Genomic DNA, 72,089 nt, shown 5'->3' with positions numbered 1-72,089 from the left:
ACCTTGGGTCTTATTTGGTTGAATGGTATCTTGTCATACTGGTGTGAGGTCATGACCCTTGGAAGCTGGGCTTCATCAAACACTTCCCTGGCTGCTGAGTGTCCTGCTGTTTTGATTAGCAGCGCCTTGATATCTCCAGCTGCCAGATTGATGCCTCCAGTGATTTCTTCCAGCTTTTCTATCCACCTGTCAGCACCATCTGCCAATGGAGTCAGCCTTCCAGCCAGTGTTATCATGTCCATAAATGACCATGGCATGTATCTGTCTTCATGAGGTCCTTTAGACAGCAAGGGAGCCATATAGGTCCCTCCTTGATTTTGTCCTGTCTTCTGCTGTCGTGTTTTGGACCTGGTCACCATTGGGCTAGGGCCGCTTTTTACTATTTGTAGCCCCACGTCACACTCAGCTGTGAGTGGCTTCCGTTCTTTTGCTGCTAGCCTGCTTTCCTCCTTGAACCCCCCATGGAATGGGTTTGTAGACGTCTTGTATGTCTGGGCCTTCAATGTCCTCCCATTCAGACACATCACCTCCTTCCTCCTCATATCCCATGTCTTCTCCCCCTCTCCTTCCTGCCTCACCGATCAGGGACAAAGTCCGTGGGCTTGGCAGGTCTGGGTAATTAGTTTTGGCCTCTAATATAAGCTGCTCCGCTTCCATTCTCTTCAATTTTTCCAAATCTTCATCTCGTCTTTTCTTGTCCTTTTGTTTTTCAATTGTCTCTTTAAAATTCTTTAGTTGTCTCTTTTGTGCTTTTTCTTCCAACTCTTTTTCCCTGTTGACGAGTTGTACAAATGTTCAATTCTATTCAATTCAGTTTATTTATATAGCGCCAAATTCACAACACGTCATCTCAAGGCACTTTACAGTTCAACCAGATCATACAGTCAAATCAATACAAAGTTTTCTATCTAAGGAAAACCAGTTGATTGCCTAGACTCATTGACTCAAATACAATCCCCCACACTAAGCATGCTTGTAGCGACAGTGGAGAGGAAAAACTCCCTTTTAACAGGAAGAAACCTCCAGCAGAACCAGGCTCAGTGTGAGCGGCCATCTGCCGAGGCCGACTGGGGTTCAAGGAGACAGAAGCAGAGATACAAAAAGCAGCTGTAAAAGGCGGCCCCGTCCAGGAAACACACAGCCAGGCAGACGAGCTCCAAGGCAGCTCCCTTGCCAGAGGACGAAGAGAGCACATCCACTCAGTCACGGTCAGAGAAACAGGACCACACTGGAAAACAGGCCGATCTCCAACATCTATAAACAAGGGTGTTGATGGAAGCAGCACAGCTGATGTTTCTTTCCAGGATGACGTCACAGCCAAACAGGAACAGACGAGGCAAAGCTACTCTGAGGAAAAGCAGATAGAGCAGAAGGTTAGAGATTGAACTAACAGATTCTGCAGAATAGGAGAACAGTTCTGCCAAGTCCTTGTCTATCTTTTCTGCCAGTGATTCGGTTTCATCCAAACATAACTCGGTCCTGGGATCTGAGTGGCTTTTATATGTTGACTTGGTCCTGGGCTCTGAGCGGCATTTGGGGCCTTTTGGATATGGTGAATGTCTGCGACGTACTGGGGGTAGGGAACGGCTAAGGGTAAATTTTCTCCTTACTTCTGGGGTTTTATCCCATCCGTCATATTCTCCGCTGTAATCATACTCTCCCTGCTGTGTGTTACTCATTTCTTTTTCTGTTTCTTCCTCTTCTTCTTCTAAAACTAATTTAAGTTGTCCTGTAATCTTTCCCTTGCTACCTGACTCTATCACAACTGGGTACTGACCTGCTGCGCTAGGGTGATAAGGTGGTAGCTTATGATCAGTGTAATCAGGGGCTGTTGGGCTCTTTTGGTGTTCTACTTTAAAATATTGCAGAATGTCTCTCTGTTCAGCATGTCTCTGTTTTTTATGCAAAAGCATTTGGTCTCGCTTCTTCTCTTTATTTCTCAATCTTTCTTCAACTTCATCACAGCATGAAGGATCAAAGCTGCCCCCTTTAGGCCAACGATTTTTCCCAGATGTCATCTTATGCCATTCGGTCATGCATTTTTGAATTTTGCGTTTATTGGAGGGGTGTGTCATTATTACCAATTTGGCTGGCGCCAGCCCGTCAGACTGTTTGCTCATATTGGTTCCCATGGCTACCAGCAGTCACACAACCGTCAGGTCCTGTGCTTATTCACCAGCCTTTGTAATCCTTAGTTAATTTTATCTTAACTGGTTCTGCTCTCTCCAATACAGATCGTGTTTATTTCTCTTTAGTTTCTTTCTAGTTAGTCTACTTTCTAATTTTTAGATCTCTTCAATTTTGAGTTACGATCTTTAATAAAACAAATTTGTAATGTTATTTTGCACTTTCACTAATTTTTATACCTTATATATTTTATTTTATTTAGACTATAGTTTGTAATAATATATGCTTATAATATCTTTATTTTACAATGCTTACAACTTTTTCCAATCTTATTTAGGAACTTTGTTAATTCATTTTCATTCTCATAACTCTGTGTTTTTCAGTTACCAATTCTGTTTTCCAATCCTTATTAATTTTCAGGTTATTCTTTTCAACTATATTCTGTAATAATTACTTCTATTAATTTATTATTATATCTTTAAGCTTTATCAATATTATAATTTTTATTTATTAATATCATCCACCCCTTACTTCCCCTTAGTTACTTAACTCTTTCACTCGACAGACACACTGACAAAGACACACAAGACAAATGATTATATATTTACAGTGCACTTCTTCTTTTCCTCACTGCTCCCTACAGTGGCATATACGTTTTTCCCTGCTGCCCCGGATGCACCCAGATAACTGGAAATGCATAGACGTCCTCCGGATGGTCGAGCGGTACTATTCTCCGATTATCGCTTAATCGGTAATATTCTGGCTATCCCTTAGCCTGGCTATCGCTTAGCCTCTCAATACCTTTACTCCAATACCTAATACTACTTAAGCCGTCTCGTGGAGCACGCTGACTACCTTAGTCACGATACCCTCACGTAACACACGTACACTATCGGTTCCGGATTTATGGCTTCCACAGACTATGCCAAACGCTTTGACCAATCTCTCCCTTTACCAATCATCCGCTCAGAACATCACGTGCTAAGCTTAACTTTTTTACAAAATAATTTAAACACAGAACAGTTCAAATACAGAATAACACAAACATTAATTAACACTTAAACCATGCATTCACATACATTCATACGTACCTGGACCCTTCCTCAGCTTAGTCTGCCTGTTGTATATTCTTATATAAATTCTTATCAAATTTTGGAAATTACTTTATTAAATTTGGAAAACTAGGTTCTTTTAGAAGAGCTTTGTGATGCCTGACTCCCACAAGCAGTCGCCGGAGGCTGGTTCCCCACTAATTTAGAAAATTATAACGAATTGACTCACCTTCAATTGGTGAATTATGGGCCCTTGGGGTTCCACGCCTTCCAGCTGGTGCCTGCAGATCGTCCGACGTCCCCTTTTTGCTTTTCTCCTGGCTGGCTCGCCAATTTGTCGTCTTTTATCTCTTCTTAACGACTTAAAATTGAAGCTAGGTTTTATAAAAATTCAAAGTTCTTAAAAAGCAGAAAAAGTCTCAAACAAAGATCCAAAAATCAGGCAGAGGCAGCTGAGTCCACGTCCAGGGTGTTTATTGCAAAACACAACACATCCACACGGAGCTGGTCACCGGTGAGCATCAGCTGAACAAATGGTGAAAACAGCCTTCTTTTATACATTTCATTGGGCTTGGGGACTCCTCCCCCAAGCTCCCTCCTTTGTTTACATCATTCCAGGTGTTTTTCTTCGGGTAAAACCAATAATTTTTATCTTATCAGTGGAAAACCCCCTTCAAAGCATATTTTTTATATATTTAATCAAAAGCCTTTGTTACAGGTCACGGTGACATTTCTCATAGATCATAATGACATCTGGTGCACTTAAATAAAAATATTAGTGCTGTCAAAATTATCGCGTTATTATCGCGTTAACGTGAGGCCATTTTAACGGCGATAATTTTTTTAACGTGAGATTAACGCTATGTGGTTTTATGGTACAATTTTCCAAGTACATCCCGCTGCAGCCTGCGGAAAGGCGGGGCTATTTTCCCCCAGTGTATGCATTTTCCATAGGCTTCAAGAGCGGAGCTCCTCAAGGAAAAAAGACGCTCATACACTGGGTGACGCTCGTGCCTTTTCTTTAAGCCCCACCACCAACAAACAAGTTGAGTGTCTGGTAACTAGTAGCAACCTGAAATACGCTGAGAAAACAGATTACTGAGGTGAAATGGAATCTGCTACGGCACTCTTGCTGTCTGTGTACGCCACAGGTCGGTATCGTGTGTGTGTGTGTGTGTGTGTGTGTGTGTGTGTTGATGTGTCTGTGTGTGGGTGGGTGGGTTTGTGTGTGTTCTCATTTTTGTTAAGAGGCTGAAAAGTAACTTTCTAGAGCATAGACTACCTCCATCTAGTGATGTCGGTCTATTGATTTTGATGTATTGATTGAAAATTGTTCATTATTATCTTGGTTGATTAACATCTAATGTTAACTGTACTACATTTTATAGCAGTAGGGTAAAATGCTTGTCTTTGTTCAAAAGACTGTATTAACTGTAAAGACTGTCTTTTACATCAGCCTGTTTTCAGGGCCTTTTTTTGGCTACATATTTGTTATTTTTTGCTACATGCCTCCCCATCTTCTTGCCATATGTTTCCATGGCATTAATCAGTGTCTGTGACCTGTTTTCATTTTAGAAAAAGAACATTGGCACAAACCTAGCCTGTATGTATTTTTTGTATGTCATTGAGAGTATTTAAATGATTTTCAATCATAAAAAAAATTTGCGATTAAAATGCGATTAATAGCGAGTTAACTCAGGCATTGATGCGATTAATCGCGATTAAAAAAATTTAATCGATTGACAGCACTAAAAAACATATCACAGTTTTAATCAATAATATGTCAAAACAAAGTCTTTCATCCAGTGTGATCTAAGCTCATATCATGTCAAAACAAAGTCTTTCATCCAGTGTGATCTAAGCTCATATCTTTACTTCAAACAAGGTCAGCATGACATATCCCAGCAAAACATTACTTTTTCTGTGACCAGTACTGCACTGTGTGCTTTTGAAGATGACAGCTCCATTTATCACAATTAGTTTTCAGCTAAACTGTGCAGCTCCTGAGAACCCCATTCCCCAAACAGGCCTCACTCATTTCTGCTCCTTGTGGCATCAAAAGCCTTCCATAGCCCTGTACTCAGCATTGTCTGCTGATCCTCCATACTTGGCTCCACTCTCAAAACAACACCTGCAGTGTGCTCAGAGCTTACACATGCTGCTTCTCTATCTCTCCATGCTGGACTCTCAGGTCATCTTGACTTTTCTAACATAAATGCATTTTAAAAACATCTAGTCAATACGTGAAATATATTTTAATCATAATCATGAGTGCAGATTAATTTTCTTCATCACTTGCTTGTTCGTTTCTTGCAAAGATTTTTCAAGATAATGTGAAACTGTAACGTTTTGGTATAAACATGGCCGAGATTTCTCTAACTTTTAGTGGGAAAATCAATAATTTCAATCAGTTTCTGCATTTAAATGGGTTTTGATTACATTGATAGTGAGAAGTGTAGGGTTTATTTACATAATATTTACTTAGTGAACATACATAATCAACCGCTTGCTAGTTTTTGCTACGGTTTTTCGGATCTCGTCAGGATTATGTGAAATTGCAACGTTTTGGCTGCTACCCATCGCCTAGCATTAAGCTGCCGCCCCGATTCAACATTGAATTCTTTGTGATTTAACTCCATCTGACGGATCAAACCCTCACCACTGCGTGCGTTGTGTCTGAGGTTGATTTTCAGATCAATGCATTACGTCGTGGCATACGGGAGAAAATAATGTTGACAAAATGATCATGGGTTAAGATCGGATGTGTTTTATTTGGAAATCTACCGGATCCTTTGTGCATTTAACTTCCTGTTTGGTGCGATCTCATTGATGGGTTTTGACCAGATTTTGACCAAAGAGGAACTCAAAAAAACAAAACAATTTAAATACACAACCAGCATATCTGGAATCAATGACAGAGAGCGACTGGGACCAGAAGTTTATTACTTTCTCCCCATTGATTTCCATTCAAAATGTTTTCGGTCCCACCGGGCTCACTGGAAGGGGCCTGTATACCGCCACCTACTGTTCATGAGTGTGTAGCATCATTGTTTTACATATATTAAATTCTATTTTTTTATTTTATATTCTGAAGATAAATAAATAATGCTTTCCTTAATCTATAAATATCTTTTATATTTCCTTTATTTCCCAATAATCCTTTAAGACTCTATTCCTGGCCTGTCCTTTCAACTACTCTTTTCAATTTCTCCCTTTCAGGTTCATATGTTTTGCAGTTCATCAATACGTGTTCTACATTTTCTATCTCTCCACATCCTTCACATTTATCATTATTTTTCCTCCCTATTAAGTATAAATTGTCATTTAAATAAGTATGACCTACTCTTAATCTGATCATTATTATTTCTTCCCTTCGGGAAGAAATGTAACAGTGCCACAAAAAAATGGCCATTAATGTACCTCCACTACGTTTTGCAGCGTGGACCAACATAGTGGGGTTACATTTTCCCATGAGACTGGGTTGTAACAGTAATCTAATTATCTGCTGTTTAATTCTCCTATTAATCTGTTTATACTGAAACATAATAGAACAAATATTTTATACCCCAGACAGACATTTAGACATTGTACAAACAACATAGAACAGACAGACAGACAAAGAACATAAAGACAGACAGACAGACACATGCCGGCCAGGGATGGGACGATTTATGGAAACCGTCCGAACCGTCGGTTCGACTGTCTCGATTCGATTCACGTGTGTTTCGTTCGGTTCATGCGCTGCTCCTTTTTCTCATAGGGGAAGCGTTTACACTCCAGAGCAGAAGGAGGCGGTACTGTGACCAAAGCCAACCACCAGTAGTAAACAAGAAGAAGAAGCGAAGCAGCGTAGCCGAGTGTAGCAGGGGAAAAAAATCAGTTGTTGTGGAGAATTGTGTCGGAATGGCGAGTGGGAAAGAACAGGAGTTGGAAGACCCGCCAGCAGCACTTTATAGGTCTGCTGTATGGGACCACTTTGCATTTAGAGTGACCTACGATGACGGCGGAAAGAAAGTTGTGGATAAAAGTGCAACAGTGTGCAAGCATTGTGCAACACGTTTGTTTATGCTAACAGCAACATGACCAGCATGTCATGCTAACCCCGAAATCCCTCATACTCCGTCATCAACCCCCGCTCCGCTCCAGACCGGCTGCTCAAAGCAAAGCCTACAGCCTCCACTTTGGCTCCCGTCCGCTCCCCTCTGAGTCCCTTGGAGATGGTAGAGAGCATGCGCGAGATGATTAAATCCAAAGCAGCAAAACATACGGAAATGATACAGGGTTTCCGCGGATCAATTAAAATAATTACAATCCATTATTTTTTGGGGGATTTTTTCATTAATTTCATAAATTTTTATGGGATTTCGGTGTAACAATCAACATACACCGAATCGAACCAAACCAAAAACCGTGAATCGAACCGAACCGTGGATTTTGTGAACCGTTCCACCCCTAATGTCGGCTTCTAACATAGTTTTGTTTATAATAATATATAGTCCTGCTTAACAGATACAGAACGTCATGGCATTTTTTAAGCTTCCAGCGTGTGTGTGTGTCAGCGCACACACAGACAGGCTCATAGGACGAGAAGAGAAGAAACGGGAGTGGCTTTTGCTAAAAAAAAATTTTTTGAAGCTTTTAAATGTTGTCTTACAAATTTTTAAACTTCTCTTATATCCACTGTTATGTAGCAAATTGTTCTGTAATAACTAATAACTTTTCGACCAAGTATGTTTAAACATTGTGCGCAGTTAAGCCTTTTCTGTTAGAACAAACAAATGGACAACCATTTTTCATGCAGCTCAGCTATTAGAAAATGTGACGCAGTTACAATTACAGTGAAATCAGACGTCTTTTGCAGATATAAAGTGATCACTTTCTTTCTTTTGTTTAGTCTTTTATGTTTTTAGACTTATTTATGAAATTATTTTCACTTTTATGTGTTGTTTCTTATTTAATGACTTTTATAACCTCCTTTTATTTTGACCTTTTATGTCCTCTGGGACACTTTGGAGAGATTATTAAAGATCTCTACGTTTTGTAGAGACTAGATCTTACTTTACACTGTTTTCTGTGTGATTAAATTACAGTGATTAAGCAGATCTGATTACAGATCTGGACGGAGGTTTGAATTTAAACAGATGTTTTTTAGTGTACACTTAGATTTCAAACACACACACTTCAAACAGCACCGGTCATACAGATTCACATCTCAGAGCTCTTCAAGCACACAGAATTCCTACTGTTAAAGCCATGGCAAATAGTTTCATGTGCACATCACATATCTTCCTAGACCCAAGCAGCCAATTTAAACTGATTTGCATGCACTTCTTAACTCTTTTTAACAACTTTTGGTCTAACATAATCAACACAGAGCCAAACTGCTCTCGGTTGCTTCTTTCTCCGGAGATAAACAACAACATACGAGATCTCAATACAGTCCTTTTTAGACTCAGGCCTATTTTTCAACAACAAAGTCAGTCGACCTGCAGCTTGGAGACATGTTCTAGGAAACTAAATTCCTCACTAGAGTTAGCTATTCATTATAATTGCATCATTCATAATGATACATCAATTATAAACCGTGACCGCTAGTTTCCACCAAATTCTAACGTTATGGTGCAATCTCGCTTCAGCAGATTAACGTTAATAATTCCATAATCCGAGCCAGGTCTGGACAGCTAAATTTATCTCAAAATACCAATTTATGCTGCAGCACATCCGGTGACAAAAGGTGAATCGCTTAAATTAATTCAGTGACCAGTAAGAGCTTTCTGCCTATACTAATTAATAAATAGGAGGGTCAATTTAACTCACCTCTCCTTTTTTCTTTGTTTTTTCCTTGTTTTCACCCGGGAGGTCCTGATTCGATTCAATCCGGCCCAATGCACCATTTATGGAAGCTCATTGGTAGAATTCCCTTATGACAGAAGGCCACGATTCACACCATTTTGTCATCCAGAGGGGGGGGAACACATTTAATTACAAACCGAATTCATACAGTTGTCTTAAAACACTTAATACATTCAGAACTGCATCATCAAAAATTCTGTTATACCCCACCTTCAGTCCATTTCAGGCTACATTTATAGTTTCCACATCGCACTGTGTGGATGCATGTGCACGACTGGACGCTCTTCCTGGAAATCTCTTAGCTTATGACCTGATTGCGTGCGAGTGAGCCAGTAAGAACCCTGTTTTTGTCAAGATTTGAACGTGACTCCCAGCCTGTAGACTCTCTGTTTACATGCTGCATTCTCTGTGTTGCTAAGTGAGCATAAGGTCACACACAGAACTACATAATGCAGTACAACTGCTTCCATATTTGGCAAGCCAGCCAGATATTTCTATTCTACACTAGAAGAGTTCTGCCTTTTAAGACAGGAAAGTATAGCAGTTAAAGTTGCTACTTGAGAAAATACTTAACCATAGAGATAAAAAAATAGCCCTGTGATTCAAATTATAAATTGTATTTGGAATAAAAATGAGAGAACTAGGGGTGCTAAAAAAACACACCCTCCAAAGACAGATATTTACATGGGAATGTGGCATATAATTAATTGACATATTACTGATCTTGCTGAATTTTATTCTGCTTTACTTCCATAAATTGCAGGATCTTCTTTACTTTATCTTTGCCAGAAGATTTAAACTTTAAAAGCCTTGCCCTCATAATTTGCAAGTTAATTTATTTATAAAGAAAATATAAACGCTGCTTAAGCTATTTCAAATGAAATTAAAAGTAAAATAAGTAGTCAACCTTATCACTGTCTGTAACCTACTAACAAGGTAAGGAAAGGATCAGATGAGCTACCTGAGAAACTAACGTTACGTTTCCCCACTTTAAAACGAAACAAACATGGTTACTCATCCTGCTGATCAGCTCTCTTCACTGCCATCGAAGGCTCCAACATGTTTCCTTTTCAGGTGCTGCATCATAACAGTGGTGCTTCCATGCCATGTTAATTTGGTTTTACAAAAGTTGCATATTACGACTTTTTTCGCTTTACGAAGCGCAGGCTGTCTGCGAATTGAGACGCAGCTTGCGTTTGCAGTATCGGTCATTAGAAGAGTTGACGTTACTGCCTTTTGAAAACAGGCTTTGCTCACCTGTGGCGTTGGCTCGCTCTGCCATATTATTTTTCTTCCGCCATTTCAATCAAGTGGCAGTGATGACGACGGTGGCGGATGACGCATTAATCGCGCGACACAACTAATCGATGATGAAATGCGTTGCCAACGCTTTTAAAAGTCGATTTTTTATTGATTAGTTGTTGCAGCCCTAATCTCAGCGTTCTCAAAGGTGGCTGGATCCAAACCTCCTGTTTGGAATCTGTCGCTCAGCGTAAGACTCAGTTGATCCCACTTGGGAGAAGGCGGTCCGAAATGGTCCAGTTTGCAGGAAGGCTTCCTGCCGAAAGGCAAAAACAAAAACAAAGTTTAGTCTCAAAGAAACAAGTGCTCAGTTAAACTCAATGTGATCTCAGCTTGGCTAGAGGACTTAAACTCAAAATGCAAAAACTCAGATTAGACTCAGCATAAACAAGGTTTGGCTAGAGTACCACAAACTGGCAAACACTCTGGCGTCGAAGTAGTGGCAACCAGCAGCTTAAGAGCAGTCCGGTGATGAGGCAAGGGTTTGCAGGTGTGTGAGGAGGCGAACCGGAGCCAGGCGCCTCCTGATGGTGGAAGGGAGAAACACAAAAGACAAGACAAACAGACGAACACAAAAACTGGGATCCTGACAGGTCTTAAAAAAGACTTACCCTCAGCCTATTTAAGGCCTACTTTTTCAAAACTCTGTCTTTAAAAAAAGACTTACCCTCAGTCTTAAAAAAGACTTACCCTCAGCCTATTTAAGGCCTACTTTTGTCAGTTTTTTTACTACCTACTTAATGTTATAACAATTTTTTACTTTTTTCTTTTTACCTTTAAAGGAGTTTGATAGTTTTCTTCCTCTCTCAGTCTCCTGAAGTTATTATCCTCCTGTGGAGATCGATCCACTCGGTGGAGCATCAGAAGAGTCCTCCTTCTATTAAATGGCCTATGTGAGGTAGAGGAAAAACCCATATGGTTTTGGTGATCAGCCCTTCTTCTAGAATCCACCGAGCAGATGGATCAGAGAAGGATCCTGTTCGTGACGCCAAATTGTGGAGTAAAAATGTGCATTGAGAGTTGATATGCAAGGAAGAAAGGTTTTATTTTACTCTGCAGAGGGGAAGCTCTGACTAGGTCGCTGTCCACCCTTGCATTATAAAGAGACTCCTTACACACGAACATTGAGTCTTCCGAAGAAAAACACTTTAGTTCATCAAAGGACATACATTTGTTCAGATAAACATTTCAGACAACTGTTTCCCGTTCACACCAAAAACAGGATGTGAGAATCTTGAACACAATAAGGACATGTTTATTTATGTTTTCACCCTTATCTAACCTAGGCAGGAAACTTCTTTTCAACCCTGCATCCTTTCCCTACATCTCAGCATAAAGAATGGAACAAAGCCTCTAAACAATCACCCCTATTCAGGAGGAGATAAAGGGCACAATAATATTTAACCTTACTAACATCCAAGGAAAAAATATGGTTCCACAATCCAATAGCCAGATTTGAACACACTCAGGCTCTAAAAAGCAAAACAGATGAATGCCGACGGAGGAGCAACAGGAATGACTGGAGGAGACAGAAGGTGAATGCCATTCAATTATTTCTTTTACAGCTTTAGTTTGTCTGAATATATCAGAGAAAACATGGAAAAATATTGTAATTTATATGAAACAATATAAAGAAGCAACTTTTTTACAATGTAAGAGGTTTTTATTTCTGCTCGTTCATCAATTTAGAAGTGATTACAATAATTAAAAACATCCACAGCAGAATATAATCCATAAAATCGGTTGTATAAAATAGGCGATAGTTACCTTCAATCATAGCAGGTAGGGCTGGGCGATATGGAAAAAAAACTATATCACGATATGGATTATTTTATATCACGTTAATGATATATATCACGATATACCACAACTGATGTTGCATTTTATGTTTTCTGAAGGGGAAAAAGTGAATGCTACAGCACCTTTGTGTGTAAACACAACACTCACAGGTGCAGTAGCCTTCACTTTTCCCCCCTTCAGAATAAATTATACTATCAGTGCGTCCAGTAATGGATGCGTATGCTGTAAAAGCACACAGTTCATTGGTGTAAGCATATTAGTAAAACCAATAATAGTAAAACTAGCGAACGCACAAAAGTGCATAGCAATGTCAGGCTCATACCTTGGGCGAGCATCACTCCGGTGTGGTCCTCAGGAAAGTACACGGTCTGTAGACACCGAGCGCGGAGGGTCCAGTCCTTGATGAAATGGATGGTGAGACTCATATAAGGCTGTGTTGCTCTACTCATCCACATGACCGTAGTCAACGCATAATGCGTCGCACCACTGCGTACCTCTCTCTCCACTTCAGCCCGACAACTAGCATATAAGCCAGGCAGCTCCACTTTACTGAAATGTTTTCGACTAGGCATCACATATCTGGGATCGAGTGTACGGACGAGGTCCCGAAAGCTGTCTTTCTCGACTATGTAAACGGGGGCCATGCCTTTACAGATATAGCGTGAAATAGCACCTGTGATCTGCTTGTGTCGCTGAGACGTCTTCTCATATTGTGATCCTTGGGCGAATGCTTCCTTAAGCTTCGGCTGTGAGAATTTCTTTCCAGTGCTTCCTGTATTTTCATCCCTTGTTTGTTTTGATCGGACTGGTTGTAGTTTCCCGTGTTCTTGTTCATGATTTTTCTTCAGGTGGTAAAAGAGGCCGGAAGTATTTGCATCAGCCGCTGGAACGGCTTTGCTGCACAGTTTACATATCGGCTGCGTTTGTTCTTTATCAGATGGCTGAAATCCGAAAAATAACCAAACAACCGAGCTGCCTCCCCTTTTGGGCAAAAGTGGTGTTTGTTGTGTCTGTGACCTGGCAACCGTTTCGGACTCTGTAACCGCTGCTGTGGTAACATCTTCTTGGGTGTCCAACATTCATTTTTTTTCAAGCCAGAAAGAAATTTCGCGGGCTCTCTCCGTCAGTAATGTCGCAAACGTATGGTGCAAAGCCCCGTGACGTAAAGCGGTGTAGTGTCGCAAAACCACGTTCTCTACACATTATCTTTTTATTCTCTTTTTTTTTTTTCTCGTTATATACATTTAGAGTTTGCATAGCAAAAACGCAAAATGTTATATTAACAAATTATATTAAAATGTATATTAGCAGTAATAATAATAATAAAAAAGTTTATCACGATAGAAAAAATAGAGGAGAAAGGTCACGATAGACATGTTTCTCTCGTCCTCACGATATATATCGCCATATCGCCCAGCTCTAATAGCAGGTAAATAGAACATTTACAGAATCAAGAACAAAACTATTAGAATTAGTTCAAAGGAAAATTATACTTTCAAAAAATCTTTAAAAAGCAGAAACTTCAAACTTCTAGAGGAGAGTCAGATTTCTTTAATACATTATTAAGACAAAGTCTTTTTACCAAGTTAAAGCAGGTTCAAACGGATCAGTAAAAATAACATCATCATCATCAATTCTGTTTATCTTTTTAAACAAACATGTTTCATCATTTTAGGACTTCAATTTACCTGAACTACAGACTCCAGCCTCTAAACCGAGTTCTTTGATGTCCCGTAGTTTAACCCCATAATCCCAGCACCCCCTTTCAAGGTGGCTGGAACTACTTTGCAACATTAATTAGCTTGTAGCTGACTAACTCTGAGACTGACACACACTTATACATGTCCCAAATCTACATCTGAGACTCCTCTATAGATGATCTACTTCATTCTAATATCCATTGACCATAGCTCTAACACTGGGCCAAAAACAGTTGGAGTTTTGGTGGGCCTGGTTTCAACAACACACGTAGCAGGGCTGGTTGATGCATTGCTAATGAAAGCCAACAAGACACTGAATTAGCTAAACTCTGATCATTTGCAGCTGATCTCTTAGAAAATCCTCCAAAAAAACATCAGCAAAACTGAGCAAAGCACATTAAATCTGTCCTAGCTTTGCTTTTGCATCTGAGGATATTTTCATCAGAATAAAAGTCTGTTTCTGGAATATAGCCAGCCGATAGCTTATCATTCAACTAAAAGTTTCTTGGTGTACAAAATAAAACTGGAGTTTTTTTTCTTAATAAATTCATTCAGAAAAAGATATGCAACACCAAGCAAAAGTTGCACAGTATGGGTCTGCCTTTTTTCCCCCCTTAATTTCAACATCTATAACTTATCAATTGCTTGTTCTATGGACAGCAAACCTGCTTCATCTGTAACCAAGATGTTGTCGTTGCACTTTATTATGTTTATTCCCCTCATTACAGAAAAATTTAAAAATCATAAATTTAAAAATCTTTTTTTTTTTGTTAGGGCAACATTTTGTGGCCATTGAAATCTAATTTACTCAGGTCCAAAATAATGAACTTTCAAATGTTCACTTCCAAATATTCATCCAGCAACTGAGTACAGGCTTTACTATATAACACCTAACACCTATCTAATAAACAGAGCTGTTAATTAATGGCTTTCTCAAAACTTGCCTCAAAAAAAGGACTTTGACTCGTGAGTTTCTCATGTAATGAGGTGAAGGAGTTTCTAGATGGACATTTTATCACCAGTCAAACATGGTAAACACCTCTACATTTCATTCCTGTGGCATCTAGCTGCTGTGACTTATTCAAAGGGCTTCACACCTGTGTGAATTTTCATGTGAGTAGTCAAATTACTCTTTTGAGTAAATTTATCGTTACAAATGGTACAAGAAAAAGGCTTCTCACCAGTGTGAATTCTGATGTGTTTATCAAGATTAGATTTGTCATTGAAGCCTTTTCCACAGGACAGACATTCAAAAGGCTTCTCACCTTTGTGAATTCTCATGTGAAAAGTCAAACTACTCTTCTGATTAAATTTAGTGTTACAAATGGTACAAGAAAAAGGCTTCTCACCAGTGTGAACTCTGATGTGTGTAACAAGATTAAATTTGTTAGTGAAGCTTTTTCCACAGGACAGACATTCAAAAGGCTTCTCACCTGTGTGAATTCTCATGTGAGAAGTCAAACTACTCTTTTGATTAAATTTGTTGTTACAAATGTTACAAGAAAAAGGCTTCTCACCAGTGTGAATTCTCATGTGAGAAGTCAAACTACCCTTCTGAGTAAATTTCTTGTTACAAATGTTACAGCAAAAAGGCTTCTCATCTGTGTGAATTCTGATGTGTTTATCAAGATTAGATTTGTTAGTGAAGCTTTTTCCACAGGACAGACATTTAAAGGGCTTCTCATCTGTGTGAATTCTGATGTGTGTATCAAGATGAGATTTATTAGTGAAGCTTTTTCCACAGGACAGACATTCAAAAGGCTTCTCACCTGTGTGAATTCTCATGTGAGTAGTCAAATTACTCTTTTGAGTAAAATTCTTGTAACAAATGGTACAGGAAAAAGGCTTCTCACCAGTGTGAATTATCATATGTGTATCAAGACAAGATTTCTTTGTGAAAAATTTTCCACAGGACAGACAATAAAACCTCTGACCTGTGTGAGTTCTCGTTTGAACCAATAAATGCTCTTTTTTAAGAAAGTTTTCTCCACATGTCAAACATGGGAAAGGTTTCTCTCTTGTATCTTTAATCTCGTGCATCAGAACAAGCTGCTCTTTCTGCTCACTTATGGGGAGCTCCATGGTTTCCTCTTTTGTCCAGGGATGTTCTGGCTTTTGATGCTCTTCTTTAATCTGCGGATGTTCCGATTCCTCTTGGTCCAAACTGGCTTTCCTCTCCTGTCCACAGAGCTGCTGGTCAGAGAATTCCTCCTCTTTTCCAACATAATCCTGCAGGCGGTCTGGAAAGACAAACACAGCAAACACAGCGTTCTATTGGTGGTTAAATAAAGGACACCTCACATAAAAGCACCAAACTCTATCCTTGAGGTTGAGGAGCGAGTGGATCCTGTCAAGCAACCTGAAGATATGAAGTTCATTCTGGCCTAAATTTATTTCCCCACAAACAATTATTAAGGAAAGTAAAGCATTTACATCCAGCACCACAGTGACTGTCTGGAAAATGAGGAAGTAATGAGACACCCTAAACTCAGCAGCGCTTCCTGTACACCTCTACCTGGAAGAGACAGACCCCAGCTCAATGTGTCAAAGGTTGAGCTGATTTCCAAAAATGTTCTAATGAAATTTCTCCACTGTTAGCTTGGAATAATCTAATCCAGGTTCAGGCGTCTGAGTGTTTTAGTTTTTAAATTAAATCAAAAGATTAAAGATACTTAAGCGGAAGCTTTTTTTTTTACATTGGGCCCTTGATTTTACGTTATTACATCATGTTCTACTCACCCATATGAGTTATGTGTCATTTGGAGCTGTTCTGAAGATATTGCGTTAGGTTATATATAAGTAACGTCTTCCTATGGGCAGACGACTTGAAGGCACAAACTAAACTGTTCATAATTTATTCTTTATGGTACGCCAGCATTCATAATATGTAGGCGAATGACTACATATTGACATCCACGTTTTTTTTTTTTTTTTTTATATTAGGGATACACAATATAATCGGCCCCCTATCGGTATCGGCCTGTATCGGCCTTAAAACTGAATATCGGACATCGGCCACCCCACCGATATTTAACCCGATATTTGATCAGCTTCTGAGTTTCTAAAGTCTAAAAAAAAAAAAATAAATACTACTTATTCTTCCTCAAAAACTTTTTTACAGACTTAAAAACTTCTAAAGACGAGGGAAAAAATATTGATACATTAAAATATCACAATATCTTCATATGCTGATATATTGCCATTTAAAAACACCATGTCAATCTCTTTTACTAATGAAATATTGCAATATGTCATCGTTATGCTACGAAATCCCCCGAAAATTCACAAAATTTTGCCATATGTTTATATGTTGATACATTGACGCGGTATTGGTCTATTTTACTAACAAAATCTCACAAGAATTTGCAAAATATCATGAGAGTTCGTAACAGAACGATGAAATTTCACGAGATTTTGAAAGTAAAATAGATACCGCGTTTTTAAAAATCAATTTGATATCAGCATATGAAAATATATTTGAGTATATTATTTTCCAAAGTGTCAGAAATGGATAACAAAACTGCTATTTTCAATGACTACTTATTTTTGTCCAGCTTTAACATCAGTATCGATATCGGTTATCGGCTACATGATTTATTTTAAAATATCGGCATATCGGATATCGGCCAAAATCCCAATATTGTGCATCCCTAATTTATACATTTTTAAAACAAAGCAGCGCCTGTATGACGCCGGACTGGAGTCGTAATAGGAAGCCCGGGCGGCTATGCTCTACTTCTTCTATTAATTCGGCTAGCTAATCTGAATCGTTCAATTCCATTTCAAGAGCGAGACCTTCTGTGGTAGTAGCACAAGACCTCTTCCAGGCATGTGAGTAAAACTAGCAGCAGTTCAGTGGACCGGATGAATAAACGGTAGCTGGCGCATGAACAGTTTAATTTGTGCCTTCAAGTCGTTGCCCATAGGAAGAAGTTACTTTGATATAACCTATAGGAATAACTTCAGAACAGCTCCAAATGACACAAAACTCATATGGGTAGAGTAGAACATGATGTAATAACGTAAAATCAAGGGGCCAATGTAAAAAAAAAATGAAGTTCCCCTTTAATATGCAAAAATTAAAGGTGTCACCTTTTTACCCTGTGGAATGTTATAACTTAACAACGATTTTGAGTCAATTGATCACATCACTTTTTGAGCTGCAATATGTTCATAGGAATTAATTAGAATATAGATTTTGATTTTTTCTCAATGTAGTTAGAGATTACCCTCTCTGAACCATTACTTTAGAGCTGTGAAAGGTTTTCAGTGAATTGTGAATTGAATTCTCCTCACATATAAAGCATTCAATGGTCAAACTAGATCTTATATCAGATATCAGGTCATTCTCTATGTTCCTAACAGAGCACTTATCTGTCAGTCTCCAGATTTACTAGTGGTTCCTAGAATTTCTTGAAGTAGAATGGGATGCAGATCTTTTAGTTATCAGGCTCCTCGACCATGGAACCAACTACCAGTTTTAGCCTGTGAGGCAGACACCATGTCTGCTCTTAAAGGAATAGTACACCCAAAACATGATTAGCCTTCATTTTCTACTCACCCCCATGCTGAACAACACTCTGGAGTACTTTTTTGATATCTCAAATGCATAAGCGCGCATAAAGCGCATAAAGCGCGCGCCAGCGCGTTCAGGACGCTACGGAAGCCGGCAGACCAAACCAGATGAAAGTGCGCATTCAGCGTCTGCTCTGCCGATAATGCAAGCGTAGAAGAAGAAATGTGCTGTTTACCTGTGCAAAGAAAGAAACAACGAAAGAAAAATGTCTGAGGACTTCAGTGTTGAGGAAGAGCAGGAGTTCTTTGCCGAGCTGAATGCGCACTTTCGTCTGGTTTGGTCTGCCGCGGTTTCCGTAGACTCGTGAACGCGCTTTTAGGAAATACTATACACTACTGTTTATGCTCTAAAAACATTCTAAATTACTTTGTTTCGAGTAAATTCTGGATGCTACCCACTCAGGACACTTGGAATACATTGGACGAGCAGTATGGAGGAATATTGACACGTTTTTGTGGACTTTTATGGACCTTTCTGTCTCGGGCACAATAGACCTCCATTATTTGAATGTCAGCAGACAGCAAAAAGCCTCCCAGATCTCCAGATGCATTTGAGATATCAAAAAAGTACTCCAGAGTGTTGTTCAGCATGGGGGTGAGTAGAAAATGAAGGCTAATCATGTTTTGGGTGTACTATTCCTTTAAGACAATGCTTAAAACTTTCCTTTTTTAAAAAGCTTATAGTTAGAGTGGCTCAGGTTATCCAGAGCTATCTCTATAGTTATGCTGCTATAGACTTAGACTGCTGGAGGACATAGGGACCCCTTTTCAGATCACTACCGTGCCGTGCTATCAGCAGACCTGCATCAGTTAACAGCTAGCTTGTTAACTATCTCGAACAGAAACCTTTTCTGATGTTTTAAAATATACATTTCAATACACAATCCCATTTCTTCTAATACAACCACAGTTGATGCAAGTTGGAAATCTGCCACTATGCTGTAGAACTGTAAGCCCTGCAGTTCCGAACAAAGGATGATTTTATTCCTTTTTTCAGATCAAACTTGTAGTTATAACCTTTCCCATTTTGTGTTGAGCTGTCGCTTGCCAAACTACATCCTGAGAGTAACTGTTGTCAGAAAATGTAGATTTATCTTCTATTATATAGTATTTTATCCTATTTACTCACTATAAAAGTTTTCACCCAGTCTGATTCATCTTCAAGGCCACACCATTGTCTGCAGGATGGTGTTTGTAGACCAGACATAGCTTCTTTCCATAACAAGCCAGATTCTTTCTTAAGGTTTATTCATAACATGTTACTGTCAACCAAAGTGTCTGCAATTTCTTTTGATTCTGACTACTTTCCATTGTTGTTAGTAAGGGGGAACAAATTCTGATCAGATCAAAACAGGTGCAGAATACAGTGCCGTTAGGGCTGTATGATGATCTCAGTTTATTTAACTAGCATGCATAGTTGAATACTTTTTTCCCGCTACAATTTGGCCTTGTCGAGGCAGAATTCTCCTTGACTGCTTTTTTCCGAGGACAGCGATTGTTAGAAGTGTCAGGTACCACCTGGAGGAAGCAGTCTTCCAGCCTCAATACCCCGTTAGAAGGTTAAGGGAGTGAGGACTTAGAGGCTAAAAAGAAGGTATGGTAAGAAGATTTACGGGTTTTGAAAAAACAACAAAAAAAGAGAAAAAAAGTTTCAAATGATGAATGGAGCCGAGGGGACTTCAAAGAAACTCTCAGCTCCAGAGGGAAATGGGTTAAAATTAGAAGGCAAAGGGCAGTGTTTAAACCTGATACTAAAAACATTTAAACTGTATGATATATTAAACTTACACTATATTAAGTAATAAGTTAAGGAATTTTAATTTCAATGGTGCTTTTAAAGAAACAAAAAATTTAAACTCTTACAGGAAATTAATAACTCATAGCCTAAAAAAACTATTAAATTATTACAGAATGAAAGTAAGTAGGGCATAAAATAAGGTGAAATTAAAGCTTGTAAAATGGAGAAAATAATCCAAAAAACTAAATTACATTGAGAAAAGTATGTTGAGAAAAAGGCCAAAATTTGGTGATGAGAAAAGTATGTGGTGAGAGGAAAAGTGACTTAAAGTGGCCGAAGGATAAAGTGGGGCGACTGATTAAACGACATTCCTTTCCTGAAAAAGGTTTTCTTCTTTTATATGGTAAAGATAAACAACTTGATTTTTTGATTCATTTCAAACACTGAAACTCTTCCTTAAACTAACCACTTTTTTTTTTTTACTCCCTGCCTTTTAAACTTGGACTCCCTGAACGGAGCCGCTCCTTGTGGAATTCAGACCCCCACTCCCATCACCCCGCCACAGAAAGACAGCCTGCTACAAGCATCAATCTCCTGCCACCCCCCAACGCACACACACCGTCACAGCAACCGGATGGAAATGATGAGTTAAAATAAGAGGAAACAAGACAAAATGGAGGAATTTCATCTGCTCTGAACCCCTGACCCTAATAACTCACCTGAGCTGCAACTTGCTCCCCAATGTGTGTGTGTGCAAGAACCATGAGGACAGAGACACTGGAGACATTTTTTTTGTCGGGAAACAAGGAGGAGGTGAATTAAAAATAAGGCTTTCCTTATCTCTGCTACTAAAAAAATTTTTAATTAATGAAATATTTGTTCTTGTTTGAGAAGTGGCTAACCCTGTTTAGACTGAGGTGGGGGAGCTCCAGGACTGAACCCGCCTGGAGGCAGCAGTCAGTAAAGGGTAAAGTGATCGAACATATATTTTAGTTTATTTTCCATTTCCATGGACTTCCAACTATTCAAGAAAGCTTGGCAACTCTCTCTTGCTGACAGACTGACTTTCTTGACATGACTTTTATCTGTGGGAAAATGAGGGTGATAATGTACGGTCTGGTTGGCTTTCACTAAACAATGATTGTTGTAGAGTCAGTATAATCATTTCTGATCAAATTAGATCCATCCTTAAATATCTAAACCAAAAATTATCTTTTTAAAACAAAAAGAAAAAAACTCAGCAGCAACTACCTTTCCCTTCAGGACTGGAAAAACAAAAAGTTTATTATCAGGCCTGTGGTTGTTTAAAAACAGGACGGGTCTGGTTTTGTTCATTTTCTGCTGTCACCATGTTCCATAATGTTATGGACGGACCTGGAGATGAAAACTTAGGCAAATCCAGAGAGAGAAAAGGGTCCAAACATGGTCTGACACAGTAGTAGAAAAATGTGCACAGGTTTTAGTCACAAACCAAATTCTCTATTTCCACAACAGCCACTCAGAGATATTAGCTTTATGTTGGAATAATTATGTACAAGATACTTAATGTTTGTTCTTATGATGTATAATGTGTGGCATATTACTGTTCCAGAGAGGTGTTGCACAAGCATTATAGGTCTACTCTCAGGAAGTATTGCTCAAGCTTAACGAAACCAGGAGGTTCTCTGGTTTCTCGGACCATTTGACCGCAAGACATTTAAATGCAAATTGAATTGTATTTCTTGTTTCCTAGGCCTTTAGCGCAACCTCAGCCTGTCTAACTAGGGACCCCCCCTCTGACTTTAATAAATAACGAGGAGAAAGCTGAAGACCGGCAGAGTGGGGTGGAGTTGTACCTGCACGGTCTCTTCCTACTCTCCTCGCGAGTAAAAATAATCTGCCTTTCTTTCCTTGTTTTACAGTGTTTTAGGTGTTACCTGACACTTTATCTCTGCATGATTTTGTGGTATGTTGCTTTGTCCCTGTGCCATGAATGTCTGAGGTTCTGACTAAGACAGAGAAAAGGGGTTGGCTGCTCTGACTTTGAAAATGTAAAAAAAATAGCACCTCAGTGCGCCCGCCACAGTCTCGTTTGGGCCCGCCACAGACTGATATAGACAGAGAGAGAAAAAACAACAACAATAACAACAAAAAGATGTGTCAGCTTATCAGACCATTCCACAGCTGTACTTTCATACCACCCGTAACCCAAGCGACAGGAAGACTGCGCACCACGCTCATAGATGGTCTGTGGCGGTTCTACTCCCCAGGAGAGACCGACTCCAAGCGACAGGTATATTTTTTTCTAGGCGCGTGTCCCGCCCTCCCCTATATTTAGCGGCTTTTCAGACCCCTCCAGAGACTCTTTTTCAAAAAAAGTGACTAGCGACTAATCTAGCGACTTTTCTGGTGTCACTGGCGGCTTTAAGAGACTCTTGGGTGAAAGCACGTATCGTTCCTACTCTTCCTCCCGCAGCAGGTGCTGCCGTGGGGCGCCTCCCCCATCCCAACCCTGCAGGAGTCCCTCTCAGCGCTGCAGTCAGAGCCACAGCATGTTTACCCTCAGGGAGCGAGCATGATGTAAATGTAAAATGTTATTTGGTCTAAAATAAATTACTGAATTTGAAATGTTTTATCTTAAATATCAACAACAGTCACTTAATCAACTTGTCCATTGTGTTTTCCTCTCTAAGATAATGATTTGTAGGCTCCTTAGTGGACCACAAGGGAAAAAAGAAAAAGAAAATAAATAATAATAATAAATAATAATAAAAAATATAATCACAGATGTCTGGGGGACAGTAATTCGCCTACATGTTATGAATGCTGGCGTACCATAAAAAATAAATTATGAACAGTTTAGTTTGTGCCTTCAACTCGTTGCCCATAGGAAGACGTTACTTGGATATAACGGAATATCTTCAGAACAGCTCCAAATTACACAAAACTCACATGGGTGAGTAGAACATGATGTGATAATGTAAAATCAAGGACCCAATGTAAAAAAAAAAAAAAAAAAAAAAAAAAAAAAAAAAAAAAAAAAAAAAAAAAACGGCGTCCCCCTTTTTGTGGAATACAGAACGCTTAAAAATGTGCAAAACCCAAGAGGGTCAGAGGCTCTCCCACCACAGTCTCCTAAAATCCTGAGGGAAACACTGCACCTAATAGAGAAAAAAGAATGAATAACATATTCCAATAGGATAAAATCTTAAGTAATGTCACTTTAATCTGAATTTGATTTTTCTAAATGAAAATCTAAGAGAACTTGATTTCCCTTTCCTCCAAAAATATTAATACACATGTATATCAATTAAAACTTATGAACAATGAAATCAGTGATTTTCATCCCTTAAGTGTTTAAAATAAATGAACCTTACAGATTACAAAACATATGGGATGTAGTTTAGAAAAATTCACATAAAATACATAAAAGCTATGAGTTTATTAACTAAAATGGCAGATTTGCAAAAACAAAAAAAATTCCTGACGATTTGATTCAAAGTGATACATTTTCCTGAGAGAGTGAAATAATAATGAGTGTGTTTAAAGAGAATGAAGCATAAAACCTACTTAATGGATTTAAATGTAGGATAAAAAAATGTAAAAAAAAAAAAAAAACATCCTAAATTTCAGAAGCAGGACTGAAATAGCACCTGACAAAAAGTTATAAATGGATGATAATGCTTTCTACTGGGACATAAAAGGCGATTAGGAACCTAAAAACTTTCCAAGGTTATTGAAAGCTTTAAAATGAAGTGGAGGATCTTGAAGTGGATCTGCTGCTTTATGGATCCAGTGAAGGTGTTTTAGGAGGGGTGTTACACAGTTCTCTGAATCACACTTTGACTTTTAAAGAGCTCTCTTATTTCTCTGTTTTTCCAGACATCTTGGCTGCGAGTCTAATGCCCAAAGCACGCACATGACACCAATTCAAAAATGGGATTAAATTAACACATCTGATATTACAACCCTTCTAGATGTCGTAACCCAATAAGAAAAACAAGCTTACAGTAGCATATTGCCTCACCGCCTTTCATCTTTTGCAGACCCACGTTTTTCTACAAGATCTTGACTCCTGGACTGTTTAAGATCTCAAAAATACAAAACATCCCAGAAAGCAGAGAAAAAGACGTGAGTTCTTACAGTTCTAACTACGGTACCAGGTAGCATTTCAGCAGTGGCTGAAATGCTACCTGGTACCGTGGCTGCCTCCTGCAGAAACTTACAGCATGCACTGGTGTGGTTCAGAGCACAATGTGAAGCAGCCGGGATGAGAATCAGTCCTTCCAAGTCGTAGACCATGGTTCTCCACCATAAAAACATGGCTTCCCCCTTCAGGTTGGAGGAGACTTCAATAATCAGTGTTGGATATTTATACTCCATCTTCTTATTTCTCCATTTAAATCTCACATTATTTTAAATAAGTTTATTATATGGAAATATTAACATTTTGATTAATAGCTTCAAGGACATGAGATCAACTGACTCAAAATCAGTGTTGGATCATAGCACTCTATTCGCTTCAAAATTTAGACCTTTAAGTTTTGCATTTCAAATCTTTAACATCTAATTTTATGCATTTTTATATGAATAAACAAACAAATCAGTGTTGGATCATAGTTCTCCATTGGCTTCAGTAACACCTTTGATATTTTTGCATTTCAAGTCTATTAATAGCCTTTATAGAGTGAGTTTCCAGGTTTAGTAATGAAGTGACACAACATCTATAAGGGATCAAGGTGCTGCTCTGGTTTCATGAGATACGCCTTTTAGTTTTATATGAAGTTTCTAAACATCCTTTTTTTTGTATATAGGATAATTAAATATCAATAAAATAAATATCTAGGCCTACACTTGTATTTTCAAAACAGAAAGTCGGTGCATGACGTAGCCGTTTTCTCTCGCCGTGTTTTTACTGTAAAGTCTGTAATACAGGAGCACTAGAAATAATGGAGGGGCTTTCTCAGATCGCAGTGTACAAGAGGAATAAACAAGAGGCTTAATTGGAGCAAATGTACCGCAGTGAAGTTAGTTTCAAGTTGGATATTCGATATTCGCGCTCCGCGGGCCAAGCGGTGTTTAGCTCACGGCTGATCCGATTTATGTACGCTAATGTCGGCCAGCAGTTCACCACCGCTCCCTTCCCAAGCGCTCGGTGCTTCACTTAGGGACCGTCAACAAATTTGCGAACCAAACAGTGCTGACATAAAAATATTAATAAATGTCTTTCCTTGTGACCAACTGACATATAAAGTGCTAATTCATGCTTTTACATCAGATAAATATTTTTTTATTTAAAAGCTATAATCAATATTTAAACTATTTAAATATTAAATAATATAATCTTTTCTTCAATAGCTCCCAGGTCATGTGACCTATTGACCCAAAATCAGTGTGAAATTGTTCTACTAGTCTCTGTAAATGGGGCACACTCATTTGATTTTCATTCTAACTTATTATTTTTTTTAGGAATTTGTTTAGTTCAAATTTAGTATTTTTTGTCAATAGTTTCCTAGTTTAAAATTGTTCCGCTAGTCTGAGTCTAAAGGGCACACTTATTTGTTTTTCATTTTAACCATTTTTTTGTTTTTTAATCAAATGTGGGACTTTACTTCCATAGATTCCAAGTTATGCCACCTATGCAATTGCAGCTAGTTGGTCTTTCGCAGCAGTATAGATGAATGATGATTCAAATTTTAAACAGTAAAGGTTTATTCATCTCTTAACAGTATAAATCTAAACCAAAGGTACAATTACAACGATAAGTAGTGTCTGCTCTGAAGGATGAAACCAATATTCATTTATTTAAAATTTGATGTTATCTAAAATAATTAAATGAAAAAAATACCAACACACACACACATATATATATATTTATATAAGTTTGTTTAAAATATTTGATGTTTTATCCTTATGCACTAAGCACCTTTATGAAACACCACAAACAACTCCCACAGCACATTTCCGTGGACCCTCCTTTAATAGTGTGGACAAACAGGAAACACAGAAAAAGAATTGAGTCACTCCATCTTAGCACTACCACACGTAACAGATTGTACACAAAGATGTGCTTTAGTTGTAGTAATCAGTAGCATTTACTTCCTTTCACTAACAATTTTCCTCCCCTCACAGGTAATCACCTCACTTCTCATTGAGCTGTTGTGCAGAGCTACAACAATAAGATTAGGGCTGCAACTAACGAATATTTTAAAAATCGATGAATCGGCCGATTATTTTTTCGATTAATCGATGAATCGGACAAAAAATATTTTTTATATTAACCTCTCTATTCCAAAATAAACATTTTAGACTAGGCTATATTGCCGATATTGGCAAAAAAAAATGCGTATCGGCAATGCATGTAAAAATGCCGATCCAGTTTTTTTTTTTTTTATCCGGTCCGTATTTTCCAGTTTCGGGAAAATGTCAACCGTGTGGGATTATTTTATCCTGCACGATGTGTAGATGGAGACTAGATGTGGAGGAGATTGGGGAGTATAAGGCATTTTTGTGTAACTATTATTTGCACTGATTTTTTTTTAAGCAGTGTCTTTTTTTTTTCAAGAGTAGAGTCCTGATTCTAAGTTAATAGAATATTTTCCACTCTTGTCTGTTTTGCATTTTTATTAAAACTTACAGTAATATAGCAACTTTAACTTTACGGTTTTACTGCTCACTGTGCAATATTAGATTGCTATTCATAATTTTGTCCAGTTTGTGTTTATCTCTTAATAGACAGGTAAGTTTGTAGTTACCAATCATTGTGTTTTATTCAACCCCACCTAATTCAGCTGGCTAGATGTTATCAAGAGTACTAAAACCCTTTTCAACATGAGTCTTACAACTAAGGCTAAATACTTTAACTTAAACTTAAATACATGCTCGGATAGGCTGGTATCGGCCAGTATCGGTATCAGATCGGAAGTGCAAAAACCTGGATTGGGACATCTCTATTTTAGACAGAACAAACAAGCACACAAGTACAGGTTGCTCATTAACTGTACTGGTGCAATATGAAAAATAAATGTTTGTTAAAACTACGCAAACTTACATGAGAAATGTAGCTGTACATCCACAAAATATAGGCTACTTTGTTTCATAAAGTGCAAAAAAAGACATTTTTGTTTTTTTAAAGCTCCTAAGGGGCTCAAACAATAGGTCCCCCCATTTCAACAACTGAGTTTTTTTTAGACTAGAAGAGTTCTGCCTTTTAAGACAGGAAAGTATAGCAGTTAAAATTGCTGCTTGAGAAAATACTTAACCATAGAGATAAAAATAGCCTGTGATTCAAATTATAAATTGTATTTGGAATAAAAATGAGAGAACTAGGGGTGCTAAAAAACACATCCTCCAAAGACAGATATTTACATGGGAATGTGGCAGATAATTAATTGACATATTACTGATCTTGCTGGATTGTATTCTGCTTTACTTCCATAAATTGCAGGATCTTCTTTACTTTATCTTTGCCGGAAGATTTAAACTTTAAAAGCCTTGCCCTCATAATTTGCAAGTTAATTTATTTATAAAGTAAATATAAACGCTGCTTAAGCTAATTCAAATGAAATTAAAAGTAAAATAAGTAGCCAACCTTATCACTGTCTGTAACCTACTAACAAGGTAAGGAAAGCATCAGATGAGCTACCTGAGAAACTAACGTTACGTTTCCCCACTTTAAAACGAAACAAACATGGTTACTCATCCTACTGATCAGCTCTCTTCACTGCCATCGAAGACTCCAACGTGTTTTCTTTTCAGGTGCTGCATCATAACAGTGGTGCTTCCGCGCCATGTTCATTTGATTTTACAAAAGTTGCATGTTATGTACTGCGCTGAAGTACATAAGAGAGAAGTTAAAATACATGCTGAGATTGAAACTTCGCCCAAACAGTGAACATACGACACAGATTAAAAAATAAATAAAAAATCGTGAGTCTGTGGATAATATAGACAACAGCACCACCTTCAGTGCAATTGTCCCATTTCCATATAAGGTATGAGACTGACGGTGGTCTGTCACTGACCTATTCTGTTTGCTGCAGCGAAGTCCTTCTCAGATTAAGCTCTTCAGCTAGCTCTTGTTAAAATGGGCCGTTTCAGGAAAGGGCAAAGCGATAAAAATAAAAATCTTTGGCAAACAGCAGGAGGCATTGATGCCATTACGAAGGGTTTCATTTCTTTAGGCTTTACGGAGGCAGTTCCAACGTATGAACAATGGTTCTCGCTGGTTCTTTATCTTTTTCAAACCAATAATAAAAAATATTGAAAGTGGTTGAAGGTCATTTGGTATTCAGATCGCCAAGGAGTACGGACAAGGGTACTTCATGCAGGTACAGTTTATTTTAGTGTCAGGGTTTAGTTATGGTTTGGGGACCCATATGCAGAGGCGGAGAGGCTGAGGAGATTTCTTGCAGTTTAATGGGGCAAAAACAGTAAACAAAGGCAGGAATCCAAAAATCCAACTAATAATGAAAAGCAAACCAGAACTATGGAGTCATCTGGGGAAAAAAAACACGATGAGCCAGGGAGAGACGAGGTAGGTGGACAACAGCATGGGAGGACAGCAAAGACAAGGAACCAACAAAGAGTGAGAGCAGAGGGAGAGCATATATAGCTGAGTGAGACAAAGGGAGGACTAACGAGCTGACAAGGAGCAGGTGTGAGAGGAGACAACGAGGGAGCTTATTTTTTGATATCTAATGTGCCCCAAATATGGAGAGCAGTTTAACTGAAAATTAAATAAGCAATAATTGTCTTAGTTCTATTTATTTATTGGTGCCTGCCCTATGCAAAGCATAGTGGGAACCTATTGTTATTCTACCAATAAGGGTCTCTTTATTTATTTAATTTTTTTATTTATATCTTTATTTTTACACGAAAAGAACACTCTGCTGACTACACAGAACAAAATACCATGAAGGACAGGGAACAGTCAATGGATAAACGTGAATTCTATGTAAAACAACCACAGGCAGGACAGCAAACAGGATATGAGGATGAAAATGAGGACATAACAGAGTAAAGGATAGAGGATCAAAATGGGGAAAGAGCAGAGGACCAAAATAAGGAAAGAACAGGGGACCAAAATGAGGAAAGAGCAGAGGACCAAAATGAGGAAAGAGCAGAGGACCAAAATGAGGAAAGAGCAGAGGACCAAAATGAGGAAAGAGCAGAGGACCAAAATGAGGAAAGAGCAGAGGACCAAAATGAGGAAAGAGCAGAGGACCAAAATGAGGAAAGAGCAGAGGACCAAAATAAGGAAAGAACAGGGGACCAAAATGAGGAAAGAGCAGAGGACCAAAATGAGGAAAGAGCAGAGGACCAAAATGAGGAAAGAGCAGAGGATCAAAATGAGGAAAGAGCAGAGGACCAAAATGAGGAAAGAGCAGAGGACCAAAATGAGGAAAGAGCAGAGGACCAAAATGAGGAAAGAGAAGAGGACCAAAATGAGGAAAGAGAAGAGGACCAAAATGAGGAAAGAGCAGAGGACCAAAATGAGGAAAGAGCAGAGGACCAAAATGAGGAAAGAGCAGAGGACCAAAATGAGGAAAGAGCAGAGGACCAAAATGAGGGAAGAGCAGAGGACCAAAATGAGGAAAGAGCAGAGGACCAAAATGAGGAAAGAGCAGAGGACCAAAATGAGGAAAGAGCAGAGGACCAAAATGAGGAAAGAGCAGAGGACCAAAATGAGGAAAGAGCAGAGGACCAAATGAGGAAAGAGCAGAGGACTAAAATGAGGAAAGAGAAGAGGACCAAAATGAGGAAAGAGCAGAGGACCAAAATGAGGAAAGAGCAGAGGACCAAAATGAGGAAAGAGAAGAGGACCAAAATGAGGAAAGAGCAGAGGACCAAAATGAGGAAAGAGCAGAGGACCAAAATGAGGAAAGAGAAGAGGACCAAAATGAGGAAAGGACTGAAGACCCAAATGACAAAAGGACTGAGGACCAAAATGAGGAAAGGACTGAAGACCCAAATGACAAAAGGACTGAGGACCAAAATGAGGAAAGGGAAGAGGACCAAAATGAGGAAAGGACTGAAGACCCAAATGACAAAAGGACTGAGGACCAAAATGAGGAAAGGACTGAAGACCCAAATGACAAAAGGACTGAGGACCAAAATGAGGAAAGGACTGAAGACCCAAATGACAAAAGGACTGAGGACCAAAATGAGGAAAGGGAAGAGGACCAAAATGAGGAAAGGGAAGAGGACCAAAATGAGGAAAGGGAAGAGGACCAAAATGAGGAAAGAGCAGTGGACCAAAATGAGGAAAGAGCAGAGGACCAAAATGAGGAAAGAGAAGAGAACCAAATGACAAAAGGACTGAGGACCAAAATGAGGAAAGGACTGAAGACCCAAATGACAAAAGGACTGAGGACCAAAATGAGGAAAGGACTGAAGACCCAAATGACAAAAGGACTGAGGACCAAAATGAGGAAAGGGAAGAGGACCAAAATGAGGAAAGGGAAGAGGACCAAAATGAGGAAAGGGAAGAGGACCAAAATGAGGAAAGAGCAGAGGACCAAAATGAGGAAAGAGAAGAGAACCAAATGACAAAAGGACTGAGGACCAAAATGACGAGAACACAGGAAAGAACAGAGGACAAAGCAGAGGACAAAAACAAGGAAATAACACATGATTAAAATGATGCTAAATGTCAGAGAAATCCAAAAAAGACAATGGACAGAAAAGAACAACATAAACACAGCAAAAGTGACTACAGACAATGCAAAATAAAATAAAGATAACAAGGAAAGAGTGGGAAAAAAATCAAACCCAAAGATCGCCAGTCAATTACGTCACCCTTGGACTGATATATCATATGATCAATTCAACAAAATAAATCCACGTTGTACACTTTCTTTTAAATATCAGCATATGAATCTCAGCAGCAGCCATTAAAAAATGTGTCCTTTTTTTTTTTGCTCGTGCGAAATGCACTTTTAATGGATGCAATGCAATTTATACTTTTAGAAAAAAAACATCCCAAAATCAGATGACAGGGAAATCTATTTTACTGTAAAACGTCTTGGTTTAGTGACACACCATAAAAAAGAACAGAGATTCAGACCAGCAAAATACTTTAAAAGAGGCAAGATAGCCAAAGCTGCAACTAGCTGCAAATGCATAGGTGACATAACTTGGAATCTAAGTCCCACATTTCAATAAAAAAAAAATAAAAAAAATGGTTAAAATGAAAATCAAATGAGTGTACCTCATTTACAGAGACTAGTAGAACAATTTCACACTGATTTTGGGTCAACAGGTCACATGACCTGGGAGCTATTGAAGAAAAGATTATATTATTTAAAATTTAAATTGTTTAAATATTATTTATAGCTTTAAAATTCAATAAAATGTAATTTATCTAATGTAAAAGCATGAATTAGCACTTTATATGTGAGTTGGTCACAAGGAAAGACATTTATTAATATTTTTATGTCAGCACTGTTTGGTTCGGGAATTTGTTGACGGTCCCTAAGTGAAGCACCGAGCGCTTGGGAAGGGAGCGGTGGTGAACTGCTGGCCGACATTAGCGAACATAAATCGGATTAGCCGCGAGCTAAACACTGCTTGGCCCACGGAGCGCGAATATCGAATATCCAGCTTGAAACTAACTTCACCACAGATTTTTAAGCACAACATCGTGAACTCACTATCAACCGGAAGTTAGCTTTAGCTTAGCACGTTTTAAGCAGTTTTCCAATCAGATGAGGCTAAAATCCACAGTGTGCATCATCAGGGAATCGTTTCTATCAGGTGTTTCCTACCTATCCGGTGTAAGATGATCTGGGGGATCCTGCTGAAATCCAGCAGTAGATGTTGATCGTCCATCTTTTCCTCCGAATTGACCAAACTCCCTTTAAACTCCGTGAATGTTTCTTCAGCAGGAGTTAACTGCTCGGTGATAAACTCTCCTTGAAGCTGGACTGAAGACATTCTCACTGCAAACACTCCCAGATTATCAGCCTCTCTACAATGACTCCACACACAAGCTAAGCTAACGCTGGTAATGCTACCCGATCCCTACCAGCAGCTCATTGCGCATGCGCGCCACCATCTACATCCGGGTCACCCTCGATTTTATTTTGAAAAATCAGAGGATCATCTTATAGATGTGGATCTAACTTTGCTGTTTAAACGGAAAAACAAGGAGGATATTTCTGATTCAGTTATGCTGCAGCAATATTCAGATAATAAATATTATGGATATCTATTTATATATATGTTTATATCATTATATTATGTATATGTTTATATTATTGATATTTGATGCTTCAAAAGATTCAATAACAGGAAAAGAGTTTGTTTTGTAGTTCCAGAATTTAATTTTAAATCAGGTCAAAGAGTCAGTGATGGAGTTTTAGTGAACAGAGGAGAAATGTTTGTGATTATATTGACGTTAGAATAGATTGTAGAAATCCATCCAGTCAGAAGTTTAGTTTGCCCTGATTCTAGTTCATCGTTATATTCATTTAAATACAATCATCTAGACAGCAGACCTGATATCTAATTAGGAATTCATCAGTTTTCCAGAATTAATGGGATTAATAGTTTATTTTATATGGATTCCTTCTTGGAATCAAAGGGAATGGGATGGCTGATAAATGTGACTTGGACAGATGTTATTTTGAACACACAAATGTATAGAAAAATAAATTTTGTTAAGTACAGCTCTCTAGACTTTCTCTTTTTTTTAAATGCAGCCTTGATAGCAGCAGTGATAAAAACACTGTCATGAAAAAAGTGATGTAAACATATAACTGTACAGTTACAGTTCCAACATTCAGGGTTTTTTATATTTTTTATAACCCATTTTACACGACATTCAGCAGTCTAATGGCAGTGGGGCAGAAACTCTTCTGGAATCTGCTGGACCTGCATCGGATGGTTTGAAGTCTCTTCCCAGAGGGCAGCAGGGAGAACAGTCCATGGTGGGGGGGTGAGGGGTCATTGATGATGTTACGGGACATGCAGCGCTGGGATGAAATGTCTTTAATGGAGGGAAGAGGAGCCCCCATGATCCTCTCTGCTGTTCTCACCTTCTTCCAGTCTGAGGCGTTGCAGCCTCCACACCACACAGTGAGACAGCTGCTCAGAACGCTCTCTATGGTGCTTCTGGAGAAGGTTAAAAGTGTTGTAAAAAAAACCAACGTAAAAAATACGATATAGAGGGAGCCAGGCAGTTCTTCAAGAATGAAAACATGAAAGCTGAGCAGTGTGTCAGCGTTCACGGCAATGAAACGAAACAGATGCAAAACCCCATTACATATTTCTGCAAAATATACAAACAGAAATTCGCCAAATATAAGAGGAACATCATAGTTTGGTTTAAAGAAACCCTTTTAGTTTTATAAAAATTTAGTTTGGTGCAAGGATTTTACAACGTGAAGAAATAGAAATTACAACATATGCCAATGATGTGCATAACAAGGAAGGGCTATATATACTGCATGCATCATTTAGGTAGTTAAAGGAATAGTACACCCAAAACATGATTAGCCTTCATTTTCTACTCACCCCCATGCTGAACAACACTCTGGAGTACTTTTTTGATATCTCAAATGCATCTGGAGATCTGGGAGGCTTCTTGCTGTCTGCTGACATTCAAATAATGGAGGTCTATGGTGACCGAGACAGAAAGGTCCATACAAGTCCACAAAAAACGTGTCAATATTCCACCATACTGCTCGTCCAATGTATTCCAAGTGTCCTGAGTGGGTAGCATCCAGAATTTACTGGAAACGAAGTCATTTAGAATGTTTTTAGAGCATAAACAGTAGTGTATAGGATTTCCTGAAAGCGAGCACATGCGCGCTCACGACGCTACGGAAGCCGGCAGACCAAACCAGATGAAAGTGCGCATTCAGCTTCTGCTCTGCCAATAATGCAAGCGTAGAAGAAGAAATGTGCTGTTTACCTGTGCAAAGAAAGAAACAACGAAAGAAAAATGTCTGAGGACTTCAGTGTTGAGGAAGAGCATGAGTTCTTTGCCGAGCTGAATGCGCTGGTTTGGTCTGCCGGCTTCCGTAGCGTCGTGAGCGTGCATGTGCGTGCTTTCAGGAAATCCTATTGTCCTCTTTCTCTCTTTCTCCCTCTTCTGATCCAGCCTGCTTCTGCTCCTGCGCTCAAAGCTGGGGCCCACTGTGGCCCACAGTGGAGATGCGGGCCCCAGGGGAACCAGATCTCCAGAACCATCACGGATAAGTCAGATCCTTGCAGAACCAAACTGCTGCAAATAGACCTTTTGCAGGTCTATTTGCAGCAGTTTGGTTCTGCTGCAAATAGGGGGGGGGGGGGGGGGGGGGCGGTGGGTTCAAAAAGTTTTACTAAAAAGATTCTTTAAAGCTTTATAAAGGATAATAAAGTATTGGTAAAGAAAGCTCTCAAAAACTTGGATGTAGTTCTGTGATCATTTTGATTTAGGACAAATAAATAATTTAGGTTATAAAAAAGCAGCTTAAACATTTTTTAACTTTGCCCATTAGATGGTCTGATCATACACATAATGTAAGTTACTATAAATTATTTGGATTTGAAGGAGTTGCTCATAGCGAAGGTGTCGCTACGAGCAACAAGTTTGTTAAGGAAAGCAGTATGGTGTTAGCAGGCCTTTCAACCGAGGACCTGTTAAGAAAATTTAAGAAATAAGGCATGGACATCTCATAAGGAGAAGCACAGAGATTCAGAGATAAGCTCTAAATTGATATAAAGTGCCATTAAAATCAGCCAGACAATGTTTGCAACGTTAGCATTGTCGCTAGCTCGCACTAATAGTAGCATTAGCGCGAGCTAGCAATGATAGCATTGGCAAGAGCTAGCTCCATTGTTAGCATTAGCGTGAGCTAGCAATGATAGCATTAGCAAGAGCTAGCAATAAAGTGAGCTAGTTCCAATTTCAGCATTAGCGCTATCTCGCACTTCTCACTCAATAAACGTGCTAACATTCAACCAACTGTAGAATTTTATTTTTGGCTTGCCGCGCCAAACTTATAAATTTTTCTTTACTACAATTGTATGAAGTCATGCAAGTCAATAGTTAATATTGTCTCTTTCAGGTTAGCCGCTTGATTTGCCATTGCTGTATTGGGCCTTTTTACTTTGGCATAAAATTAAATGCTTTCAAAATCAAAATCATATGCTAAGCTAACCTTAGATATGGAATATATTCTTTGGTTTAAGCATTTCTCTTTCAAGAGGCAACTGAAATTTAATCAGTTCTTGTCCAAGCAAAAGGACTCAGTGATATGAATCACTTTAGAACCTGTGTCTCCAGAAGAATTGCAGCAAGGTGCTTCTTAAGCATCATCCAGGTAGTATTAGGGCCGGGCTAGAGATTTTTTATTTATTTTGAGAATAAAGTTGTAACATTTTGAGAAAAAAGTTGTAATATTACGAGAATAAAGTGATCATACAACAACCCATTTCAGAAAGAAAGCTTCAAGCTCCGACCAGCAGATGACGGCCGACCAGCTCCACCAGCAACCTGAGTCCACTTTGACGTCCTGAACAGTTTGTATGGAAGCAAATCATTACCATATTTCAAATGAAAAAGCATTTTCAGAAATGCTTTTTCATTTTAAGAATGTGGCTGCATTGTTTAATTCATAAATGAAATTAGTAATCAATAATCCTTTTTGCATTTTAATTTTCTTCTTCAAGACTGTTCATCCTTTTACTTAATTAAAATGAAAAAGAAAAAGACATTTGAGATTTATTTTTCAAAATGTATCCCAGCAAATATATACCAAAATTAAATTTGAAATGTAAAATTTGAAAATGAAAAAGCATTTCCAGAAATGCTTTTTACCGTCAAAGCAATTATAAGCTGGGATAAGCGGTTAGTGAGGTTTTTTTGGGATGGAGGGAGGGGCCAGAGTTACGTATTCATCACTGCAGTTGCAAAAAGACAAGGGGGGGCATGGCCCTTCCTAATCTAAAAATGTATTTCTATGCAGCTCAACTGCATTACTTGTGTTGCTGGTGTGATCCTGGATATTTTCCAGATGGAAAGAGATTGAGACATGCATCCCTGGATATAGTATTCAGACACTCATGGGAGAGCACACTATACCAACTGATTTAATAGTGTTTCTTGACCCAATAACTCAATTCACAGTTGAAATTTGAAATAATGTAGCAAGACAATTAAAGCTGAAGAAGGAAAGAAGAATATTAAGAAGGTTAGCCCATGACAAAGACTTCAAGCCAGAAACGTTTAAATATTGGATCAATAGAGGGCTTACAGCTTTTTGTAATTTAATTAGTAACAGGGAAATAAGTTTTCTATATATATATACATATAAGGACAAATTTTGGACTTGATAATGGAGAGTTCTTTTAACACCTACAACTAAAAGAATTTTATAATAAAGACAGATGGAAGTGATCCTAATGCGTTTCTGGAGACAGTGTGTGGTGCATATCAACATAAAACTCGAAGAATTATCTCAAAGCTGTATATTAGCCTAATGTCATGTAAAAAAATAATACAACTCTGTATGTCAAAGAAAAGTGGGAAAAAGAAACAATGGTCACAATTTCAAATGAAGAATGGTATAAAATCTGTGAGAGGACTCAGAGTTCAACAAATTCACTAAAATGGAGGAAATTCAACTGGAAAATTATTTTTATTTGATTCTTTTTCATGCCATCTATTAAAAGTAAACCAGTGCCCGCCCAATAAATGTGTTGGAGTCAATGTGGCACTGCTGACGCCAACCATGCACATGTTTTCTAGAGATGCATTGAGATAAAACCTTTCTGGTCTTCTATCCACCTCACTCTGTGCAAAGTACTGTTGTATTCTGTACCATTTACTTTGACCACAATGTATCTGGGCCTTATGTTTAATGTGAAAAAAGATGATCAGTATTTGGTTAAGTTATTACTGTCAGCGGGGAGGAAAGCAATAACAAGATGATGGCTCAGACCTGAGCCACCCAACCGTACTCAGTGGATGGACATTGTGGAGGAAATATTCACTATGGAAAGAATAACCTTTATTTTAAGATTGAAAAAAGCTCAATATAAAGAAAACTGGGGAAAATGGATAACATATAAATTAGCCTTGGAAACTTTCTGACTTTTGTATCACCAACACTGGTTGCTGTCTTAGGTTCTAGTTTTCATTTTGTTTTGGTTTTTTACCTTGTTGATGCTCAGAGGGCTGAGATCAGTGCATTGTTTCTTTAAATGTCAAAAACAATAAAGATAAAAGTGGAAAAAAAAAAGTTCATTAAATCCAGTCACTACTTCCAAGAGCTCATCTCACAACTTAATAACAAACTTCTGATGGCAGGCATGGATGAAAAGCTGCTGAGTTTGGAAGTAGAGAACAAACCAATGTTGTATGATCCTAATTATCTCTGTTACAAAGATGCACAGTGAAAAGAAATGTTTGGGCAGAAACGTGTGATGGATGCTGATGGTGAGTTTTAATTATATCATTAAATTAAATGTTAATTTCCCCATGTTTCGCTCCTATGAATTTAATAATAATAATAAATAAAGTGGTGCATTCTCTCCTTAAGCCCAGAGGAAGTCCGACTGGAGAAAGACGGGAGGAACCGCGGAGGCTGTAGTCTTTGCACAGGTGGTCTGGAGTGTGGCGGTTGCGGAGGATTGTGGGATTTCGATGTAGTGTTGCGCTCTGCTAACAGCTGTTTCTTTGTGCAACATAAGCGCTCTTTCTACTGTAATAACATTCTACACGCAACACTTCCCCCTCATTCATAAAACTGTAAAATCGGGGACATTTCCGGGGACAGCTTTAGTCAGGGACAGGTGGTCCAAAACTGGGACTGTCCCCAGATATCAGTCACTGAATTTTTAGGTCCATGTTTTAATTTCTAATTTATTTGGAATTTTCCATTTTTTGTGTTATTCTTTTAGGTAATATGCAAATTGATTAATTGTAATTTAACACTAATTACTATTTTAAATGTTTTTACAAAACACATGCAATGTATTTCAGCAATATTAGAAGCAATAAATTCCTGATTAAATCTCAAATATGTCTTACAGATATATTTTTCCCATACATTCTCAAAGAAAAAACCGATCTCTTTATCATGCTTGGAGAGTTACGTCTAATTTGCAAATATCTGTTGTCAACTGAACCACTTTGTACAGCAAGCTGAGTGACTTTAGCTGAAAGTATACTGCAATCACATATGTTATTTTATCTAAAATTTGATTTAATTTACACTGCATTCTAATTAATACTGTAAGGCAGTGTAATGCTGTATAATGCAACACTGCTGCATTATGTATTAATGCAAAAATAATCCTGAATTCAAAACCATTGTCACTAAAACCAGATTTAGTAGTCATTGCCACAAAAGGTAATACATTCTTTTGAGACATTTTGTCAGAAAATGGGGCAGTTTTTCATGTACACAATATATATTATTGCTATTAAAAAATATCTCTAACCAATCAGTGCATTTATTGTAATTGACATCCATTTAAAACTCTTATTTTATGGGCCCTAGATATTTTAACCTTTAAAAATAAATGCCAAGATTTGGTCATTATCCACCTTCTTTGCCTCAAACCTCAATAATAATCTTACAGGTTGTTAAATGTTCAACAGGAACATCAGAACAGATCAACAGTTTTTTGTTGTTTTTTCTTTGCGTGGAACGTAATAAAATGCTCTGTAAAATCAAAATGGAGAATTTTTCTCTTAATGTTAAATGAAAGAGCATTTGATCTATAAATATAATGTAAATTGGATATAAACAAGATATAACTACCTAGACTTTGATATTAGCATACTATTCTAAAATGTTAGAAATCCTCCTCGACACACAGTAGGTTCTCTTGCAGAGCAAACTTAAGAGGGTTTGTTTGTTGAAATTCTTATCTAAAAATCATCCTGAAAGCAATGACATTTTCAGCATCACAGAGAGAAATTAGATTTTAGTGAGGTTTAGTTACATTTTTAAACTACAATATTTCAATTTATTACTGAAGATCCACTGAAACAGTCAAAGCACCACAAAATAAATGTCCCTTTGCTGTCCAAACTAGGTCAGAAATATCGGCTTACAAGAAGATAACAAAAGATAATATAGATTTTATTGGTCTCACAGTGGAGAAATTAACTTGTCACATCGGCTCAATAGACAAAAGGAAAAGGTGCATGGCGTATATACAGTGCATCCACATATATTTACATAACAGCTGGAGCCTCTTATTTAACAGGAGTATTGCCTAAGTTATTGCACAGGGTATTAAATAGTGATTGCACATTAGTTATTGCACAGTTATTGCAGTTATGATGCTGCATTGTAAAGTGCGATAGCAGGTGGGATGAATGACCTGCGGTAGAGCTCCTTTTAGAAACAGGGTGTAAAAGTCTTTCACTGAAGGAGCTGCTCAGCTCCTCTACAGTTTGGTGCAGAAGGAGAAATGTTTTGTCCATGATGAATGTAAGATCGGACAACACACTCCTCTCAGCCACTTCCTCCACTGAGTCCGAAGTGCAGCCTCAGACAGAAGCGGCCCTTCTCACCAGTTTGTTCAGTGTCTTTCTGTCCCACTCTGTGCTGCCTGGGGCCCAGTAGACAACAGCGCAGAGGAGCGCTGATGCAGCCACAGAGTCATAGAAGGTTTTAAGCAGGGGCTGCTCACTCCTATCTACATGAACACCCAGGTATTTGAAGTTCTCCACAGTTTCTATGTCCGGCCCTTGGATGTTCATGGAGGAGTGAGGTGGGGTCTTCTCCTAAAGTTGATCACCTTCTCCTTGGTCTTACTGGTGTTTAAACACAGGTGGTTCTTCTCACACCAGTCCACAGAGTTCAAGATGACCAACCATTACTCCAGCTCATTCCCCTCTGACACAGCCTACAGTGGCCGAGTCATCTGAGAACTTCTGAAGATTGTAGGTGAAGTCTGAGGTACCGTATAGAGAGTGAAGAGAAACTGAGACAGAACGATACCCTCTAAAACCGGTGTTAGCATGTTACAAGCAACAAGCTCTGCTTCAGAGAGAGCTTTCAGTGCGAGCGCTAATGTTGTATCAGCCTATTGCTCCTGTCTGAAACCAGAAAACTTTGATATGTTGGGTGTTGGATTCAGGAAAAATAACTTTGCAAATAAATACAAATTGAGTCTGCACAGGAAAGAGGTTCAAGCCGCTTCTGCAGGAGCGGAAGGAAAAGCCCAACCCAACTTCAAGGCTTCCTTCTCCGAATCCCCTCCTGCAGCCGTCTTTTATTAACAGAACATAGCACGTGATTACAAAACAGTATTTGTTCTGACAAAACAATGGATCAGTTCATAAAGACAAGATGCTTCATCAGAATGACAAGGCAAGATGGATAAGATAATCGTAGGTTCTAAATTATCTCTAATTTATTTTGACCTTTTCCCATTTTAAAGAATTTAGTCCAGTACAAACACCTAGGGTATTCTACGCACTGGATGTTTATTCAGCAGGACAGCACCCAAACACTGTTGTGGTAATTTCTGCTTCTACCTTTTCAGGTGAGAAATTCTTGCCTCTGCATCCACAAGAGTTTTACTGTATTAACCCCTGCTGTTTTAATTTGAAACAGAACCTGAAAGGTTCAATTGTTTCCTGACACACTCTCACACAGTCACACACACCTATTCTAAGGCCTAAGATATTTTTTTATTTTAACCAACATAAACAAAAGACATTTATCGTGTACACTCTGGAGTCTCCAACTCCAGGCCCTCGCACGCACCGGATACCCAGATGCCGTATCTGCTATCCCTGCTGCGGCAGCTGCAAACCTTACTATCTCGAGAACAACACAGAGTCTCACATTCTAACGCACAGAATACCCAGATGCTCCATCCGTAAACAAGACTTGGTCTCGTCAAATATTCTTGCGACTACAACCAGTTATAGCTTTCACATGGTCCTAGACTAACTTTTGATCAAAAGCTTTCAGGCCTACCCTTTCGCTGCGCAGATTCAGTCCTCTGGGAGTCGTCACCAGGATGCCAAGGGCAGGGCTGGACCAACCTATGGGCCCCGTCCGGCGAAGGGAGGACGGCTGTTGACAGATTCTTGGCCTTGGTCCCACACGGTCCTGGACAATTGGATCTTGACTCCTGGCTTTCGGCACCAAAAATGTTGGATTCAAGAAAAATAACTTTGCAAATAAATAGAAATTGAGTCTGCACAGGAAAGAGGTTTAAGCAGCTTCTGCAGGAGCGGAAGGAAAAGCCCAACCCAACTTCAAGCCTTCCTTCTCCGAATCCCCTCCTGCAGCCGTCTTTTATTAACAAAACATAGCACATGATTACAAAACAGTATTTGTTCTGACAAAACAATTGATCAGTTCATAAAGACAAGATGCTCCATCAGAATGACAAGGCAAGATGGTCTCCTGACTGCATCACAATACACAGTGCAGCAGGCAGGATGGTCTCCTGACTGCACAAATGTTTCATAAGCACACATTAATTTTATAATCATCATTGATTAAACCTGACATTGGGTTTTTTTTTATCAAAGAACTTATGGTGTGGTGGTAGTTGTACCCATTTATAAAGTGGAAGAAAAACATGCTCATTTCATAACAAATATACAGTGGTAACATTGTTATTCATTTTGGTTCGATTGACTTTTTTACTTTTAGAGAAACTGGTAATAGAATAAGAAATAAAAAATGTTATTTTTGTTACCCTTTAATGCACATTTTTGAGGATTCAAATTATTATACATCCATCCATGCAACCATTTTCTAACACGCCTAATTCTGAGTGCGGTCGCGAGGGGGGCTGGTTCCTATCTCCAGCTGTCTACGGGCGAGAGGCGGGGTACATCCTGGACAGTCGCCAGTCCATCGCAGGGCATCAAATTATTATTTTGAATCTTATTATTACTTATTTAATTAGTATTTTATTGATTTTGTACTAGGTGTTAAGAGAAAATCCTCCACATGCCTTCAAGTTATAATGTAAAGTGAAACAGCCTTTGCACTTTGAAAGAATGCCATTATGTTAAGAATACAATGGCTGTTCATGTGACAACCTTTACATAGATTAACACATTATGGAATTAATTAATTAGTGACAGTACTAGTATAAATGTCTTTAACGTAATGTTTATCGAATATCATAGACTTTGATGGCCAAAATGCGTTGGGTGTGAATGCAGCATTAGTCTTTCCAAACTGGGGGTTCTGAAAGTCTGTTGGAGGTTCCTCTGTGACTCTGAACAGGTTCTTGGTGTCTGCCTGATAAAAAATTCTTAATATTTAATTTGATCAGCCAAACCAGATAAACCCTGATATTTCAGGGCTTCTTACTAAATAAGGATCTAATTCTGACCAAACAGATGAAAACAAACAGAAGATATTCAACATGTCCATGATGTCATAGCCTACCCTTTACATAGAACAGTAGATTTGAGCAGTTTATTCCGACCTGGACCAGCATTGGACAGACATCTGCGATTGAATCCTGTGAATTTGGTTTAACTTTGTAAGTTTAATTCTTCTAGAATAGTACACACATTTGTTGCTTAAGTAGAAGTAAAAGATACTGCAGTTTAAAAACAAAAATTGAAGTATCAACTTGGCTTCTTTACTCAAGTAAAACACTGATTCTTGAAACTTTGGCAAAAACATGTCCCACTAAGAAAACTGCTAATTCTGTTGGAAATTAATACAATTTTCATAAATAAAAAGAATCAAGGTTCTAACCAGGAGGTCCTTTGTACATATGTAAGGTTCTTTTAAAGTTTTTTTTTTCCTGAAATTGATTTAGTGATTATATGCTGGCCCATTGCCTACACAATCAGTTGTCCTTGGATAAAACATAATCCTTTCAACTTGATTTAAAAAAGAAAAAGTAATAATTGAATTGAGTAATATGTTTACCAAATGAAAGAGTACATTGTAATGTGTATTTAAAACTACAAACAGTCAGTTTTGAGTAACATTTACTATCATTTTGTGATTGCTCAAAACGTGTTCCAGATATTTGTCACCACCGTCAGACATTTATAAAAAGCAATAAAATTATCCTAAAAGGTCAACTACATTCCTGATGACCCCATTTTCAAATCTTTAGCTCTACTGCATGCTTCATGTTCACTAAGTTTGCTATTTTCGCTTTAATTTGTTCATATCTTTCAACAGTCCAGTGGGTCCGGCCATGCACGAGCCAGCTCGGAGTAGACAGACTGTAGCAGGAGTAGGGGACACTAGACGACAGTTTAACATGATATCAGTGATGCTTTGTACTTTATTCCTACTGGTAATTACTTTATTTTTTACTATGATGATTTTATATTTGATGATATGGGGATGGGCTACTTCTAATAATGATATTGCTTAATTGTACCTTATATTCCTTAAAGAATGTTTGTCACAGTGCTCACCATTGCTATTTTTTCAATAGTTTCAAATAGATAAATAAAGTTAATAAGCAGGAAACCATTGACTTGAGTTATATACAGTTTTAATTGTATGTTGTAATGAGGCCATTCTCACCACCGTCAGAGGACTTTTTATTTGTTTTAAATGAATATGCTTACAATAAGTTCCTTCAGTGATGTTCTGCTTACAATAAGTTCCTTCAGTGATGTTCTGTCACTAAAGTAATAGTCTCTTTTAATACAAAAAAATGTTTGTTGAATAAAAGAAACATCACATTTTCTATTTAGGCTTAAAGTAAACATTGTATGATGTTAGAGCTTTTAAAGGACTACTTGTAAAACAGTAGAGAACATTTAACAGCATATATGTGCACTAACAATGCCAGATAATGATTTAAAATATCTAAATACATATTAGAACAAATAAATAACAAATAATTTGCTTTTTATTGTGTCTGACGGTGTTGACAAAAACAAAGTAATAACTGGAAAAACGCCTATTTTATGAAATAAATTCAAAGCAAGGAGGTTGCTGAACAGCCAATACCTTGGTCTATAACGATATACTTTAAGATTTTGTAATTTTACTAACTTTTTATTTTCAAATTTAAAACCTGTTTTATCCAAATTACCAAGAATCGGTGAAAAGTAAAAAAGTTTCTGCTCTAAAAACATGTTAACACTAGATGTCCTGGAGAATTTCAGTTGTCCTTAAAGCCCCCCTCCCCTCTTCAAGTTTGTGTATTCACTCTACCTTGTTAACTGTCCTTGTTGTAAAGCAAATAACCTGTGATATGGCCAGCCCTTCTACATGAGACTGGATAAAAGCTGAAACAAACTGAAACAAACCACATATCATACGGGTCCTCGTTCCTGAGCTGAGAACAGGTCATAACCATGCTTTTCCAACAAGGCAAGGCAGAACTTATTTATATTGTCCATTCACCAACAGACTCATTTATATTGCAAAGCTCAATATGAAAGGTCTGTTATCGCCCTTTTCACATCATTCAACATTTCAGCTTAGAGAATGACAAACAGAATGATTTCAGTATAGCAGTAACATTTATTTCACCCAAGGAAAAGCACTACATATGAAGCTACAATTGTCCCATTTAGCAGTTTTTACAAACCCAAGGTGAGTCCTTCCTGCATTTGTGACAGTTATACTTTGTGCAGTGCACACAACGCTCAGTGCTGTGGTTCCTGTTGCAGAGATTGCACACCTGGCCTGCTTATAATAACAATGAAAAAATCTAAAAAAGAAAATAGAGTTTAGTCCATATGCTGAAAGTAACTAAGTGTAGTATGAACTAGACAAGGTTATCTATGTGTGCTACAAGTTTGTTGGCACTACAATGATCTATAGTGTAATTATTGGCTACACTGAAAAAACTAATGCATCTGCTTTTGGCATTTACTCAATCATATTTAGTTACTTTAACACAATTGTTAAATTGTGAAAATCCTACCCTGCTAACATGAAACAATTGTGTGAAAGTAACTAAATATAATTAAGTGAAAGCCAAAAATAGTTGCATTATTTTTTTCAGTGTATTATATGCTTATAATAACAATGAAAGAAAATCTAAAAAAAAAAAAAGAGTTTAGCACATTTCCCCAAAGTAAGAGTTGTAGTATGAACTAGATGAGGTTATTTATGTGTGCTACAGGTTTGGTGGCACTACAATGATCTATAGTGTAGTCATTGCTCATTTTATACTTATTCTAATAATGAAATAGTTAGTTAATTGTCTTTTAGGCTTTGGGACATTCCTCAAAAAAAGTATTATTTTCTAATGACGTAATTTTGATATATGCAAGAGATGAGATACACATGAAATTAATTTGATTATAATCCACCTCTCCTTGGAGACGCTTTTGAATATTTCTCTCTGATTATTTTTATGAAGTGCAGACGGTGCCTAAGCATTTGCAGAGGAGCGAGAGAAAGGAGACTCTCTTTAGTATGTCTTTAGTTTCAGATCCAGAGGACCTTCATTATAAGGTGCACCAGAATCCACAGAAAAGATTTCACTCACTCATTAACTCATTCAATAACTAAAGGCACAACTTACTAAAGCTCTGTCTTTTCACAATGTCTTTAGTTTTAAGATCCAAAGTTCTCCATCATCAGCAGGACCTGCATCCTTAGAAAAGATAAGCATTTCACTCACTCTTTAACTTAATCTATAACTGAAGGAACTATTTACTTAAACCCTGTCTCTTCACTATGTGTTTAGATTCAGATCCAGAGGACACCATCAACAGGACGAACAGCATTCACAGAAAAGATAAGTATTTCTCTCACTCTGTAACTTATTCAATATCTAAGGAAACTATTTTCTAAAACCCTGTCTCTTTACTATGTATTTAAGTTCAGATCCAAAGGACCTTCATCATCAGGAGGACCAGAATCCACAGAAAAGATAAGTATTAGACTAATTTTTAACTCATTCTACAACTAAAGGAACTGTTTTATAAAACCCTGTCTCTTTACTATGTCTTTATATTCAGATCCGGAGGACATCCATCAACAGGAGCACAAGCATCCACAGAAAAGATAAGTATTTCACTCACTCTTCAACTCATTCAATAACTATAGAAACTGTTTGCTTTAACCCAGTCTCTTCCCTATGTCTTTAGCCTCAGATCCAGAGGAGCTCTATCATGAGGAGGACCAGAATCCACAGAAAAGATAAGTATTTGACTAATTTTTTAACTCATTCTATAACTGAAGGAACTATTTCCCAAAACCCTGTAACTTCACTATGTCTTTAGTTTTCAGATCCAAAGTTCTCCATCATCAGCAGGACCAGCATCCTTAGAAAAGATAAGTAATTCACTCACTATTTCACTCATTCTCTAACTGAAGGAACTGTTTACTTTAACCCTGTGTCTTTACTATGTCTTTAGAATTAAATTCGGAGGACATCCATCACCAGGAGGACCAGCATCCACAGAAAAGATAAGTATTTCACTCACTCTTTAACTCATTCAACAACTAAATGAACTATTTACTAAAACCATGTCTTTAGTCTCAGATCCACAGGACCTCTATCATCAGTAGGACCATCATCCTTAGAAAAGATAAGTATTTTACTCACTCTTTAACTCAGTCTCTATTTCAAGGAACTATTTACTTAAACCTGTCTCTTCACTATGTCTATAGATTCAGATCCAGAGGACACACATCAACAGGACAAACAGCATTCAAGGAAAATATAAGTATTTCAATCACTCTTTAACTTATTTAATAACTAAGCAAACTGTCTCTTCACTATGTCTTTTGTGTTCAGATCCAAAGTTCTCCATTATCAGCAGGACAAGCATCCTTAGGAAAGCTAAGTATTTCACTCACTCTTTAACTCATTCAATAACTCAAGGAATTGTTTGTTAAACCAAAAACCATGACCATGAAACCGTGATCCGAACCGAACGGTGGATTTTGTGAACCGTTCCACCCCTAATATATATACACTATCAACCCAGTCTCATGGGAAAATGTACCCCCACTACGTTGGTCCACACTGCAAAACGTAGTGGAGGTACATTAATGGCCATTTTTTTGTGGTACTGTTACGTTTCTTCTGCCTATACGCTTTCTATTGTTTTACGTCCTAGTCACGTGACTTTCAAGATTCCAGCTGGGAGAAGAAAAAAAACATATATATGGCCGACATTCGCTCATTTTTTTGTGGAAAGATTAATGACTTGAGTTTGTTTTTGCATTAAAATGAGTTTTGATTACATTTCTAGTGAGAAATGTATAGTTTGTTGCCAGAATATTTACTCAGGGAATGTACATATTCACTTGCTTGTTCGTTTCTTGCAAAGATTTTTCAAGATAATGTGAAACTGTAACATTTTGGTATAAACATGGCTGAGATTTCTCTAAATTTCAGTGGGAAAATCAATAATTTCAATCAGTTTCTGCATTTAAATGGGTTTTGATTACATTTATAGCGAGAAGTGTAGGGTTTATTTACATAATATTTACTTCGTGAACATACATAATCACCCGCTTGCTAGTTTTTGCTACGTTTTTCGGATCTCGTCAGGATTATGTGAAATTGCAACGTTTTGGCTGCTACCCATCGCCTAGCATTTAGCTGCCGCCCCGATTCAACATTGAATTCTTTGTGATTTAACTCCATCTGACGGATCAAACCCTCGCCACTGCGTGCGTTGCGTCTGAGGTTGATTTTCAGATCAATGCATTACGTCGTGGCATACGGGAGAAACTAATTAAACTAGTTTAAAAAAGGGATCATGGGTTAAGATCGGATGTGTTTTATTTGGAAATCTACCGGATCCTTTGTGCAATTAACTTCCTGTTTGGTGCGATCTCATTGATGGGTTTTGACCAGATTTTGACCAAAGAGGAACTAAAAAAAACAAAAAACAATTTGAATACACAACCAGCATATCTGGAATCAGTGACAGAGAGCGACTGGGACCAGAAGTTTATTAATTTCTCCCCACTGATTTCCATTCAAAATGTTTTCGATCCCACCGGGCTCTAGGGAAGGGGCGGGCATACCGCCACCTACTGTTCATGAGTGTGTAGCAACATTGTTTTACATCTATTAAATTCTATTTTTTAATTTTGTATTCTGAAGATAAATAAATAATGCTTTCCTTAATCTATAAATATCTTTTATATTTCCTTTATTTCCCAATAATCCTTTAAGACTCCATTCTTGGCCTGTCCTTTCAACTCTTTTCAATTTCTTCCTTTCAGGTCCAGATGTTTTAAAGTTCATCAATACATGTTATACATTTTCTATCTCTCCACATCCTTCACATTTATCATTATTTTTCCTCCCTATTAAGTATAAATTGTAATTTGAATAAGTATGACCTACTCTTAATCTGATCATTATTATTTCTTCCCTTCGGTTTCTCTCATTAATATTTCTATTTAATACTGACTTTTGTACTTTATATAACCTTCTTCCTTTTTTATCTTCATTCCACCTTTTTTGCCATTTTTCAATTTCTTTCCTCTTAATAAATGATTTTCCTTCCCCTTTCCCTAAAGGAATTGTAATTGTTATTGCCTCCTCTAATTGCTAATTTGTCTACTACTACTACATTTTCCCACTTTGACCTTTTAAGGTTAGCATATTGACCAAAAGCTGACACCAAAAATAAAGCAATCGATTATGTACAACAATATGCTACATTTAATGAAGACTAATACAGATTTTCCTCTCTTATAAGAATTAGTTTTAGGTTTTATAGGGGAGAGTTTGCATCGGCAGTCATCAGGGAATCTTTTATGTATTTACTGTAGGGCTGGGCGATATGGAAAAAAAACTATATCACGATATGGATTATTTTATATCACGATACCGAAGCCGTTTTCTCTTACCCACCCCTCTTAACTGTAACATAGTAGTGCAGCATTTTGTGTTAACATCACTGATGTCATCAGGGTTGAACAGATTAGAACTCTGTTTAAAGCATTAGGCCTAATAATTCATGAACAAATGTGCAAACATAAAGCACAAACAATAACCTACAATAACAATAAAGAGGTAGAAACGTATGTCAACATTTACATGTTGAGTGCAAGAAACACTAGTTGGTCCACAGTGTTGGGTTTCAGACATGACCTCTTGCAGGTGATGATATTTCCACTTGTACTGAAGGCCCTTTCAGATGATGCACTTGTGGCCGGTATGCATAGATATTTCCTAGCAAGCTGAGCCACAGATGGAAAATTAGGCTCGTGCAGCTTCCACCACTCCAGCGGGTCTGCTTCTGAGTCAGGCCCAGGTGCTTGGAGGTACATGGCGAGCTCTAGTTCAAGGCTTTCTCTGTTGCGCAGGGTGTGGGTGTTTCCCTGCACTGCCTTCTTAAAATAACTGGCCAGGGTCTCCTTTTTCTTCGTTGGATTGAGGTCCTCAGGAACATTAGCTGAGCCTGTTGCTGCCTCAGTTGCTGGTGCCGTCTCTCCCTCCACCATTCCCAGCAGCTGTGTGACAGCTCTGTTTTTGATGAGCTCCACCCGGTTTTCCCTCATGTAAGTTGTCTTGAACCTTGGGTCGACCAGTGTCGCCATGTCAAGGAGGTCGTTTGTGGCTGGGTCGTCGTACTTGTCATTGAGGTATTTGAGAACACCTCCCTTCAATGCTTTTGTGAGCTCTGTTTCGTCTTCTTTTGGGGTGAGGATCTCATCGTTAAAGAGACGTAGCACTGGCTTCAGAAATTACACGCTTACATATTTCTCCCCCGACAAAGCATCGGTAAATTCAAACAGAGGGCCCAAGGCTTTGTTGAGCGAATCCAGGATTGACACGTCTTGCCAGCTCGGAACAAGATGTCTTGCCTAAGAAAAATAAAAAAAAATATTGGACACTTTAATAAAGTGAATTCTGGCCTGCAAATCTCATCAGCATCCACAATGAGAACAATCGGTGAGCCCATATATTTGTGTAATGTCCAGTGGCCACATCTCACCTTCTTATCTGCAAGGAGGACCTGTGAAAGGGCTTTCTCCTGCTCCAAGAAGCGTGCAACCATCTGCTGGCGGGAGCCCCACCTGGTGGGGGTTTCGGTGATCAGCTGGTGGGGAGGCAAGCCCAGTGCTGCTTGGGCTTTGGCCAATTCACGTTTCCTCTTCCACGAGTTGGAGAAGGCACTCACCACTTTCTTGCAGACACCCACTGCTCTTTCTACAGCCTGCCTTGTGGATGTTGGGGTGAGGTCTTTTAGAGAATTCTCTATTGAAATCAAAAGAAAAAGTGATGTAATGACAGCACATTTTTTTCTATAATCATGGATGACTTAAATGATTTATGGATTGTGTTAATCATTTAGTGAATGTATTATGATATGAATTTTTATTTATTTAAATGTATAAAATTATTCTAATATTAATATATAATATAAATATTACAATTTGTGGTGTACCATGATGACAATCAAAATAATAAATGAAATGGAAAGAATAACTTGTTCAGTTATGTTTGCAGGAACACCAACTTCAGTTCATATTTTTACTTTTCAAAATTACTTTAAGCCATTTTAAAGATTTTACACTTACCGATGGCTAGCTGTAGACGGTGACCAAAGCACTGCAACCGCTCCCACTCATTCAGTTCCATTGCAGAGATGTTGTTGGAAGCATTATCTGTGGTGACACAGACAAGATTTCTTTCTTGCAGTCCCCATGACTCCAAGGCATCTCTCAGACCTAGACAGACAGACAGACAGACAGATAGATAAATAGACAGACAGACAGACAGAATTAAAAACCACTGCTATAGTTGACATAGGATCATAAAACACAGATGCTGTTTTCCTATATCTATAAATAATTGTGTCAGTCACGTGACTAGAATCAGCTGACGAGGCGACGTAGAGAAAACCCACAGACATACGTTCTTAGGTGTATGGAGATAACTAATTGGAAATTTGGAATAACATGCGTATGCTGTAAAAGCACACAGTTCATTGGTGTAAGCATATTAGTAAAACCAATAATAGTAAAACTAGCGAACACACAAAAGTGCATAGCAATGTCAGGCTCATACCTTGGGCGAGCATCACTCCGGTGTGGTCCTCAGGAAAGTACACGGTCTGTAGACACCGAGCGCGGAGGGTCCAGTCCTTGATGAAATGGATGGTGAGACTCATATAAGGCTGTGTTGCTCTACTCATCCACATGTCCGTAGTCAACCCATAATGCGTTGCACCACTGCATAGCTCTCTCTCCACTTGAGCCCGACAACTAGCATATAAGCCAGGCAGCTCCACTTTACTGAAATGTTTTCGACTAGGCATCACATATCTGGGATCGAGTGTACGGACGAGGTCCCGAAAGCTGTCTTTCTCGACTATGTAAACGGGGGCCATGCCTTTACAGATATAGCGTGAAATAGCACCTGTGATCTGCTTGTGTCGCTGAGACGTCTTCTCATATTGTGATCCTTGGGCGAATGCTTCAGGTGGTAAAAGAGGCCGGAAGTATTTGCATCAGCCGCTGGAACGGCTTTGCTGCACAGTTTACATATCGGCTGCGTTTGTTCTTTATCAGATGGCTGATATCCGAAATATAACCAAGCAACCGAGCTGCCTCCCCTTTTGGGCAAAAGTGGTGTTTGTTGTGTCTGTGACCTGGCAACCGTTTCGGACTCTGTAACCACTGCTGTGGTAACATCTTCTTGGTTGTCCATCATGGTGCAAAGCCGCGTGACGTAAAGCGGTGTAGTGTCGCAAAACCACGTTCTCTACACATTATCTTTTTATTCTCTTTTTTTTCGTTATATACACTTAGAGTTTGCATAGCAAAAACGCAAAATGTTATATTAACAAATTATATTAAAATGTATATTAGCAGTAATAATAATAATAAAAAAGTTTATCACGATAGAAAAAATAGAGGAGAAAGGTCACGATAGACATGTTTCTCTCGTCCTCACGATATATATCGCCATATCGCCCAGCTCTAATTTACTGGTAAAGAACAACCTCTCAACCCATTTAATGTAAATGTTGCGTCGAACCAGAAAGTTATTTGAAGAGCATAGATGCATTAATATATGCACAGCTCATGAAGGTCTGTTCTGTTATTCTCTTTTGGAGAATATAGACATTGTGGGCATTCATTTCCCTGATAAGCTGGTGAAGATTCTTAGACATCCAGGTCATAATCATTCCAAAAAAAAAAAAAAAAAAAACTTTGGACTTTGTTTTTCAAGTTTGAAGACTTCCCATTCAGGACGTTTTTCAATTCAAAATTACAGTAGCCCAACAAATCCTTGTTTTGGCTAAGAAAATATGCAAATTGAACCTGATGCCTGATCCCAATAGCTTGACTCTGAACCGAATTTGATCCCTATTACTTTTTGGCCACATGCACATTATTGTGCTGCCTGGTCAACCCTAAGAAAATGTTCTGGAACTGCCACTGAACTGACACCCAATGCATGGAGGGTAACCCAAAAGGGGCCATTGTTAGAGAAACTGGGTGCCTACAAAGTGCTGTTTTCAAGCTAATTAATGGAAAGTTAGGTGGAATGAAAAGTAGACAAATAACAATTACAATTCCTTTAGGGAAAGGGGAAGGAAAATCATTTATTAAGAGGAAAGAAATTGAAAAATGGCAAAAAAGGTGGAATGAAGATAAAAAGGAATAAGGTTATATAAAGTACAAAAGTCAGTATTAAATAGAAATATTAATGAGAGAAACCAAAGGGAAGAAATAATAATGATCAGATTAAGAGTAGGTCATACTTATTTAAATGACAATTTATACTTAATAGGGAGGAAAAATAATGATAAATGTGAAGGATGTGGAGAGATAGAAAATATAGAACACGTATTGAGGAAATGTAAAACATCTGGACCTGAAAGGAAGAAATTGAAAAGAGTTGAAAGGACAGGCCAAGAATGGAGTCTTAAAGGATTATTGGGAAATAAAGGAAATATAAAAGATATTTATAGATTAAGGAAAGCATTATTTATTTATCTTCAGAATACAAAATTAAAAAATAGAATTTAATAGATGTAAAACAATGTTGCTACACACTCATGAACAGTAGGTGGCGGTATGCCCGCCCCTTCCCTAGAGCCCGGTGGGATCGAAAACATTTTGAATGGAAATCAATGGGGAGAAATTAATAAACGTCTGGTCCCAGTCGCTCTCTGTCACTGATTCCAGATATGCTGGTTGTGTATTCAAATTGTTTTTTGTTTTTTTAGTTCCTCTTTGGTCAAAATCTGGTCAAAACCCATCAATGAGATCCCACCAAACAGGAAGTTAATTGCACAAAGGATCCGGTAGATTTCCAAATAAAACACATCCGATCTTAACCCATGATCCTTTTTTTAAACTAGTTTAATTAGTTTCTCCCGTATGCCACGACGTAATGCATTGATCTGAAAATCAACCTCAGACGCAACGCACGCAGTGGCGAGGGTTTGATCCGTCAGATGGAGTTAAATCACAAAGAATTCAATGTTGAATCGGGGCGGCAGCTAAATGCTAGGCGATGGGTAGCAGCCAAAACGTTGCAATTTCACATAATCCTGACGAGATCCGAAAAACGTAGCAAAAACTAGCAAGCGGGTGATTATGTATGTTCACGAAGTAAATATTATGTAAATAAACCCTACACTTCTCGCTATAAATGTAATCAAAACCCATTTAAATGCAGAAACTGATTGAAATTATTGATTTTCCCACTAAAATTTAGAGAAATCTCAGCCATGTTTATACCAAAATGTTACAGTTTCACATTATCTTGAAAAATCTTTGCAAGAAACGAACAAGCAAGTGAATATGTACATTCCCTGAGTAAATATTCTGGCAACAAACTATACATTTCTCACTAGAAATGTAATCAAAACTCATTTTAATGCAAAAACAAACTCAAGTCATTAATATTTCCACAAAAAAATGAGCGAATGTCGGCCATATATATGTTTTTTTTCTTCTCCCAGCTGGAATCTTGAAAGTCACGTGACTAGGACGTAAAACAATAGAAAGCGTATAGGCAGAAGAAACGTAACAGTACCACAAAAAAATGGCCATTAATGTACCTCCACTACGTTTTGCAGTGTGGACCAACGTAGTGGGGGTACATTTTCCCATGAGACTGGGTTGACACTATGGGCCGGATTTCTCAAGATCCAATTTTGCGTGAAGTAATTTGCGCTTGCAAACTGGAATTTTGCGCAAGGGGCTGAACCATGGTTTGCGGGTGATTTAACAAGAGTGATTGCGTAACTGGTGGCAGGTGCAAAACTGTTGGAGACGCCCTATTTAAATGATGGTTTTGCGTGTTTTGTGGGTTGCAGCAAAGTAGTTTGTAGTTTGTACAAACTAGTGCATTAAGAAATTTAAATATAGTGACACCCCCACCCCCTCAAAAAAAAAAAAAATTAAATATATATATATATATATATATATATATATATATATAAAACTTTGGCAACCTTTATTCCCTAAGGTGGTATGTGGCTGAATTTCTACTTCACTGCAGTAAAAAAACAAAACAGGTGTTTTGTATTGGCCAGTAGAAAAATGCACATACCAAATGGCTCACAAGAAGTGACTGTGGATGAGATTACTGCGCGTACGCATCCCCGCAGCATTGGCATGTTGCTCCACAGGCGCAGGGGGGAGCTCGGGGTTCTCCGGTAGGGCGTCAGGGCGACATGGCATTTAGACAGCACTTCTGAATGTGTTCTGTTTTTCTCATAGATCTGATTAAGACTTGTGAAACTTTTCCATGATAGCCCGGAATGAGCGGCGTAAAGAATTGACTTCGCTTGAGTTCAAGCACATTTACCGCACAAACCACCTGTGATACAGAGCCTGGACTTCCCAAATTTAATTTTGTATAAACTCTGCATAGAAAATTACATTGATGTTTGTCTAAGTCTTAATAAAGCATAACAGTTGTTATAGAAAGGATCTATATAGCAGGACATTTTTGTAATAAGTAATTATGTTCTTTTTTTGTTTCATTGTATTTTAAATGTACAATGTTTTTATAAAATCAAGAATAAGACTTTAAAAATAATCATTATATTGTAGCCAATTCATATTTCGAGGGACTGTGTTTAACAAATAACAAATTCAACCTAAAGGAAATAAAGCAGTGGAAGCTTAAATACTTCACTGAAGTCAAAGGGGGCAATCACCCCTTTAACTACCGACCCCTAGAAATCATAGACAGGTTCAGATATTACAGGCTAACGATGGAACTAAACGACCCATTCATCGGTTACCATTGCATGTTTCCAAGCAATACAAGGCCTTGTCCATATAAGACTCAAACTCACTGCGGATCCAGACATTTCAATTGAGAAAGCTTCCTGGAGAGGTGGCGAAATGTCTTCAAATCTTGAAAACCAAGTCCAGTGGATATTTTTTGAATTTTTACGGTTTGCTGTTTACTTTTGGACCCTGATTCCTGCTCCTGGATCTGTGAACTTTAATAAAACCACTTTAATTCAACTCTGCCTACTGGTCTCTGCGTTTGGGTCCTCCATACAAACACCGATTCATGACATCCTCTCATTGAGGATATTTTTATTCTCCAGTTTTAATCTGATTGTTGGAGATCAAAGCATCTGAGACAAAACACCTGATTAAATTTCTCAAGTAGACTATTGGTTGATTCTAGGGCTGCAACTAACGATTATTTTAAAAATCGATGAATCGGCCGATTATTTTTTCGATTAATCGATGAATCGGACAAAAAATATTTTTTATATTAACCTCTTTATTCCAAAATAAACATTTTAGACAGAACAAACAAGCCCACAAGTACAGGTTGCTCATTAACTGTACTGGTGCAATATGAAAAATAAATGTTTGGGTTAAAACTACGCAAACTTCCATGAGAAATGTAGCTGTACATCCACAAAATATAGGCTACTTTGTTTCATAAAGTGCAAAAAAAATACATTTTTGTTTTTTAAAGCCCCTAAGGGGTTCAAACAATAGGTCCCCCCATTTCAACAACTGAGTTTTTTTTAGACTAGAAGAGTTCTGCCTTTTAAGACAGGAAAGTATAGCAGTTAAAGTTGCTACTTGAGAAAATACTTAACCATAGAGATAAAAATAGCCCTGTGATTCAAATTATAAATTGTATTTGGAATAAAAATGAGACAACTAGGGGTGCTAAAAAAACACATCCTCCAAAGACCAATATTTACATGGGAATGTGGCATATAATTAATTGACATATTACTGATCTTGCTGGATTTTATTCTGCTTTACTTCCATAAATTGCAGGATCTTTACTTTATCTTTGCCAGAAGATTTAAACTTTAAAAGCCTTGCCCTCATAATTTGCAAGTTAATGTATTTATAAAGTAAATATAAATGCTGCTTAAGCTAATTCAAATGAAATTAAAAGTAAAATAAGAAGCCAACCTTATCACTATCTGTAACCTACTAACACGGTAAGGAAAGCATCAGATGAGCTACCTGAGAAACTAACGTTACGTTTCCCCACTTAAACATGGTGAAATAAAACATGGTGGTTCCCTGCCATGTTAATTTGTTGTGACAAAAGTTGCATGTTACGACTTTTGTCGCTTTACAAAGCGCAGGCTATTTTAATTATTGTGATCAATTTGCGCCGTCAATCTCGGCGCATGCGTGCTTCATTTGCAGTCTGGACGCTGAGGGTAAACATCCTGGCTCTGACTGCAGCGCTGAGAGGGACTCCTGCGGGAGAACTTGGTTTGGATGGGGGAGGCGCCCCACGGCAGAGTAGGAATGATACATGCTTTCACGTAAGAGTCTCCAAAAGCTGCCAGTGACACCGTAAAAAGTCGCCAGATTTGTCGCTAGTCGCTTTTTTGAAAAATAGTCACTGGAGGGGTCTGAAAAGTCGCTGAGTTGGCAACGCTGCACCTGCGGCGCTCGCTCGCTCTGCCGTATTTTTTTATTTCTTCCCCCGTTTCAGTCAAGTGGATGTGATGACGGCGGCGGCGGATGACGCATTAATCGCGCGACACAACTAATCGATGATGAAATTCGTTGCCAACGCTTTTAAGTCGATTTTTATCGATTTGTTGTTGCAGCCCTAGTTGATTCCTTACGTGATTTATAATATTGTGTGGTCAAATATCACCATTCCCTTTAACTGATCATTGCTGTTACTTTTGCTCTCTCTTTGACTAAATGTAAATCACCATCACCCTTTATTTGGTAATTGAACTAACCTCTGGCATAATAGGGATTTCTGCACAGAAATTAGTAACCTCATTAAGAATATTTCATTGATGGAACTTTCACCTTTGAGGTAATAGGAATAGCTCAAATTTAGTGCTAAGAAAGTTGCAGTCAGGATTAGTAAACTGGTTTATAAAATTGAGACAAAAAAAACAACCACAACTGAATTATATCAACAATTGTAGAATAATAGAAAAAACTGTTTTTTAATTTTAGTGTACAACTACACAAATTCGAGTTGTAAAAAAACCTCTTAAATTCTCACTTTTTCAATAAATGGTCCAGAACTATTGTTGCAAAATCAGATTTTTATTGTTCAGACTGTCATGAAAAGCTCAGGTACAGATTACATATTGGCAATAAAAGGACACAAACAAAAAAATAAATAAAAATAAATCATAGGACCGGAGTATTTACCAGATTTACGATATAACACATTATCTGTTCTGGTATCTATGTAAACAGAGCTTTTGATTAATGGCTTTCTCAAAACTTGCCTCAAAAAAGGACATTAACCTGTGAGTTTCTCATGTAATGAGGTGAAGGAGTTTCTAGATGGACATTATATCACCAGTCAAACATGGTAAACACCTCTACTGCTCATTCCTGTGGCATCTCACTGCTGTGACTTATTCAAAAGGCTTCACACCCGTGAATTCTCATGTGTTTAGTCAAATGACTCTTTTGATTAAATTTATTGTTACAAATGGTACAGGAAAAAGGCTTCTCACCAGTGTGAATTCTGATGTGTGTATCAAGAGAAAATTTGTTAGTGAAGCTTTTTCCACAGGACAGACATTCAAAAGGCTTCTCACCAGTGTGAATTCTGATGTGTTTATCAAGAGAAGATTTCCTAGTGAAGCTTTTACCACAGGACAGACATTCAAAAGGCTTCTCACCAGTGTGAATTCTGATGTGTTTATCAAGAGAAGATTTCCTAGTGAAGCTTTTACCACAGGACAGACATTCAAAAGGCTTCACACCTGTGTGAATTCTGGTGTGTGTATCAAGATGAGATTTGTTAGTGAAGCTTTTTCCACAGGTCAGACATTCAAAAGGCTTCTCACCAGTGTGAATTCTGATGTGTGTATCAAGAGAAGATTTGTTAGTGAAGCTTTTTCCACAGGACAGACATTCAAAAGGCTTCTCACCAGTATGAATTCTGATGTGTTTATCAAGAGAAGATTTCCTAGTGAAGCTTTTACCACAGGACAGACATTCAAAAGGCTTCACACCTGTGTGAATTCTGGTGTGTGTATCAAGATGAGATTTGTTAGTGAAGCTTTTTCCACAGGTCAGACATTCAAAAGGCTTCTCACCAGTGTGAATTCTGATGTGTGTATCAAGAGAAGATTTGTTAGTGAAGCTTTTTCCACAGGTCAGACATTCAAAAGGCTTCTCACCTGTGTGAGTTCTGATGTGTGTATCAAGATTAGATTTATTAGTGAAGCTTTTTCCACAGGACAGACATTCAAAAGGCTTCTCACCAGTGTGAATTCTGATGTGTTTATTAAGATCAGACTTAGAGGTAAAACCTTTTCCACAGGACAGACATTCAAAAGGCTTCACACCTGTGTGAATTCTGGTGTGTGTATCAAGCTGAGATTTGTTAGTGAAGCTTTTTCCACAGGACAGACATTCAAAAGGCTTCACACCTGTGTGACTTCTGATGTGTGTATCAAGCTGAGATTTGTTAGTGAAGCTTTTTCCACAGGTCAGACATTCAAAAGGCTTCTCATCTGTGTGAATTCTGATGTGTGTATCAAGATTAGATTTCCTAGTGAAGCTTTTTCCACAGGTCAGACATTCAAAAGGCTTCTCACCTGTGTGAATTCTGATGTGTGTATCAAGATTAGATTTCTTAGTGAAGCTTTTTCCACAGGACAGACATTCAAAAGGCTTCTCACCTGTGTGAGTTCTCATGTGAGCCATTAAATGCTTTTTTTTAAGAAAGTTTTCTCCACATGTCAAACATGGGAAAGGTTTCTCTCTTGTATCTTTAATATTCTGCTTAAGAACAAGCTGCTCTTTCTGCTCACTTATGGGGAGCTCCATGGTTTCCTCTTTTATCCAGAGATGTTCTGGCTTTTGATGCTTTTCCTTTATCTGCGGATGTTTCGACTCCTCTTGATCCAAACTGGATTTCCTCTCCTGTCCACAGAGCTGATGGTCAGAGAAACCCTCCTCTTTTCCAACATAATCCTGCAGGCGGTCTGGAAAGACAAACACAGCAAAAAGGCGTTCTATTGGTGGTTTAATAAAGGACACCTCACATAAAAGCACCAAACTCTCTCCTTGAGGTTGAGGAGCGAGTGGATCCTATCAAGCAACCTGAAGATATGAAGTTTATTCTGGCCTAAATTTATTTGTCCACAAACAATTATTAAGGAAAGTAAAGCGTTTACATCCAACACCACAGTGACTGTCTGGCAAATGAGGAAGTAATGAGACACCATAAACTCAGCAGCGCTTCCTGTACACCTAGAAATGGGGATCGAAACCCGGTTCTATCAAGGACCCGGTTCCACTTTTTTCAAAACCCGAAAATCAATAACGTTTGGGCTTATCGATACCACTATCGATTCTGGTCGTTTTTGTTTTTTTTTTTCTCTCCCGGAGGTCCTGTTAAATAGTTGTGTGTCCCTCGAGTCGCGTCACAGCATTTTTAATCTAATCAATCCAATCGCTGCTGCATGTCCACCAATGTTTTGGAAAGAAATTGTAAGCAAAACAGATATTAAAAGTAAAACAAGTAAAGTCTGGCAGTTAACTTCGCTCGCAACTCGAGGATGGCTGAACGGACGAAAAGGTCTAAAGTTTGGCTTCATTTTACCAAGCTCAAAGATAAAGAAGACGCGAAATGCAACTTATGTTGCAAAATCATCTCTTGTAAAGGGGGGGAACACAATCTCAATGGCCAAGCACATTAGCATTGTGCATCAAATAAAGGCCAAATGCAGTACCTTCGACTGTCTCCTGGTTGAAAAGACTCCTCTTCCTCCTGCTACTGCCTCCGCACCACAGTCGGGCCCGTCTTCATCATCCACTCAGAGTACCACTGGTCAGTGCGCACACAGACTTTGTAGCGTGTCCGGTCAGTTAAAAATAGTAATTGTGAAATCCATGTTGTAATCGGCAGCATACAAGCTAGTTAGCTTGAAAAGTAAATAAAGTTTCAGACGTGCTGCGTGACGATGTGTTCAGATTGGCTCAGTGAAACGACAATTAGGTTATCATGATGCGTTCAAGTGTAACGTAAAGAAAAGGGAAATTGAGTTGTATATTGCTCTAATTATTTTAGAATATATAATTAAACTACTGATGCCAACATTTATTAAAAATTACATTTAATTTAAAATAAATTATTTATTTGCTAAATATTTTCCTAATCACTAAAAACATGATGAAAAGTGACAGTAGACAATACATTCACCAACAATTGTGAAAATATATTCTAGTTAGTTTTATGTCAATTCGAAGTGGCCTATTACATTAGCCATGTTTATTGAAGGCTAGAAACGTTTTTGTTATGCTCACTTGTTAAGCAATAAAAGCAATAGCAGTTCTGTTAAAAACATATTGTCGCATCGTCTTTCCACCAAATAAAAGAAAAGTATCGATAGGGGTATCGATAAAGACTCGGATTGATAAGGAGTATCGATAAAGGTATCGATATCAATAAATATTAACGATCCCCATCTCTATGTACACCTCTGCCTGGAAGAGACAGACCCCAGCTCATTGTGTCAGAGGTTGAGCATGAGCTGCCATTTTAATCCCATATCATAGAGGTTTCTAGAATTTCCTTCTTTTATCTTCAGAGAAATATCCTGTCCAGGGGGGATTCTGAGAAACTAGTCCATGCATTTGTTACTTCAATGATGGACTATTGTAATTCTTTAGTCAGGAAGTCCACAAACTAGTAAAAAGTCTTCAGCTGATCCAAAATGCTGCAGTCAGAGTCCTGATGAAAATTAAAAACAGATACCATATCTCTCCTACTCTAGCTTCTCTTCATTTACTTCCTGTTAAGAATTTAAAATGCTCCATATCACATATAAAGCTCTAATTAACCAGAATCCATCTGATATAAGTGATATGATTGTTCCTTATGTTCCTCACAGAGCACTTTGCTCTCAATCTGCAGGTTTACAGTGGGCACTGGTTGGAAATGAACGGTTTCCAGCCTGATTCCTGTGTGATTCTTGTGTGAATCACGATGTATTTCCTGAGGCCAGTTTTTTTTTATTTAAATAAGAAATGCAATGTACCTGGACAACCACCAGGCGGCACTTGGGAGCTCTGCCGTGCTAAAGGTGACGTTTGTGGGCCTGCAGTCAACTGAAAAGTTTATTGAGACCATTTGCATAAACAACCAAAATCTTATGATGATATGATGATTTTGATTAAAATAAAGTTAAGGAATTAATTTAACATAGTGACTGCATTATCTTATTTCATACACCTCTGATCTTATCTGAGAACTGTTTATTTCTATTTATCTGCATCTCTATTATTTAATGAAAAATGATTATAATTAATCTTTTTTGCAAAACAAATAACTTAATCAACAAAGGTCCGTGGATCATCCGTCCATTCAATCGGTCGCGTGCTCATGGATCATTTTAGGTTATAAAAACGTCCTCAGCGACTCGGTCTCATCAGGCCTCTTTTCTTTCATCAGTGGGTTTTAATTTTGTCACCATCGTTTCAGTCATTAATGCAAAATTGGTCCATGGTGAAGTTTAGAAATGCAGATGAAAAGAAGAAATCCACACCCGTGAGTATCTTTTTTTTTTATGCCGTGACGTTTCGGGCATTCTTCTTTTAACCATCATTGAAATTCAGTGTATTAATTAATAGTAGATTATTATAGGCTACTTATAGCTACAGGATATTTGATGCCATGTTATGCAGAAATAATGCTTCTTATATCTTGATCTAAATTCACCAATCTGTGGTAAACTAAAACGCTCGGATCTTTCTGTCATTTTGTGTGCTTGTGTGGCATCTGCAATCTATTGGGAATCCCAGAGGGAGGGAGGGGGGATCATGCAACGTCATTCCATCACTGTTTCCGGAAGGGGTTCCCCAAACTCGGTATTCGGTACATATTATTTAATGTTTTTCTTTTAATCCTTCTTCCTCCGCCACACACCCACTTTCAAACCTGGAGCGGGCGGACACAGAGACGAGGCGGCGACAGGTTAAAAGTAAAACATGCTTTGCCCGGAGCTCAGGAGAAAGAGGAGACGTGATCTATGGACACATTTTCACTTCATTGAAGTGAAGAACAAAACCAAATGCTTGATTTTAGTGGAAGGGAAGGAATGTGGCCACATGATAGCTGGAAAAAACACAACTAACCTGAAGAGACACGTCGCAGTTCAACACAAAGACATTACGGTAAGTTAACAGAAAGATTGGTGGTGATTCGTAGCATTTAGTATCCAGGCTGGCTACGTTACGTTAGCTTGTTAGCACGTAGCCACCATAGCCACTTGTCGATAGAACTGAATGTGAAGTTAAATTTATGCTAACTTAGATATGTTATACTGGCCGGGCAATAGTTTCAGTTAAATTGCAAGTTTGATTAAAGCAGACAGACGTTTAAGGTAATCTAGGAGCTGCAAATGCACTACAGCTAACACAAAACACCTCGGCAGCTACACATGTATGCTAAATGCTAAAACTAACTGAAACTATTTATCAGGATAAGACAAAATAAAAATAATATGCCACACATAATGCAGTACAACTTTAACCTAGATTTTCATAAACAACATTGCTAGGGGAACCACTGCAGGGATGCAAACTCCCAATGTCTTTATTTGGTGACATAAAATGCTGCTCTGTTTATTTGCACATTACTATTACAAGGACATTTGATTTGAATTAGCATCAACATTAATACAACCAAAATGCATGCACACATAAAAATGTCTGCAATTTATTCCTGCATTAAATGATAGTTAAATGATAAACGCTTGTCAGCAGATTGATGAATATGTTTAAATATCAAATTTTATATTTAGTTTGTAATTTATTTGTTTGTAACTTTAGTAATTTGAATTGAATAGTTAAATGTGTACAAACCCTGTAAATAACTGACTTAAATCACTACTTTCACTATCACTAATGTTGTGTTGAGAAGCCAAACTGTTGAGAAATAAATCATTTTTTGTCTAAATTGTTATCCCCTTACTGCCTGATTTTATTTGCAATTATATATATAAAAAAACATAATACAGGAAAAAAATAAAGTAAATAGTAAATAGTAAATAGTAAATAGTGGATCTAGATCAAGTAACATTTGAATTCTAATAAATCATGTAATAAAGATAATGAAAAAAAGATAGATGAATGAATAAAAATAAATATTTTTGTCTTTTTTTTTCTACAGGTCATAACGGCAGGTGCTGTCCTGCACAACATCTGCCTGGGAGCCGGTGACATCACTGCCCCAGAGGATGACATGCCAGAGGATGAGGAGGGGAGAAGGTGTTGGAGGCAGTCAGTGGTGCTCCATGGCGGGACCAGCTGTCTGCTGAGGTGTCTGCTCTGGAGGAGGGTCTACCCGACCACTGTTACATTTAGATGGCAAGTAGAATCACATTTTAGCTGTTCTCATTTCAGGGTTATGAAAACAGTTTTAGTAAAGTCATTATTTTCTGCGTCTTTTAAAACATTTTTAGAAACATGGCAGCCGTCGATTGGGTCAGCCCTGCAAACCCTGATGGACGATGTGGTGAACAGTGGAGAGAGGCACCCCGACCCCCCAGATGATGTCCCACTCTCAGTCAGAAGACTCCAAGCTCATCTGTGTGCTGCTATATATATATATATATATATATATATATATATATATATATATATATATATATATATATATATATATATATACACATACATATATACATACACACACACACACATACACACACGCACACACACACACATACATATATGTGTATATATATGTATATATACATAAATACATACACTCCGAAGTAGGCAGCCTGCGAATTGAGACGCGGCCATTGTAACCATCATTGACATTCATAATGATGCCTTATTAGACATTGTAGAATTTGTAAATATTTTCTTAATATTAATATTTAGTGCAGTGAGCATGGTGAGGCTTGTGAAAACCACTTTTCTCAGTATACAATGTCGGAGAATGAGCAAGGCAGTTATTGTTGGATCTTCTGTATTGATAAACCTGCTTGTAATTTTGTTTTATAATGCTGTACATAATTAGGATAATAAATATAGAGTATATGCAACATAATTGTTTTTAATTTTGTTCATAATCTAAACCTGACTTTTTATCAATATGACAAATTAGATCCCGCTGTGTACTTGTTTAAATAGCACTGTGTTGGAAACAAAGCTGCTTTAGATTTTTAAATAAAGATTTCCTCACAACAATTGCTCATATCCTCATAATCTTTCACATTGGACATATGTGGGAATGTTTGTATCGATTGTGAAAATTGAAGTGTTTAGCTTTATTGAGATAATTGGAGTTTAAGATGCTAGTATTGGAGGCCAGAAATTTCAGGAATTTTCCAAATAAGTTTGAACCACTGCTCCAATCCGGCCGATATTTTAGGGATTGAATATTTTTAGGACCCTCCATAGATCTACCAAGTTTGAAGTGTTTGGCTTTATTACTTTTAGAGATAATTGGAATCAAACATACTATTAGAGGCCAGAAATGCAAACATTTCAGGAATTTTCCAAATAAGTTTCCTCTAGAACCACTGCTCCAATCCGGCTGATATGGGAACCGGAACCACACAGGAGGTCTTCCACAGGGTGGGGACCACCCCCAGGCTGAGGCTCAGGTTGTACATGTTGCTGAGGATCTGACAGTGCTCATCTGCACAGGTCCTCAGCAGCCTGGGGGGGAGGCCATCTGGTCCTGAGGCCTTCCTCTGTTTCAGCCTCCTCAGCTGCCTTCTCACCTGCATTGGTGTTACTGTGAGGGGGGAGGAAGGCACGACTGGAGGTGTGGATGGGTCCGGGGTTGGTGGGAGTGGCGGCGGTGGGGGGGAAAGGTCTCTGGGGGGCTGGTGGTTGGAGGTGTGTGGAGAGTTGAGGGCAGGGAGGGGACCAGTGTGAGGGGAGTCAAACCGGGAAGCTGTTTAACTCATCTGCAAACTTGGTGTAGGCACAATGCTCTCCACATAGAAGGTCATGTTGGAACGTCATACCATGTCACTTGCTGTCAAAACTGGGTGGTTTGAGCTTTTTCTTAACCTGTAACTATGATATTGATAAAGTCCCGATAAAAATGTCAGCCTTTCACCGCCAGGCCTTCCTTTCATGGTCCCTTATTTTCAAAAACAACTTTTCACCCAACAAATATTTCATCTGGAACAATAAAGACATATTGTTTAAACATAAATCCTTATTTATTGATTATTGGTTTAATAATAACATTGTTTTGGTTGACCAATTATTTAACAAATAGGGTCTTCTTTACTCTTATAAAGAGTTTCTAGAAGAATACAAAATTCCTGTGTCTCCTATGATTGTTTTTCTTGTAATAATGGTAAGAACAATAAAATAATTAGATCCCTATTGCTTTAGATCCCTAAAGCAATATCATTTAAAATAATTCATAAATTTTACCCGTCTAATGATCATATTGTCAAAAATTTAAAAAAAGACATTGAAGTATTGTGGGATGGGAGTCAGTATTAGTAACGATCACGTGATTGGGACGGTACAGGAATAAACACTAACGGGAGCAGACGGGAGCGGGAGCAAACCAATAATAACACAAAAAAAAAAACTAGGATCGATGCCAAAAAATACAATAAAATACAAAGAAAAAAAATCCAGTACTGGCGCGGCGCCGCCATTTTGTAGTTTTTTTCTTGAAGCCTACACTATAATGCGAGTCAAAAAAACTACACGACCCAAAAACCATCAGTGCTTCCGCTCTGAGTTTTCCTCCCGAGCTCAAAAAAAAAAAAAAAAAAAAAACAAGAATGGGAGTGGTGGAGCAGCGGGAGTCATTCTGAATGGGAGCAGGATGGGAGTGGGAGTAATTTCACCAAGAGTGGGACGGGACAGGATTTAGATTTCTAATCTGGCCCGGGATCTGGACGGGACACAATTTTTTTCTGTGGGAATGGGACGGGACAGGAGTGAAAATCCACTCCCGTCTCAGACTCTAGTCTGAAACTTGCTTACCCCGCTTTGGAAACGCACAGCATGGTCATGTGACCAAACTCCCGCGGCAGATAATAAAGTCTTAAACTCACTGAGAGTAATTCCACATCTGGGCTGCATATCTGCTGCTTCACGTGAACATGAGCCGAGCCGCATCATCTCTCATTCACAAACACCGCCAGACCATGACACATATAATATGGAATAGGGTAAATAGAATTATAAAACTATATAAACACTGTGGCTATAAGGCATGCAATATAATAGACCTATATATACAGTAAGATAAAAATGTAGAATGATAATCCCTATGGTCTAATGTAATAAAAAAGTGATTAAAAAAATAGAAAAACATTGCTCGGCCACAGCTGGGATCGAACCCCCAACCTTCAGAACTGCAAACCACTCACCCTACCCTCTACGCTAACTGCTCGCAACACGTGCCGCCCCTCCAATTGTGCTAATTGACCTATGTAATCCTGACTCATGGGACGCCGAAATGGACTCGGACTGCCACCTAGTGGCTATAGTAGTCACATGTTTTTCATGCAATTCGTGAAACACGGGAAGCGTGAGTGAAGTGTCCATTTCCAACCAGTGCCCACTGTACTAGTGGCTCATAGAATTTCTAAAAGTAGAATGGGAGGCAGATCTTTTAGTTATCAGGCTCCTCTGCTGTGGAACCAACTACCAGTTGTAGTCAGTGAGGCAGACACCCTGTCTACTTTTAAGCTTAAAACTTTCCTTTTTGATAAAGCTTATAGTTAGAGTGGCTCAGGTTATCCTGAGCTATCTCTATAGTTATGCTGCTATAGGCTTAGACTGCTGGAGGACATAGGGACCCCTTTTAATAGTTATTTCTCCAAACAGCCATAAAACCATAGGTTTCCTGCCATTTGTTTAAATAATAACCCCACAGTGGTGATGAGTTCTATCCTCAGTATCTGTGTTTCTATTGATTAGACTGCTTGTTGAATATAGTTCAGAAAAATACTGGGAAACAATTCCACCTGATCAAAATGCTGCTGTGTAAATAATGAGTTTGAAATATTTCTATTTAGTTCCTAAAAATGATCGATAAATCTCCCTATAAATATCTGATTCTCATGATAAGACTGGACTCACTTGATGAGATGACTGGAGTCTGGTGTGCTATTGCTTGGTTGGAAAGAACACCTGCAGCCTCACGGCCCTTTCTGGAACCAGTTTGAGACCCCTGCTGTAGACACACAGCAGCTGCAACATTTTGCCCTTTCTTCATGTCACCATGTTATTCTACACAAACTTTGTTGACTTCAATCACCAAACACCAGTTTCATCTTTTCCCTCCCCAGTTTATTTCTGCTTCATACTGAAACCAAGAGTAAAAACTAATCCACTACTACTAAACCACTAATCCACATCCAAACAAAGCGGGACTGTTTTAGTCTAAAAGCTTTTAGATATCATCCAGGATGACAATAGAGAAATGATGAAGCCAGTGGTTCCTTTTGTTAGCGGATGGCAGGGATTATTGAAACAAACTGTAATCAAATGGACGTGTTGCCACCAGAGTTCATTTCCAAACAAAAAGTTAATTTGAAATTGTTTATCTTGCAGATGAGGAGACTCTCCCTCTACCAAAAAAGAGAGCTCGTTTGGCGAGTGAGCCGTCAAAGACCGCGAAAGATGACACAGTGTGGCGTGAAGAACAAGTGGGGACACATCTCCATTTCACTCCAATACAACCGTACGCCACAGATGGAGAGCTAAGCGCTAAGGCCAGACGAAGTATCCAGAGTCGCCTTCAGAGCTTCCTCTGTTTTATCACTCTTGACATGCTTCGTAGCATTCGAGAATGGACTACTCAACATGCACGTCACACGGAGCAGCTGGATTGGTTCATGAATCTCCCGGAACTAATGGCATTTATTTCAGTCATTATCTTGCGGGGGTGACCAAGGTTCCATCACTATGTGACAGCTGGTCAGCAAACCTCGCAAATCCAAGGATCATTGCAACTATGGCCCTAAACCGCTTCCAAGACATCATGCGACACCTACGCTTTGATGACATGTTTTCACGCAGTGAGAGAGCGGAGACTGATAAGTTTGCAGCAATTTCCGATGTTTGGGGATCGTTTGTCACTAACTGCATCGCATCCTACAACCCTGGTCGACACATCACTATTGATGAACAGCTTTTTCCATCAAAGACTCGCTGCTGTTTCCTGAAATACATTGCAACAAAACCGGACAAGTTTGGCATCAAGTTTTGGGTGGCTTGCGACTTGAAATCAAAGTACATTTGTAATGTCTTCCCATATCTTGGCAAGGACCCCAGTCGTCCCAGTGGGGAGAGACTGTCCGAAACTGTAGTGATGAGGCTGATGGAACCGTCCTTGGACAAGGGCAGAACTGTAACCACGGACAATTTCTTTACATTACTGTCATTGCACAACGACTGCTTAGCCAGAAAACCACTATCCTCGGCACAGTCAACAAGAGACGCCGGGAAATTCCTCAATCCGCTAGACAGATGGATCGCACTGAATTCACCACTCAGGTGTTTTCAACCACTGGTGCCACGCTGACAGTGTATGCGCCCAAACGGAAGAAGGCCGTTTACGTTCTCAGCAGCATGCACAGCGTGGTTGAGACTGAGGATACCACCAAAAGAAAGCCAAACACGGTCACACAATAGAACAAAACAAAGTGCGGTGTGGATGTGATGGACCAAATGGTGCGGGAGTACAGCGTGCGTGCAGGAACACGGAGATGGCCAGTTGCCGTGTTCTAAAACATGATTGACATGGCAGCACTGAATGCACATGTGCTTTATCAGGCATGCATTGGGGTGCAGGAGAGACGGGTTGACTTCCTGGTTGAGCTTGCAAAAGAGTTGGGTAACTCTCATGTGAGTGAGAAGAAGGCACACAAGGAAAAACTGCTTCGGCAACAACCTTCCACACCCAGCTCAGGCAAAAGGGCAAAGTGTCAGGTCAACCATCGATGCAGGAACAATTGTGCAACTGTGAGATGCGTTGACTGCTACAAATACACATAGCAAATGCACCAGGGTCATACCCTGGCAGTGCCAGATATGTTCCAACAGTGCAGACAGACTGCTGAGTGAGTGCTGAAATGCCAGTCACACAAGGACATGCCACTATCACACACATGCGGCCCCTTACTGTGCCTAATGTAAATATGTGTGGAATTGTTTTATTTCTTGTATTTTTTGTATCGTTTTTAATGACAAAAATAAAAAGCATCCAAACAAATAACAGTTGTTCTTTTGTATATCTCTCATGCTGAAATTTCAGTCCTCTTGACTTAGACACAAATACTTCTGGTTATTGCTCACAGCTGTACCTAGCTGTAAAATATATCTCAATTTAAAATATTAAAATTAATTCACTGTGCTTTTTTGCTAAAATAAAACTAAGCTAAATATAATATATATAATCTTTAAATTATAAAATACAGTATACTGAATAGAACTAACTCCCAACTAACTAGACAGTTAGTTGGGAGTTAAGCTTTCCTTCTTCCTTTAGTGCACCAGTAATGGCCTTATTTACAGAACAAAAGCGCCTGTTCACACCTGCCTATAGGATGTTAATTAAAATCCTTCAGGTCAGTTGACCCGTCTCTGGTATCCAAAGGTAGAAGTGTTAAATGACCCTTCTCTGGTAATTCTAGTGTTAGAGAACATTAAAACGCTATTTATCTGGCGACTTGAGCAAGAAACGAGAGGAGGAGGTACATGCTTTCCTAAGACCCTCCCCCTGCTTCTTTTGATTGGGTAATACTGTTGGTTTCAGGACATTCCTTTGTTACCATTGGCTGACAAGTGCAAGAGGAATTTCAATTGTCTTTTTTTTTTTATTTACCGTCAATTTATTTTTGAGTGATTGTTTTTTTACCGACGAGAAATTGCTTGGAGACGGAAATATTTTAATCCCTGTGTAATGTTAAGGTGATTTCTGTGTCGCTCGCTGATCTGGGTCTGATCAGCATTAACCTTCCCAACATGAGATCCAAGTTAGTGATTCAAACACATTCATCCTCAGTGGACAGAGAAATATATCAGGGAGCTTGGATTTGTGATATTCTGTAAACGGGTTCATTACATTGTAAGCACAGGTGTTGGCATGGAAGCAGCCACCTGTCTTTAAGAAACATCAGCGGTTTCCAGCTGCAACAACCAGTTAATCTATCACACCCAAAGTAACAATGCCAGCAGTCCCGCTGCCATAACTAATGGCAGGTCCTCTGGAACCTTTGGCAGCTGCAGTGGCATGCAGCTGCCACAAGGTGCCATTAAGTCAGCAGAGCACCTGCTGCATTTCTATTGCGGTTTATGGGCAAATGGTCTGCTATTGGCTGCTAGACTTCCTCACCAACAGACCTCAGTCAGCCCGGGTCGGACAGAACACCTCTGATGTCATCAGTCTAAGCACAGGCTCCCCTCAGGGCTGCGTCCTGTGCCCCCTGCTGACACATGACTGCGTCCCCAGGTTCACCACCAATCACATGGTGAAGTTTGCAGACATGGTGAGCCTCATCAGAGACGACAACAACCTGGACTACAGAGAGGAGGTGGAGCAGCTGGTGGACTGGTGCAAAAACAGCCTGATCCTGAACGTGGAGAAGACCAAGGAGATCATCTTTGACTTCAGGAAGAACCGTCCTAACCACGCTCCACTGGTCATCAACAGCTCAGCTGCAGAGGAGGTCAGCAGCACCAAATTCCTGGGGGTGCACATCACAGACACCCTCACCTGGACTGTAAACACCACCTCACTGGTCAAAAGGGCACAGAAGCGCATGTTCTTCCTGCAGAGGATGAGGAGAGCCCACCTGCCCCCACCCATCCTCCCCACCTTCTACAGAAGCAGCATAGAGAGCGTTCTGACCAGCTGTCTCACTGTGTGGTGTGGAGGCTGCAGCGCCTCAGACTGGAAGAAGGTGAAAACAGCAGAGAGGATCATGGGGAATTAATTCTGTTGTGTGTATTAAGATTGCATTTCTGAGTGAAGCTTTTTCCACAGGACAGGTATATGAAAGGCTTCTCACCAGTATGAATTCTCATGTGTTCAGTAGGGCTGTCGCGGTGGAGGAATTCCCACTGCGATTATTCAAGGAGGCTAAATATCGCAATATGCAACATTATTGCACCATGTTTTTTTCCTTTATTCTAATCTATATATTTTCCAAATGTGTTTGTATATTGTTAAATAACCAACTATATGGCAAAATGTCCTCTGAAACGTGGCGCTTAAATATTAAAAAAAGGTTATAAAAAAAAACACATGGCAATTTTAGAGCACTTTATTGAACGCAGATCAAAGGGCAGTAATGGCACAGATATGCCTCATTTCTCCGACTGAACTTAAAATTCAGAAGAAGGCTGAACTTTTTTTTTTTTTTTATGATTTATTTATGGTATTTTGGGTATTACAGATACATATTACACCTTATCCATGAAGTGAAATTAATACAAAGATTAATTGTGTAAAACAAGGTACTAACAATTAAACAGTTTACCCACAACACTCACCCTCCGACCCCTACCCTCCCTTACAGAACAGCATATGAAATGGGGTATAATGGGTTTTGATACAGGAAATCTCGATAGTGAAAATGTTATATAGGCCATACATGGCTTCACATACCAGTATATAGGCAAACACCACCCGACTGCAAGCCGAGCATGC

The 72,089-nt window shown here is 38.6% G+C and overlaps 3 protein-coding genes across 3 annotated transcripts; all 3 read right to left on the bottom strand.

The window, feature by feature from the left end:
• Positions 1–14,739: 14,739 nt before the first annotated feature.
• Positions 14,740–31,930, bottom strand: LOC119797501 (gastrula zinc finger protein XlCGF8.2DB-like). The gene is made up of 2 exons (XM_038306593.1): positions 31,895–31,930; positions 14,740–16,074 (listed from the first exon to the last, which is right to left on the bottom strand). The coding sequence occupies exon 2, from the start codon at positions 15,914–15,916 to the stop codon at positions 14,912–14,914; it is 1,005 nt and encodes a 334-aa protein (XP_038162521.1). The 5' UTR covers positions 15,917–16,074; positions 31,895–31,930; the 3' UTR covers positions 14,740–14,911.
• A 17,497-nt stretch (positions 31,931–49,427) lies between these two features.
• LOC119797504 (E3 SUMO-protein ligase ZBED1-like) lies at positions 49,428–51,797 on the bottom strand. The gene is made up of 4 exons (XM_038306608.1): positions 51,039–51,797; positions 50,549–50,698; positions 49,963–50,225; positions 49,428–49,831 (listed from the first exon to the last, which is right to left on the bottom strand). The coding sequence occupies exons 1-4, from the start codon at positions 51,358–51,360 to the stop codon at positions 49,712–49,714; spliced, it is 855 nt and encodes a 284-aa protein (XP_038162536.1). The 5' UTR covers positions 51,361–51,797; the 3' UTR covers positions 49,428–49,711.
• Positions 51,798–57,490: 5,693 nt separating this feature from the next.
• LOC119797492 (gastrula zinc finger protein XlCGF8.2DB-like) lies at positions 57,491–59,764 on the bottom strand. Its single transcript, XM_038306580.1, has 2 exons — positions 59,110–59,764; positions 57,491–58,689 (listed from the first exon to the last, which is right to left on the bottom strand). Exons 1-2 carry the CDS (start codon positions 59,255–59,257, stop codon positions 57,836–57,838), a joined length of 1,002 nt encoding a protein of 333 aa, XP_038162508.1. The 5' UTR covers positions 59,258–59,764; the 3' UTR covers positions 57,491–57,835.
• Between the last annotated feature and the right edge of the window lie 12,325 nt (positions 59,765–72,089).

Source organism: Cyprinodon tularosa, unplaced genomic scaffold (assembly GCF_016077235.1).
Source record: "Cyprinodon tularosa strain WSP-4 unplaced genomic scaffold, ASM1607723v1 ctg1159, whole genome shotgun sequence".
NCBI lineage: Eukaryota > Metazoa > Chordata > Actinopteri > Cyprinodontiformes > Cyprinodontidae > Cyprinodon > Cyprinodon tularosa.
The sequence above is the reverse complement of the archived record's forward strand: the minus strand, read 5'-3'. Positions and strand labels throughout refer to the sequence as shown.

Bases quoted from the DNA above. Each gene is read 5' to 3' on its own strand.
- LOC119797501 (XM_038306593.1), bottom strand. From the start codon at position 15,916: ATGGAGCTCCCCATAAGTGAGCAGAAAGAGCAGCTTGTTCTGATGCAC.
- LOC119797492 (XM_038306580.1), bottom strand. From the start codon at position 59,257: ATGGAGCTCCCCATAAGTGAGCAGAAAGAGCAGCTTGTTCTTAAGCAG. The intron at 58,690-59,109 runs GTGAGAAGCCTT...GAATTCACACTG, and splicing joins TCACATGAGAACTCACACAG to GTGAGAAGCCTTTTGAATGT.
- LOC119797504 (XM_038306608.1), bottom strand. From the start codon at position 51,360: ATGGCCCCCGTTTACATAGTCGAGAAAGACAGCTTTCGGGACCTCGTC. The intron at 50,699-51,038 runs GTATGAGCCTGA...CTGTCTGTCTAG, and splicing joins CGGAGTGATGCTCGCCCAAG to GTCTGAGAGATGCCTTGGAG. The intron at 49,832-49,962 runs GTGAGATGTGGC...TATTTTTCTTAG, and splicing joins TCCTCCTTGCAGATAAGAAG to GCAAGACATCTTGTTCCGAG.